The sequence below is a fragment of the Capricornis sumatraensis genome, chromosome 8, assembly GCF_032405125.1.
Source record: "Capricornis sumatraensis isolate serow.1 chromosome 8, serow.2, whole genome shotgun sequence".
Classification (NCBI taxonomy): Eukaryota; Metazoa; Chordata; class Mammalia; order Artiodactyla; family Bovidae; genus Capricornis; species Capricornis sumatraensis.
The window spans coordinates 196,619-257,566 of NC_091076.1; the positions used below are offsets into that span (position 1 = coordinate 196,619).

The 60,948-nt window shown below is 60.7% G+C and overlaps 3 protein-coding genes across 4 annotated transcripts; 2 read left to right on the top strand and 1 right to left on the bottom strand.

The window, feature by feature from the left end:
- Positions 1 to 21,494: 21,494 nt before the first annotated feature.
- Positions 21,495 to 33,469, top strand: B4GALNT4 (beta-1,4-N-acetyl-galactosaminyltransferase 4). The gene is made up of 20 exons (XM_068976078.1): positions 21,495 to 21,645; positions 24,359 to 24,462; positions 24,812 to 24,907; positions 24,980 to 25,075; positions 25,154 to 25,244; positions 25,322 to 25,422; positions 25,581 to 25,648; positions 25,797 to 25,875; positions 27,277 to 27,343; positions 27,464 to 27,598; positions 27,676 to 27,785; positions 27,897 to 27,997; positions 28,080 to 28,177; positions 28,246 to 29,134; positions 31,429 to 31,718; positions 31,805 to 31,958; positions 32,094 to 32,166; positions 32,269 to 32,422; positions 32,763 to 32,889; positions 33,346 to 33,469. The coding sequence occupies exons 1-20, from the start codon at positions 21,495 to 21,497 to the stop codon at positions 33,467 to 33,469; spliced, it is 3,108 nt and encodes a 1,035-aa protein (XP_068832179.1).
- An 11,606-nt stretch (positions 33,470 to 45,075) lies between these two features.
- PKP3 (plakophilin 3) lies at positions 45,076 to 52,212 on the top strand. The gene is made up of 13 exons (XM_068978952.1): positions 45,076 to 45,307; positions 47,215 to 47,291; positions 47,429 to 48,054; positions 48,141 to 48,264; positions 49,207 to 49,411; positions 49,805 to 49,979; positions 50,407 to 50,524; positions 50,597 to 50,764; positions 50,844 to 51,029; positions 51,254 to 51,407; positions 51,625 to 51,817; positions 51,914 to 52,001; positions 52,177 to 52,212. The coding sequence occupies exons 1-13, from the start codon at positions 45,076 to 45,078 to the stop codon at positions 52,210 to 52,212; spliced, it is 2,382 nt and encodes a 793-aa protein (XP_068835053.1).
- A 1,380-nt stretch (positions 52,213 to 53,592) lies between these two features.
- Positions 53,593 to 59,527, bottom strand: SIGIRR (single Ig and TIR domain containing). Of its 2 annotated transcripts, XM_068977740.1 has the most exons (11): positions 59,377 to 59,398; positions 57,951 to 58,197; positions 57,610 to 57,772; positions 56,606 to 56,804; positions 55,991 to 56,124; positions 55,752 to 55,892; positions 55,263 to 55,406; positions 54,787 to 54,889; positions 54,572 to 54,722; positions 54,198 to 54,387; positions 53,593 to 53,897 (listed from the first exon to the last, which is right to left on the bottom strand). In XM_068977740.1, the coding sequence occupies exons 2-11, from the start codon at positions 58,014 to 58,016 to the stop codon at positions 53,734 to 53,736; spliced, it is 1,455 nt and encodes a 484-aa protein (XP_068833841.1). In that variant the 5' UTR covers positions 58,017 to 58,197; positions 59,377 to 59,398; the 3' UTR covers positions 53,593 to 53,733. The 2 variants fall into 2 exon arrangements, with proteins under 2 accessions (XP_068833841.1, XP_068833842.1); XM_068977741.1 differs by lacking the exon at positions 57,951 to 58,197 and having other exon boundaries at positions 59,377 to 59,527.
- Positions 59,528 to 60,948: the final 1,421 nt, after the last annotated feature.

Sequence of the window (60,948 nt, forward strand, 5' to 3'; positions counted from 1 at the left end):
GGGTCACCCAATACCACGCCCTCCTCCTTGACACTCCAGAAACATAGCTAGGAGGCTGTCGGGCTTTAAATCCAGCCGCCTTAATTCCAGATTCCCTGCTTCCTCTTTGTGCCACCAATGCATGCAAGTCATAAGCGAATTACACTTCTCACCCCGGCCTACCTGAGACGCCTTATCCGACCCGGAGGAAGAACGGTGCGCAGACGGCAGTGGTTTTGTAGAGAAAGGAGAGAGGAAGGCAGGGCAGTCCTCAGTGAGCCTAAACCTGGGAAAGTCGATCTCCTCCCCCAGGCACCTCGGCCGGGAGAACTGAACTTTTTGCCCTGAGGAGAGCTTTGGACTTCGGGAAGGACAGAGGATCACAGACCCTAAGCGTGCTCTCCTCATCCTGCATGCCTGGGAGGAGGGGGAGCCTCCGTGCCCAAAGCTCTCTTAGTCAACACAAAGAGCTCATGCTCAGGCTCCTGGAGGCAGCCAAACTTCCTGCTCAATTAGCTGTCATCTATGCAAGGGTCAGCGAGAGAGAGAAGGACAGGAGGCCCAGGGACGGGAAAGCTAACCAGGAGGCAGAATGAGCCGCTAGAGCAGCTCTCGCACCACTGCTATCTGCCCGCTTTCCCCAAGGAAACCCTGCCTCCGAGTAATGCCCCGGGGGACTCTAATGTGCCAAGGGAACCCTGCCTCCGAGTAATGCCCCGGGGACTCTAATGTGCCAAGGGAACCCTGCCTCCGAGTAATGCCCCGGGGGACTCTAATGTGCCAAGGGGACCCTGCCTCCGAGTAATGCCCCGGGGGACACTAATGTGCCAAGGGAACCCTGCCTCCGAGTAATGCCCCGGGGGACTCTAATGTGCCAAGGGAACCCTGCCTCCAAGTAATGCCCCGGGGGACTCTAATGTGCCAAGCGGGGCTGGGAGATTGGGTCTCACAGGTGGTTCCAGACTGACGAGGTCCAATAACACTCCCTGACTCTCGAGTCTGGAAAATTATTAACTCTCTACACAAAACTACCCGTTTTGGAAGAGATCACCTGGAAACCTTGCTGAAGCCCATTCTCTACCACCCCCAGTGGCTGAAGGTATTGGGCAGATCACATGGAACTGTGACACCTGTCTAAGGCACCACCCAGAAACCAGACCCTCGCCGCCTCCCCTAATTGAACCTGTCCAGCATCAGGGGTCGCACCCAGGTGAGGACCAGTAGGTGGGTGCACAGCCAGGCAAGACCCGGGGATTCGCTCCTGCGCTAGTCTTTGTGACCCGGGACGGCTTGACACGTTCCCAGCAGGACAGAGAGAGCGGCAGAAGTCTGTGAAGCCCTGCTAGAGGAGACAGCACCGAGGTTTGGGCTGCCTTGACCACTTCGGAGCCACAGCGGGCCACCATCTGTGGCCGTGATATCCCAGAACCTGGCCACATGTTTAGGATTCAAACACCACCCCCACTCATCCACGAGGTCTCAAGCCTTAGGGAAGGTAGAGTGGGCCAACCAGACTCTTAAAAGAGCTCTGGCCAAACTAAGTGAAGAAGCACATAAAAAATGGCTCAAATGCTACACATAACCCTCACGAGGGTACGTGCAGCCCCCAAACGGCCATCATTATTAAACCCTTATGAAATGCTGTGTGGATGTCCATTCTTAACTTCTGATTTGTTTCTTGATGAGGACACCGATGCACTCCTAAACTATAATTGATCTAGGAAGGTTTCAGCAAGGATCCCAGTGATATGGAGAGCAAGTCCTGCCTAAACCGCAGGAAGACTGAAAACCCCCACGCAGAGCCAGGGACAAACATTAGTGAAGACCGGGCGAGAGAAAGGGGATCCAAACCAGCTGTCAGAGACACGGGCCGGGCCACCCTGGTTGTTCCAGGAACCCAACTGCTGTAGAGGTGCGGCACCTGTCTGCTGGGGCCCACAGTTCCAGCGTAAAGCCCGACAGTCCACAGGAGCGGGAGGCGGGGACTGAGAGCCCAAAGCCAGAGGCCAGCTATTCCTGTGAGCCTGTTGGAGACTCAGACTCTTGTTCAGGCGAAACACCATCCAGCCTCCCTCAGAGAAGTAAATGTGCCCGTGGAGTCCCTCCTCGTCCTGATCACGCCTCCCTGCGCAGCTGCTAACCTCTCCCTCAGCGGCGACTGCGCTCAGCCACGTAGTCGTGTCAGACTCTTCAGCCGCATCAGGTTCTTTAGTCGTGTCCGACTCTTTACAACCTGGACCATAGCCTGCCAAGCTCCTCTATCCATGGAATTCTCCAGGCAAGATACTGGAGTGGGTTGTACACTTGCAAACCGCACACCACTCAACTTAGCCTTACTGCCCCCTTAGCGGCAGACGCTGAGGACATGTCCAACATATCCCAGGGCATCAACGGCCAGCCCTTCCAGCCCAGCTACATGCCACCACTTAATGTACCCAGTCTGGTCATGGCATAACTTTTGAGTAAAGGGGGAGGAAAACTTCGTGACTTGGTATCAGCAACAGCCGTCTATACTCCCCCCACGATGAAATCTGCAATCCCACCCAAGCCCTTATTTTCTCTTGACCAACATTCCCCAAGTGACCTTCCCCATCCGTCTCAAAAGCAACTGCCTGGCAGGGGTGTCTGTGGAGGAGCTGCACCGCTCGAGCTGTGGAGTAGCCTTCAGTTTCAGAACTGACGGAGAAAACCAGCATCTGGAAACTGCTCTGGGGTATTATGACTTAGCCCAAAGCCTGGGAACTAGAGGTTCTGCAGCAGTGACCTGCTACAACTATCCCCCGGCATGAGGCTCTCCTCAGATGCCATTAACCAGTCTCAAAAACCCATGTTCTGCTCTGGACAACCAAAAAACCACACCCTGGTTTCTAAATTAGACAGGCAACTCTGCCCCCTGTTATTTCCTGGTAGGGGCCCCCACCCCTGAGAACCTAGGCCTATGGTGGGAACCCAAGCATAACACTCTCCACCTCGAGGACAAGCCCCAGGACATCTCTCAACACTTGAATCCCGTCCTAAACCCCCTTGCTGCTGCCAATCTTGCAGCAAGTGGGGTGAAGTTCTCCCAGTTGCCGAAGGACTGCCCCTATTCCGTTATGCCACACACCAGTTGTAAGGCAGATGGAAACCCTGCTCCCCTTTAGCAAATCCATTTTGTTGCCCAGCCTGAACACAGCCATGGTGTCTACTTCATATGTGGGAACAGAGCTTCCCTATCTCTGCCCTCTTTTTGGTGAGGAGCCTGCTCGGTAGCGTATGTCACACCCCACACCGAGGCGGCGCCTCCCTGCTCCTGCCGGCGTGCGCACCCACCGGAGCCTGCAGCAGGCCTCTCCCTCACCTCCACGCCCCCGAGGATGCGTCGTGCAGGGGGACGCGCCCCCTTCTCCTGGCACTAGGCTTGACCCCGGTGTGCCGGGAGCTGCCACGCGGGCAACTTCCTTATACGAATTTCATCAACTTCCTATCAACACTGCTGTATCCATAGAGAAAACCGCCAGAACCCTCCTGCGTCTACAATCCCAGTTACACTTTCTAGCCACTGTGGTCCTACAAAATTGTCAGGCCCTACACTTACTGACAGCAGGGCAGCGGGGCACTTGACTTTCTCTGAAGGAAGAATCCTGTTTTTATTATAACCAGTCTGAAAAGGCCCAAGAAGATATCAAGGGGCCCTTAGAACAGGCTACAAGGATCCAGGATTTGGTTGGGTTCGATGGACGTTTAGGGTCCCCCTTTTCCTTCTTGGCCCCTGCCATTTCTGGGTCCAGCAATGACTATCCTGGTAGGGCCCCTATTTGGCCCCTGTATACTTCAACTCCTTACAAAGTTTATCTAAAACAGGTTCCAATAATTTCAAATCAAACTGATGTTACTACAAGGGCGGAAGCCGGTTTCAGATTTGGAATACTTTGACTTAAATCTGGTAGAAAGGGACTTCTGCTCTCCTAGGCAGGACGATGCCCACGCCCAGCAGGAAGTAGTTACAGAAGGAAGAGTCTCTTGAGTATGAAGTCTCTCTGGGGGAGTTGTTGGGGGAGTACACTGACTGAAACCCCCACCTCAGTTCAGTTCAGTTCAGTTCAGTCGCTCAGTCGTGTCTGACTCTTTGCGACCCCATGAATCGCAGCACGCCAGGCCTCCCTGTCCATCACCATCTCCCGGAGCTCACTCAGACTCACGTCCATCGAGTCCGTGATGCCATCCAGGCATCTCATCCTCGGTCGTCCCCTTCTCCTCCTGCCCCCAATCCCTCCCAGCATCAGAGTCTTCTCCAGTGAGTCAACTCTTCGCATGAGGTGGCCAAAGTACTGGAGCTTCAGCTTTAGCATCATTCCTTCCAAAGAAATCCCAGGGTTGATCTCCTTTAGAACGGACTGGTTGGATCTCCTTGCAGTCCAAGGGACTCTCAAGAGTCTTCCCCAACACCACAGTTCAAAAGCATCAATTCTTTGGCGCTCAGCCTTCTTCACAGTCCAACTCTCACATCCAAACGTGACCACTGGGAAAACCATAGCCTTGACTAGACGGACTTTAGTCGGCAAAGTAATGTCTCTGCTTTTCAATATGGTATCTAGGTTGGTCATAACTTTCCTTCCAAGGAGTAAGCATCTTTTAATTAAGCCAACTTTTTCACTCTCCTCTTTCACTTTATTTTTTTTTTATTTTTGTTTTCCTCTTTCACTTTTCTCAAGAGGCTTTTTAGTTCCTCTTCACTTCCTGCCATAAAGGTGGTGTCATCTGCATATCTGAGGTTATTGATATTTCTCCCGGCAATCTTGATTTCAGCTTGTGCTTCCTCCAGCCCAGCGTTTCTCATGATGTACTCTGCATAGAAGTTAAATAAGCAGGGTGACAATATACAGCCTTGACGTACACCTTTTCCTATTTGGAACCAGTCTGTTGTTCCATGTCCAGTTCTAACTGTTGCTTCCTGACCTGCATATAGGTTTCTCAAGAGGTAGGTCAGTTGGTCTGGTATTCCCTCTCTTGAAGAATTTTCCACAGTTTATTGTGATCCACACAGTCAAAGGCTTTAGCATAGTCAATAAAGCAGAAATAGATGTTTTTCTGGAACTCTCTTGCTTTTCCGATGATCCAGCAGATGTTGGCAATTTGATCTCTGGTTCTGTTAGGGGAAGCACACTGATTGAAACTGCCCACCCTGGCCAGGCACCATAGTAACCATTTGCATGAGTTGTTTTATGACAGGAGATCCTGATAAGGAATACGGAACTAATAAGCCAGCACCAACAGGAAGAGTTCAGGAAAGGGGGAAAGGAGACACCGCGTGTCTGTCCGCTTCCCAGAATGCCTCTCACTAGCATTCATCTTGGCTGAGCGATGTGTGCGCCACCAGGAAAGACTCTGAATTAGAGTGATTGGCTAAAGACCACCCAGAAACTAATCCCATCACCATAAAACCCGAGACTGCGAGCCACGCGGCAGAGCAGCTCTCCTGGGTTCCCTTACCCTACTGCTCTCCACCCGGGGGCCCTTTCCCAATAAAAGCCCTTCCTTTGACAGCACACGTGTCTCCTCGGACAATTCATTTCTGAGTGTTAGACAAGAGCCCAGTTTCAGGTCCTGGAAGAGGTCCACCTTCCTGCAACAGTTCTTCTGCCTTTTTTAAAACCAGCTTGAACATCTGGAAGTTCACAGTTCACATATTGCTGAAGCCTAGCTTGGAGAATTTTGAGCATTACTTTACTAGCATGTGAGATGAGTGCAATTGTGCGGTAGTTTGAGCATTCTTTGGCATTGCCTTTCTTTGGAATTGGAATGAAAACTGACCTTTTCCAGTCCTGTGGCCACTGCTGAGTTTTCCAAACTTGCTGGCATATTGAGTGCAGCACTTTCACAGCATCATCTTTCAGGATTTGAAATAGCTCAACTGGACTTCCATCCCCTCCACTAGCTTTGTTCATAGTGATGCTTTCTAAGACCCACTTGACTTCTCATTCCAGGATGTCTAGCCAGGCACATAGTAACCGTTTGCTTGAATTATTCTACAATAGGAGATCCTGGTAAGGAACACAGAATTAGCAAGCCACCACCAACCAGAAGAGTTCAGGAAAGGTCAAAAGGAGATATCACGTGTTCTACCAACTCCCAGAATCCTTGCTGTCATCCATCTTGGCTGAGCAACATGTGCACCACCAGGAAGGACCCTGAGTCAGTGATTGGCTAAGACAGGCAGGAAAGTCGGAGACTGGGAGCCACACGGCAGAGCCGTCCTCCTGGGCCCCTCACCCTGCTGCTCTGCCCCGGGTGCCCCTCCCAATAAACTCTCTCGCTCTGTCCCCATGTGTGTCCCCTCGGACAATTCATTCCCGAGTGTTAGACAAGAGCCCACTCTCAGGCCCTGGAGGGGGGTCCCTCTTCCTGCAGGATCATTTTGAGAGAAAGGCAAAGGCCAGCAGATTTAGGAAAAGAGCTTTACCCCCCCCCCCCAACCACCTGATTTACAGTGGAGAGGGGGCTGGGCCAGGAAGTGGGCTGTGAGATTAGCTGCAGAGCAGCCTTCCTGTGCTAACGTCCCCTGCCCGCCTTCCTCTGCACCCCAGGACCCACCCCGCTCCTTGTCTTGGGAAGTCACAAAAGCCACAACTATCTGGCTGTCCTTTGGCTGCCAGGCTTTTATGGGATTTCTGTAAACAGAAAATTTACTTTTCTGCTGTTAACTTGGTTTATGTCAATTTAATTATTACCAAGCCGAAGACCCTAGAGGGGAGGAAGGCGAAAGTTTCCTTCTCGTAAGAAAACAGCCTTTTTTGCTCTCAAAGCAAAGCCTGGGAGGTGAGCTCCTGCTGCCAGAAGCCTGCAGACTCAGGCTGGCTCCAGTGTCTGGAGTCCATCCAGCCGTCCTGACAGCCACACCCAGAGGCCAGAGATGCTGGGAAGTCACGTGGTCTGTTTGTCAGAACTCACAATAGAGAGCGGTGATTTGTTTAGGATTGTTTTCCTCCAAGTACTTGAAACTTGTTTGGACTTGAACTTAAGAATTTTACTTTCATTTTTTTAAGATTTACACTGCTTCAGGAAAGGATGAATTCTTGTACCCTAATTTCTCCTGGGATACTGGACATCAGGAAAGGTTTATACTCAAATTGGGGCTATCACAGTGTCTGTGCTGCCGTTGACCTGAAGGTGTAATTTCGGGTTAAGGGTAACCTGGAGTGGAAAGCAGGACGCGATGGGAACTGGCCCAGAACACAACGTGGATTTAATCTGAACAGACTGTTCCTGTTCATGTCAGGGTGTTAAGGAGGCGCAAGTCCCCAGCCCCCAAAAGCCCCTGCAGGACACCCACAAGGCTGCTGTTGGTAGAGAAGCCTGATCTCACCCTGATGGTGAGCAGGCAGGCAGGCAGTCGGCTCCACAGCAAGTCTAACTGGTTAAGAGAACAAAGACCGGAAACTTGGTGCGGGGGAGGGAGGCGGTGCGCAGAAGCTTGAGGGAAGGAGGGGACTGCTTGTTGGGAGGAAAGGCCCATGCTGATCTCTTCCGAGGCTGTGTGAAGAACCAAAGGATCTGAGATTTCACCCACGTTACAAGCAGACAGGTGAACCCACAACAGCTTTAGAGGATGCGACCCCGGGATCAGAGAGAAAGGACCCGCTTCCTTCAGAGAAGAACCGAGTCTGACTCCACGTCGGAACTCTGTCTTTGCCTTGCTTCCGTGTTGCTGTCCCTACTGCTGTCAGTCGCTCGGTCACGTCCAGTTCTTTGCGACCCCATGGCCTGCAGCTCGCCAGGTTCCCCTGCCCTTCACCATCTCCCGCAGCTTGCTCAGACTCATGTCCATTGAGTTGGTGATGCCATCCAACCATCTCCTCCTCTGCCGTCCCCTTCTCCTCATAACTGCCTGCCTCAAAGGACCCCACCCCTCTGCCTGACTGTTCAAGCTCACGTGTGACTCTGGCCACCTGTGAACAGAAGGGGTTAACACACGCCTTCCACAGGCTGGCCCTGCCGGGAGATGCTCTGCAAGACCGAAGGCCCGTGTTACTTTAGCTCCGCATCGCTTCTCTCTCTGACGTTATATAAAGGACCTGGCATACAGACCCCGACAAAGCGGTGACTTTAAGACATTAGTCCACCATCTTCTCAGTCACCCAGCTTTCCAAACAGTCTCGCGGCCTCAACAACTCATCTCTGTGATTCAGGGGCCCATCTCCAGCCAGCAGGGCGAGCTTGGACTCAGAAACAATAACAAATTCCCAGGCGTCCTCCACAGGGGGGTCTGAAGACCCTGGGTTCTCAGAGAGGAGGTCGCGACCGTCAGAGCAACCTTCACCCCACGGATGGCATCACACCAGCAGCACTCTGTCCCGACCCCCTCGCCGGCTGGCCCCCATCGCGGAAGTCCGCGCCCCACGACTCTCACTCTGCAGGCAGGTCTGCGGCCAGCCGCTGCCCCCCAGCAGGCTCAGGCAGTCTGAGGTCCGAGCAGGAGGCCGTCCCCCCATGAGCGGGGGGTACCCTGGGAGGGACGGCCAGGCCGCCCCCCGGAGCGCCCCCGGCCCGCCTTCCCACCAGCAAAGCTGCCAGGGCGCCACCGAGGCCGCTTTTCTAAGCTGGGCTGCGAGCCAGCAGCATCACCAGCTCGACCCCCTGCCTTCGCCGCCCCTCTTCCTGCGAGCAGGGTCTAGGCGCGCCCACAATCCCAGGCGCGCGAGACGAGTCCTTTCACCAGCTCTCTTACACGCAGCCGTGCCGGCCGCAGGGCGCCCGGGCCGGCCATGGCTCCCCTCCCGGTTCCGGCCGCGGCCCGGGCCTCCGGGGCTCCCCGGCTCCCCCTCCCTGCGCGCCCGTCACTTCGGAGAAGCAGGAGGTTCGGGTGAGGCAACCGCGCCACCGCCCCGCGTCCGCCCCGGCCTCCCCTCCCCCGGCCCGCCTCCCCTCCCCCCTCCCCTCCCCTCCCCTCCCCTCCCCTCCCCCTCCCCCTCTCCCCTCTCCCCTCTCCCGCCTCCCCTCCCCCTCCCTCCCTCCCCTCCCCCCTCCCTCCCCCTCCCTCCCTCCCTCCCTCCCCTCCCTCCCTCCCTCCCTTCCCCCTCCCCTCCCCCGGCGCGCCCCGCTCTCTCCCCCTCCCCCTCCCCTCCCCTCCCCCGCCCCGCTCTCTCCCCCTCCCCCCTCTCCCGCCTCCCCTCCCCCTCCCCCCTCTCCTCCCCTCCCCCGCCCCGCTCTCTCCCCCTCCCCCCTCTCCCGCCTCCCCTCCCCCCTCCCCTCTCCTCCCCTCCCCCCTCCCCTCCCCCCTCCCCTCCCCCGCCCCGCTCTCTCCCCCTCCCCCCTCCCCCGCCCCGCTCTCTCCCCCCCTCCCTCTCCTCCCCTCCCCCGCCCCGCTCTCTCCCCCTCCCCCTCCCCTCCCCTCCCCCGCCCCGCTCTCTCCCCCTCCCCCCTCTCCCGCCTCCCCTCCCCCTCCCCTCTCCTCCCCTCCCCCCTCCTCCCCTCCCCCCCTCCCCTCCCCCTCCCCCCTCTCCCCCTCCGTCCCCGCCCCCGCCCCCGCTCTCAGGCCCTCCGCCACCTCCGCAGGCGGAGCGGCCGAGGGGGAGGAAGCGGGAGGGTTCGCGGGGCGCCCCAGAGACGCTCTGCCCCAGCAGCATCTCGGGCGCGCCGGGAGTCGCGTCTCCCCGCAGGACGCCACCCCAGCGGCCGCAGGACTTGGGCCGCGCCGCGCGCGGGGAGAGGGCCCGGCGGAGCCCCGCGCGGGCCTGCGGCGCCACCTGGCGGCCGCGGGAGTCCCGGGACCCGGGTCGCGGTCCTGTGTTAACCCGCGGCTGTCGGCCCGGCGACGAGAGGCACTGACTTCAGAGGCGGCGCGGTGAGGGCCGGAGTCCGCGGGAGGGGCCGCCCGCCGAGCAGGAGGCCTTCCCCCCCGTGAGCCGGGGGTACCCGGGGAGGGAGGGCCAGGCCGCGCCCCGGAGCTTAAAGCAGGATGCGTGTCACCTGAGCCTCCGTTTCCCCAAGCCTACCCCAGAACCCCTCCCGTGGCCCCCACGATGGCCAGAGCAACCGCTCCGCCTCAGACTGTCGGCCCGCAACGTGGCCGTGCGGCCGGAGCGCACGGAGTGCGAGGGCCCGCAGCTGACAGCCTCCCCGGCAATCCCAGCCTCAGCCAGACTCACACCGGCACAGGGCGGCGGTGCTGACGGGGCTGGCACCCCGCCCGCCGTGTCCCGCCCTTGTTCCACTTGCAGGGTAAGGCGGTCAAGGGACTGATCCCTGCCATACTCCCTGGATGCGGACTCAGACCCTCATGAGTCCCGAGTGGGGTGCAGGGTGCATCTCAGAAGGCCTGACGCTGGCATCAACTCAAACATGGCAGGAGGTGCTTCTCCCCTCAGCCAAGACCGGCTCAGACTGGCCGTCTGCTGTCCATCGTGACGCACACAGGTGCTGACCTCGGGCTGCGCTGTCTCACCAGCCTGGTAGGTGGAGTTCTGACCACTGTCTCTGGGCGTAACGACAAGAGTCTGTCTCCCAGCCAGGATAACCTGGGGTCCAGTGAGACGAGGTCGTTGGAGATGGGGTTACCTAGCGATAGTCAGAGGTGATGATGCCTAGAGGGCAGTGCCACCCCTACACATACACACACACGTGCAGAGGTGTCTGAGGCCCAGCCTTCCCACGTGTGGCCCAGGTTGAATTGGGTTTGAATCTCTGCCTTCTGGGTTTGGTTAAGCATGAGAGCAATGTCATGGAGCATTGATACATGTAGCTTAATTCAAGACCACTTGGGCAGGAATCAAAGAATAAGTTTCAAAGAAATTATAAGAAAAGAATTTGGACTAAATTAAAGTGAAAATACAGCTTACCAAAACTTGTGGGATGCAGTGAAAGTGCTGCTTAGAGGGAACTCTATACTATAAATGTGTATATTAGGAAAAAAAGAAAGGTCTAAAATCAGTAACCTAAACTTCTTATTTAGAAAACGAGAGAAAAAAAGGTAAAAACCAAAAGAAAACCGAATAAAATAAATGAAAACAAACTAGACCAGAAATCAATAAAGTTGGAAATAGGAAATCAATTTAAAAAAAACAATGCAACCAAAAGCTGGTTATTTGAGGGAAAAAAAATGAATAAGACAGATAAACTTCTAGGAATGTAAGCCAGAAATAAAAAGACAAAAAGGGGGTTACTGTAATGAGAAATTAAAGAGGGGCTATCACTGCAGTTTCCACAGACACTAGGAGATAATAAAAGAATACTATAAGCAACTCTATGCCCACAAATTTGATAACTTGGATGACATGAACCAATTTCCTGAAAGACACAGACTGCCAAAACTCCTACAAAGAGAAATAGATAAATTGAATAGGCCATGTCTGTTAAAGAAATGGAATCAATAATTACTAATCTTCCAAACAATAGCCCCCTGAAATGCGGGAGACGCAGTTTCAATCCCTGGATCGGGAAGATACCCTGGAGAAGGGCGTGGCAGTCAACTCCAGTATTCCTGACTAGAGAATTCCACGGACATGGGGGGCTACAGTTCATGAGGTCACAGAGCAGGACACGACTGAACAACTACACTCGCTGTCAAACAAGAAGCCCCAGGCCCAGGATGGTTCCCCTGGTGAATTGTACCCAACATTTAAGGAAGAAATGACATCAATTCTCTATAATCTTTTCCAGAAAATAGAAACAGAATGCTTCCTAACACATTCTGAGCCCAGCGTTAACCTAATTAAACAAAAAGCAGATAAAGACGTGAAAAGAAAATCACAGATCGATATCTCTCATGAAAATGAATGCAAAAATTCTCAACAAAATACTAGCAAATTCAATGATAAATCATACACCACAAAACAATTGCATACTACTACCAAGTGGGATTCATTCCAGATGTGCAAAGCTGCTTCAGTATTTTTTGAATAAATTGATGTAATTTATGAAATCTACAGGCTGAGAAAGAAATATAATACCTGAACTGATGCAGAAAAGCACTTGACAAAACCCAACACCAATTCATAATTAAAATTCTCAACAAACTGGGAACAGAGGGGAATTTTCTCAACTTGATCAAGATTATTTACCAAAAAATGCACCACTAACATCATACTTAACTGTGAGAATCCAGAAGCTTTCCCCTTAAGATCAGAAACAAGGCAGTGTTGTTGTCTCTCATCACTCCTGTTCAACTTTGTACTAGGAATCCAGGATAATCAAATAAGTCAAGAAATGAAACTCACAGATTGAGAAGGAAGAAATAAAACTATCCTTTTTTCACAGGTGAGAAGACTATCTGTGTATGAAAACCACATTAACAAATCAAAAAACAGAAAACACCCAGAATGCATACAGAATTATAACAAAGTTGCAGAAAACAAGTTTAGTATACAGAAGTCCATTGCTGTCCTATATACTAGCCATGAACAATGGAGATTTGACAAAGCACGACACCATTTACATCGGCATCCTAGAAAATTAAATATTCAGGTGTAAATCTTAAAAAAAAAAAAATATGTTCAGGACCTGCAAAAGGAAGACCACAAAACTTTCATGAGTGAATCAAAGATCCAAATAAAGGGACAGATACTGCATGTTCACTGGTAGGATCTCAATGTTTTTAAGATGTCATTTTTTCACAGCATGACCTGTAGATTCAATGCAATTCCAATTAAAATCCCAGTAAGTTCTGTTGTAGATATTGAAAGTCTATATGAAAAGGCAAAAATCCAGAATAGCCAACATTATACTGAAAAGATGACAAAGTTAGAGGACTGATACTGTATGACTCATTATAAAGCTGCAGTGATTAAGACAGTCCGGTATTGGCAAAAGATGAAACAAACCTCTCAGTGGAACAGAATAGAGTCCAGAGACGGGTCCACACAAACATAGTCAACTGACTCTTGTTAAATGTGCAAAGGGTTAACAAAGCCCTAGGCAGCACAGTGCAGAAAACGTGTGGAAATTCTTCTCCACAAACTTTCTGGAACAGGTGGACATCTATGAGCAAGATATAACTAGACACAGACCTTATACTTTTTATAAGAATTAACTAAAATTTTATCATGTGTATGCTCAGTTGTGTCCAACTCTTTGTGACTCCTTGGACTGTAACCCGCCAGGCTTTTCTGTTTGTGGGATTTCCCAGGCAAGAACACTGGAGTGGTAGCCATTATCTTCTTCAGGGGATCGTCCCAACCCAGAGATTGAATCTGTGTCTCCTGAATTGGTGGGTGGATTCTTTACCATCTGAGCCATCTTATAGACCAAAATTATAAAGCGTCCAGAAGATAACATAAGAGAAAATCGAATGAACTTTGACTTGGGGATGATGTTTTAGATACACCCCTGTGCAACCCCTGAAAGAAAAAAATTGATTAGCTGGATTTTATTAAAATTTTAAAACTCTGCTCTGCTAAATACACCGTTAAGACAATGAAAGATAAGCCATCGAGTAGGAGAGAATATTTCCAAAACACATATTCAACACAGGATTGTATCTAATGATACAAGGAACTCTTAAGACTCAACAGTAAGTAAAACAACCATTTTAACACGGGCAGCAGACCCAAACAGACGCCTTACCAAGGAGGATATACAGATGCCAAGTAAGCATCTGCAAAGATGCTCAACATCATAGTTGTTAGGGAATTGAAAACAAAATAACAAGACACCAATAGCAGGGCTAGGATTTAAAATTCTGACAGTACCGAATGCAGACGTGGACCTGAAGCAGCAGGAGCTTTCCTTCATTGCTGGTGGGGATTCAAAGTGGCACAGTCACTTTGGAAGACATTAGACAGTCTCTGAATTATATAGTGAGTCACACATAATCTCACTATATAATTCAGTACTTGCACTCCTAGGTTTTTATCCAATTGTTGAAAACTTTTTTACTCAATTCGTTGAAAACTCATGTCCACACAAAACCCTGCACACAACGTTTATAGCAGTTTTATTCACAACTCACCCAAACTGGAAGCAGTGAGAATGCCTCTCAAGGGGGTAGATGAGTAAACTACGGTATGTCCACACAGGGAACATTATTCAGTGATAAAAATGAAATGGCTACCAATTAATACAGTCATGGATAAACCACAAATGCACACCTCTGAGTGAGAGAGGCCAGTCTGAAAAGGCTACACACTATATGGTTCCGACTCTGGACTTTCCAGAAAGTGGGGACAAAGGAGACAGTAACAGGACGCAGGACGCGTGGCGGCCAGAGACGCAGAGGGCGGGGGAGGGGAGGGGGAGGGGGCGGGGGGGAGGGGAGGGGAGGGGGAGGGGCGGGGGGAGGGGAGGGGAGGGGGAGGGGAGGGGAGGGGGAGGGGCGGGCGGGCGGGGCGGGAGGGGGCGGGGTGTGGACTTTCGGAGCCTTGAAGCTGTCGTGTTGATGTGACGGTGAATGCATGACCCTGCGCGTTTGTCAAAACCCACAGGACTGAACAACACCAAGCTAAGTGTGCAACTGGTCAAGACTCTTTAGCAGGCGGAGGACCCCAGGCGGGAATGCAGCCGTGAAAGGAGCCCCGCCTCAGTTAGAGTGAGCGCAGCGCCTCAGGAGGGGCCGGGGAGCAGGCGCTGGCCGCAGTCACCTGAAAATTCAATGCTCAGGTGTAAATCGAAAAAAAAGCGTACAGGATCCACGTGAGAAAACCTGCAAAATTCTGAAGACTGAAACCAAAGATCTGAATCAGGGGACCGATAGTCCATGTTCGCCGATAGGGTCTCAGTATTGGTGAGGTGTCATTTCTTCTGGGCCTATAGAGTCAGTGAGGTCCCAGCCAAACCCCAGTAAGCTGCCTCGTAGACGGGAGTGGGGTCTGTAGGCGTGAAGGCCCGGGACGTGTACAGAGCGCTGTGCCCTGGGGCGAAGCTGGTTCCCACGGGCGCTGCTGCGCCAGCCCTGGGACCACACAGGCGGCGGGTGGGGGCCGAGAGCCTCAGCGCTGGGGGGCGGTCACGGGCGCCCGAGGGGGGAGCGACCGTGGATAAGAGATGCCGCTGGGCGTCGGTGAGGACTCGGGCGCACTGGAACGTGGAGCCGGGCGGCACACTGGTGTGTCTAGTGTGCGTGTGTGCAAGGCTGGCACACGAAGTTTCTTGGCTTTGTCTGCGAGAGGGTACAGAAATAAGACCACAGCAGCAACAAACACATCTGTCCCAGATCTGGGTTTCCAAGATGACTCTCTAGCAAAAGGAAGGAAACAGAGTTTCTTGAGGAAATGGCTGACCCTAGGACTGGAACCAGAAATACACAGGACGAGCCTGGAGCATTTGCAGCCGGAAAGTAAGGAGGCGCTCAAAAACACAAGGCCGGAGCACACAAAGGCCAGGTGGGTGCGAGGGCCGCGGGAGTTAGCTGACAGGGTTCCTAGCGGCCAGAACCGGGACGATTTGAGAAACAAAGTCAGCAGAGCAATGTTGTATATGAAACACATATCCACGTGATCATACTGATAAATCAGTAAATGGGGGAGAAGAGGCAAATTGGCCATGCTGAGAATTCCAAATAAATTATGTGGACATTCTGCCCCCTGCGTGCAGGACCTCCACCCCCAAAGCACAGGACGGAAGGGAGGGGAGTGATTTTACAGCGGAGAAGCCTGAAGGCCAGCGCCAACAGCCATAAGTTAAGTTGACAGGAGGCACCCTGGACGTGGCAGGATGAAAGGGGGCCTTTACATCTGTTTTCTTCATCCCCCAAACCCGTAATCCCCATCAAATCCTAAAAAAAGCAACAGACCAGTTTCTACATCCTACGAAATAGCTGTCCAGTCTTCCTCAAAACTGTGCAGGTCATCAGAACAGGTGCCGTCTGAGAGCCTGTCAGAGCCCGGAGGAGCCTGAGGGGACGGGACGGTCATGTGGGGCCTGGGGGGTGGGCCTGGAGCAGGAGAAGCACATTGGCTGAGAAGTAAGGAAGTCTAAGGAGAAGGCAATGGCAACCCACTCCAGTGTTCTTGCCTGGAGAACCCCAGGGACGGGGGAGCTTGGTGGACTGCCGTCTATGGGGTCGCACAGAGTCGGACACAACTGAAGCGACTTAGCAGCAGCAGCAGCAGCAGCAGCAGCAAGGAAGTCCAAATAAAGTACTGCCTTTGGTGAATAATAACACGTCAATATTGCTTCACTGGTTGTAGCAAAGGTGCCACGTGAATGCAAGGTGTTAGTAACAGGGGAACTCTGGGATTGGGCACACAGACACTGTCCACACGATCAGTACTCGTATAAATCCAACACTGCGTTAGAAAGCACAGCCTGCTCGTTTTTGCAGCTGGACAGGCCGAAGTTAGTGCTTGCTCTCCTCCTCCCTGACAGTGTCCCTGGGGAATCCGGGGGCCCCCCTCCTCACCGACCCAGGCTCTGATAGACGCTTGGGCGAGGGGACCCTGTCCTGGGGGAGCTCTCTGCAGACGAGGAATGACACTGAGGTGGGGTCTCTGAGGGTCTCAAATGCAGAGATGGTGCTGCACGTGGGGCTGAGGGCACGGGCAGCCTGCCTGCTCATAAACTGCGCGAGTCTCAGTCTGCCCAGTGGCCAAGCCAAATCCCCAGACTGAGGGGCGAACCACAGACATCTGTCCACTCAGAGCCCAGGGCCTGGAAGTCAGAGGTCGTGGGGCCAGAGTGCCCGGGCTCTGCTGCAGGCGTGCGGCCTCCGCAGCACGCACGGGCTCTCTCACGTGCTCTCAGAGAACCAGCTCTGGCGTCTCCTGTTGCAGACACTGACCCCATCAGACCAGCCCCACCCTCACGCCTCATCTAACCCCAGAGACCGCCCGAAGCCTCTCTCCAAATGCCGCTTCACGGAGGGTCAGGGTTTCCGCATGTGAGTCTGGGGAGGAGGACACTGATGTTCAGTCCGTGACAAGAAGCCTGACTTGAATCACGATGACAGAAAGCTGCAGAGCCCCAGCCGGCTTCCTGGTCTGAGCTGGTCTGCAGATCCAGCGCCCCTGTGGATGAGGGCGAGGCCGTGTCCTTGAGGAAGGATCTTGTCACAGCACAAGAAGCGCCCTGTCACTCTTCCTCCTGGCCTTCCCCGGAGGCGCCAAAGGGACACTTACCAGCGTCTGAGGAAGAGGAAGCAGAATCCCCAGGCTTTCCAGGGTCCCCAAGCCACCACCGGGACCACCAGTCAGAGCAGGGGCTTGCGGCGGTCAGGTGACGTGGGCCCAGTGCACCCTGAACCCCGCCGTGGTGGCCCCCATCACAGACGCTGCAGCTGGCACCACGCTGGCCCCCAGCCCATGGAGTCGGGGCCGCTGCTGAGGGAAGGCCTCCTCCTCCTCCTCCTCCTCCTCGGGCAGTGGACCACAGCAGGAACGCCTCCCAGAGGCACTGTGGGGACTCAGGGCCCAGGAGGGGGCTCCCATCACGTCCCCACTCAGTTCTCCCGGTGGGCCCGTGCGGAAGACAGCCAGCGGTCACAGACTCAACCGGTGGTGACTCCCGCCGCAGCCGTGTCCCTGGCTGCAGCCGATCCTGGCAGGGAGCCCAGCCATCAGGGGTGGGTCTTCCCACGGCCGCCAGCGAGGCCAGGGGGAGAAGCGGTGGCGTCTGCCCGCCGCCCTCCTCAGAGCAGGGCAGCCCCCAGAGGCCTGGCTCACTGGGCCTCTCGCGGCCGTCACACTGGCCCAAGACACTGGCGATGCCACGTTGTTTGAACCTGATAAGCAGAAAGCAGCAACTACCAGCTACTCTGGTCCGCCCAGGACTTTCCTGGGTTTAGAACTGAAAGTGCCACATCCTGGGAGCCCCCTCGGTTCAGGGCAAGCCCTAGAAGGCTTCCACCAGGTGGCACATCAGACTGGAGGCCGCCGGCCACTCGGCCACTGGGGGCTCCTCACACCAGGGAATCGACACAGGGTCACAGCGCTGGTGGGGACGGTGCTCATGGACGGGGACTGCGCTTTCATGACAGCACTGGGTGGGCAGGCGGCAGTCTGGAAGGCAGGGGACCATCTAGCGTCCCTCTGAGTGTCCCCGGCCCTGGAGCCAGAAACACCCAATGCAGGCATAGACCTTGGGATCACCCCCACCCCGGACAGAGAGCCACCAGAAGCTGAGGTGCGAGCTGAGGACACAGGCAGCGTGGAGTGGGCAGGGCCAGAAGGCAAGCGGCTGCCGTAGCAACGAGAACCTCGTCCTTACTTCACGCGAGGCACGTGCCCGCTACTTCCACCCACCCCCTCCCTGTTTCCACTCCCCCCACCAGGCCTTCCCTTGTGGCTCAGATGGTAAAGAATCTGCCTGCAATGCCGGAGCCCCAGGTTCAGTCCCTTTGTCGGGAAGATGCCCTGGAGAAGGGGACGGCAATCCACTCCAGTATTCTTGCCTAGAGAATTCCGTGGACAGAGGAGCCTCACAGGCTACAGTCCGTGGGGTCGCAAAGAGTCAGACACGACTGAGCGACTAACACTCTCTCTCTTTTTCACTTCTAACTTATGTTAACAATGGTTGACCTTACATGTTGGTGTTTGTGTTCTTAACACTCAACACGCTCTGAGAGTGGTCAAGTGTTCAGCATCCTTAAAGAGAATGTGTTTTCCAGCTGGGCTCCCCAGGTGTCGCTAATGATAAAGAACCCACCTGCCAAGGCAGGAGGCCCAGGAGACATGGGTTCGATCCCTGGGTGGGGAAGACCCTCTGCAGGAGGGTATGGGTATTCAGTTGGAGTCAGTACCACCCAAAGATGGATCCGGTGACATGAAACATCCCTCCACCTCTTTTTGGACAGACACGTGCATCATATTAAGCAGAAGTGTGATTTTGCCTGTTTTTATTTGGAAGTTAAGCATGGTTTAAAGTAGAAGTGTGTATGCATGCAGAGTTGCTGAGGAGCCTCTGCTGGGTGTGCTACTGTTCAGCTAGGAATCTATTTCCCAGGACCCCCTTCCCCATATGGTTCAGGTCAGAGTTGAGCAAGAGAGGAACTTGTGTGCAGCCGGAAAGGCAGGAGCGGGTAGTGGCTGCCACTCTCTGAAGGGCTGGAGCCACGCATGGGCTCCAACAGGGCAGCTGTGGCCGGCAGATGCTGGCTGCCTCTACCCCCTGCCCTTCAGCCACCTGCTGCCCTCCAGGCCGAACCAGGAGCCCTCCTGGGCCTTCCCAGGCAGTGGCGTCCCCAACTCTTCCCTCCTGGAACCCACTTTCTGGTGCTTGCTTTTTGAAGACTGCATTCATGCTTCAGATCCGACGTCACTCCCCCAAACAGTGAGCCCCTAGTGGTCGCTCCGACGGAAGAAGCCCTTCCAGTCTCCCTAGCCCATCAGCTCTTTATTGTCTTCACAGCATTTCCCACCTTTCTTGTTCAAATGTGCCTCTGCCTAGGAAAACAGAAACCACAAAAGGAGGGGCTGTATCTGCCGTGTTCACAGCTGTGCCCCTAAAGCCTCTGGCTCATAAGGGCCCTGGGCACCTGTTGGTCGAATGGGCATGGGGAAGGACTGGGAGCAGAGGGACAGCATCCCACACACAACAGCGTGGAGACGTGCGCTTGTGAGTGAAGTCTGGAGAAAATACAGGAAACACAGTGAGGTTTACAGCTCAGAAAGCGATTGCTATGAAGCTTAAAATACACACAGTTGACATAGACCGTGATGAATGTTCAGATAACATGGGCGTGGAAAGTGGATTGGAGGGGAGGGACGAGAATGGGGTGGGGGGAGGTTTGACGAGATGTGGGTGTTGTTCACAGGACAGATGACAGAATGGTGGAAAATGGCCCTGAGGCTCAAACAAAACAGGAAAAAGGATAGTGTAATAGTGTTAGGGCCGCAACTCACTGGACCCTCCCTCCCTCGGAGGGGGCGTCCACATCCCCTCCGCTGGAGCCTGGAGAGCCCACGACAGCAGCGGCAGAATGGTGGGTGGGGACTCTCCAGCTGTGTTGCCCTGTTTGCTGGAGTCCAGAGGCCACCACCCCGAGTGGCCACCCCCAGGTACTCTGGTTAACCATCCCAGCCAAGCCCAGCCATCCCTGCCAAGGCCCTGATATGAGGGTGCAGAAGTCTTCAGATGACCCCAGCCCAGCCACCAGAGTCACCCCCAACTGGTCACATCTTCCCACTTGAGGCCTGAGACGTCCTGGAGCAGAGGAGAGCTGTCCTGTGGGGCCACATCTAAACTCTCAAACCACGAACTCCAGGAGCTTAAACAACAGTTGTTTTACAACCCTGATGCTGGGCCGGCTGGTTACACAGTAACAGAAAAGTGGGACAGATGGAGGGCAGAGAGAAGAGTCAGGCTGGCAGCAAGGCAGGGGTTGGGGGGACAGGGCAGGCAGGGTTGGCGGAGGCAGGGGCAGGAATGGGAACCAAATGGGGCAAAGTTCAGCATCAGCCCACACCCCCGCCCCCTCCCACCTCCAGCTCAGCAAGAGCCAGGCTCCTGGCTCAGGTCAGAAATGGGAGGGCTGGGTTCCCTCCTGCCCGCTTCCAGACAGCCCTGCCCCTCCTGCCTGGGCTCCTCCTCCCCACCTTACTCTGCCCTCAGCGGAGCCCACCACCCCGAGTCTGCGGCCCGTGTCCACCTGGCGGCCAGGTCAGACCCTGGCCTCCAAGCTAAGTCCTTTGGTAACTCCTCAAGCCCCTTACTCAGTGTGAAGCCAGGTGCTTTGAGACCCTGCTCAGTCTCGCCTGCATGGAGCCTGTGCGCCCAAACCCGCCCCAGCTGCCCTGACCCACCACCGTCACCTATCCCCCGGTGTCTCTCCCCCAGACTTCCTTTTCCTTCTCTCCACGACGTCGGAGCCCCATTCCTCCTAGCTGCATTGTTAGCAGGAGGCTCAAGCTGCAAGCCCAAGCTGCCCACATCCTTCCCCTTCGTTCCACAGGCTCGCATTGTCTCCCCATCACGACTCCCTGCACCCTTGTCTCCGTGTCCCCATTGTCCCATGATCCATAGCCGGCTCCTCCCGCGGCCTCCGCCACTACACCCTGTGAACCCAGTCCCTGTTCCCAGCACGTCGCGTGCCCCGCGTCCCCAGGTCCTATGCACTACCCCGCGCCCCGTGCATTCTCTGATCCTTGGCCCCTGGCCCCGGCCCCGCGCCTTCCGGCGCACCTCCCGGGTCCTCCGTATTCCCGGGACCCCGCGTTCCCGCGCCGCGCGGGCCGTCTTGTCCAGGTGGATGCGCGCGTTGCGTGGAGACGAGCGGAGGGCACACCCTAACATTTGGCCCCGCCTCCCGCGCCGCGGATTGGCTCCCCGCAGGCCGGCCGGGCCGGGATTGGCTCGTGCGGCGCGGCGGCCGGGCCCGTTTCACGGTGGGTAGCACCGCAGCGTGGATGCTGCTGCGTCCCGCCGCGGCCCCCGGGAGCTTGCAGCCCGAGCGGCCGGGCGGGGCCGGGCGGGGGGACCGCCGGCAGCCGCTCCGCCGCCCACCCCGGGCCCTCGGCCAAGGGCAGCCCGGGGTCGCGGCCGCAGCCCGGGGCCGCGGGCGGCGGACAAAGGGCCATGCGGGGTCGGGGGACGCGGCGCGGAGCGCGCAGGAGTGGGGGGCCGCAGCGACGCCGCTGAGCGCGGCCCCGGGCGGGGCGGGGTCGGCCGCGATGCCGTGGTTCCCGGTGAAGAAGATCCGCAAGCAGATCAAGCTGCTGCTCCTGCTGGTGCTGCTTACCTGCGCCGCGTGGCTCACGTACGTGCACCTGGGCCTGGTGCGCCAGGGCCGCGCGCTGCGCCAGCGGCTGGGCTCCGGGCGAGGTACGGGAGGGGGCGCGCGCCCGGGGCGGGGGGCGGTGAGGGTCCCAAGCGGCCCCGGGCCCGGGCCCTCCCCTTGCGCTCAGGTCTCGGCTCGGCCCAGAGCTGTCTGGAGATCCGGGCCGCCCTTCCCAGCTCGGCAGTATCGGGGCAGGGGGCTCGGTTCGGCTCGACCCGGCCGGAACGCCGGATGACGTCAACCGTGACGTGCGCGACCCTCTTGAGCGTCCCCAAACCCGGGCTGACTCGGGGGTCTGGCCCGGGGCGGATAGCGCCGGGGTAACAGTGGTTTTGGAGAGCCCTCCGCTACCAGGCCCTGCCAGCTGGGATTTCGCGGGGCCAAGTCCGGCTGCGCCTCCGGCTCTTCTTGCTTAGCAGAGCCTCCGTTTCCCCGTCTGCTGGGGAAGAGGCTGGCGGGGATAGCTGACCCTCCCAGTCGGAAAGCTTCCTGGAGGAGGCGCCCTAGGTAAACCTGTGATCAGGGACTGAGACGCTTGTGTGTTGCGAGTGAGTCATGGGGATAGGGGTGCAGCCTGGGGAGACCCGAACTGCCTGGAGCGGACGCTCCCAGACTCAGGCTCACGCTCCAGTGGGAACAGACAATGAACCCACAAGTCAGGTGCTGGTGAGTGATGTGGGGGCGAGTCAGGGGAGGAGTCCTGCCACTTTAGCTAGGGGATCTTGGAAGTGGTGACCGTTGACACGTATTTTGGGGAGGAGGAGCAGAGTGCCTAGAACAGGGCTGGGGACGGGGAGGTTGGTGATGAGAGAGAGCAGGAAGCACTTCCGGGCAGGGAAGATCCCAGCCAAGCTGTCCCTGACTCTTCTTAAGAAAGTGGGGTGTCTTACGGGTGGGTGACGAGAATCTTGCTTCCTGAGGACTCAGAACGATGATTTTGATCCATAAAGTCCTGGCCACTCCCACCAAAGGGTCCAAAGCTCCCTGTTCAGTCCCACACCCAGGCCAGGGGTCAGAGGCTGGTCCCAACCTACCCCTCCCCAGAGTGCACGCATCTTGCAGCTACCACATCCTCTAGGGGCCTCCAGTTACCATCACATAAGGCAGGACCCCACAGTGTGACCCAGTGACACGAAACATAACCAGCCTCCTACCTAGCTGCCTTGTGTTTTTCTGAGCAACCACAGTCCTCCCCAACCTGACTTCCCGAGCAGCCAGGGAGCCTAACTCAGCAGCTAGGAGGGGGTGGAGGTGTGGGAACCCCATTTCTGAGGCCTCCTCTTCTCTCAGCTGGACCAGCGGGGAAGCCGTCCTGCTGTTCCTGAGTGGGCAGGAGCTGTTCAAGGTTACAGACCATCAAACTCAGACCAGGAGCAGCCCGAGCCGGCGGGTCTCACCTCCTGCCTGGCGGGCGACCTGGCTCCACCGGGGCAGGGCTTGTGGAAGCTAAGCAGCTGAACGTGTCTGACGCCTTCCTGACTGTCCTGTCAGTACTGTCTCCACTCCCACCAGAAAGGCTACCTGCCCCGTGTCCAGCAGCCTGTGCAGGCAGAGGTCCTAGGCGGAGGGGCCGACAGGAGGCCATCTGGATCCCACTGCACTTGGGCTTGGCCCTGCAGGACCATGGTGGCAGCCTGGGTGTGGCTCCCCCGCCGGAGTTTTCCAGCAGTCACAGAGTTACCTTGGCGGGCGGGGAGCATCGGGGCCAGGCTGTGGGGGGTTTGCCAGAAGCCTCTTGGGGGCTCAGCTCCCAGCCGGACAAAGGACAGTGACTAGAGAGAACCAGGCAGACAGGCACCACTGGGGTCTCACAGGCCGAAGACCATGGGCAGCCCCTCTGCCCCCGAGAAGGGGCCCAGGCCAGCTGTGTCCGTATGGGACTCTCACTCCTGGGGTCTGGATCGAAGAGCAGGCATAGATGTTGAAGCCAGACTTGGCCCTGGAGCAGAGGGGTTCCTGGACTGGGCCCCTGGATGGGACAGTGAAGCCTCATCTTCAGTGGCTAAGACCCCAGGGTATGGGACCCCGAGGTCCACAGCTTGAGGAGGAGGTTTGGGACACTGAGGGCACTGAGGTGTGCAGGTGGTCTGCCCAGGCTTGGGGGGTTGGGGTGCGCCATGTTCTAGAGAAGTCCACAGAAGGGGTCCCGGGGACACTCCCCGCAGGGCCGCCTTGGCCCCGGGGCCTCTGACAGCCAGACCAGCATGCCAGGGCTCCTTTGGTCCGGGACCGTGGCCACAAGAGCAGCCGGCCGTGGGCCGGGGCTGATGTAGCCTCAGGACCACAGCGCTGGCTTGCCTGACCACAAGCTCCAGCACTAACACTTGGCTCTCAGTTCTGGCAAGGGGGGCAGACACAGAACACTCCAGCACATGGGAAATATGCTGAGCGCACAGAGCCGCCCTGGGGCCCTTCTGGAGGCAGAGTCGCGGATGAGGACACCCAGTGTGTGCACGCGCAAGCATGTGTGCTGGGGCACACACACATGCCCGCTGCCTCACACCAGTGGGGCTGGGAGAGTCGGGTGGGGGACTCGGGCAGGGCCATCCCCACAGAGGCGGGAGGGGCAGAACAGCCTGGTAGAAGGCACTTTGCTGGGGGCAGGAGGGGCTATCGGGCAATATGAAGGAGCAGATATGGGGAGGGGAGGCTTCGAAGGGGACACCACTGGCCATCCTGCCCTCAAGTGACCCTGGTGGCAGGGGCTGTGGCCTTGAAGAGCCTGGGTCCCACCCACAGCTGCTCTGCCACCCACAGACGGCGAGAAGCTGAGCGGTGTGACCGACGGCCGGGGCGTCCACACTGCGCTGGCCTCGCAGAGGGCAGAGGACTCCAGCGAGAGTCACGAGGAGGAGCCGGCGGTGAGCAGGGCCGTGGGGACAACACCGCCGCGTGTACGAGATCCGAGGCCACCGTGTGCCACAGGCCGTGGGCGGGCAGTACGGCTGCTCACGTGCCCAGGCGGGGGGGGGGATGCAGGTGCTGCACACGGGGTGACCGGGGGTCTTCCGGGCGTGCGTGTGGCTGGGGTGTGATGGATCCGGGGCTTCGTGGCTATATGTGGAGGGCTGCATGGTGGGAACCGGCGTGTGCGGCTGGCTGTGCCACACGTTGCGTGAGTGTGTGTGTGTGTGCGTGTGTGTGTGTGTGTAACTTCTTTCTGCCCTTACACTTCTCAGCTGTGACCTTGGTGCCCTTTCTCTCCCGCAGGCTGAAGGTCGGGACCTAGGTGCGCTGTTTCCTGGGGGGGCTGGAAGACCCCTGGTGCTCAACCTCACCCGTCAAGTGCCGGCGTGGCGAGAGGAGGTGAGGTCCGCTGGGGCTCGGGCGGGGAGGGCGGGGGCTGCTGGGCGGCCGGTAAGCCCCGCTCCTCCGCAGTACAAGGGGCAGGCGAATCTGCACGTGTTTGAGGACTGGTGCGGGGGCGCCGTGGGCCAGCTCCGGAGGAACCTGCACTTCCCGCTCTTCCCTCACGTGAGTGCTGGGGGGCGGCGGTCCCGGGTGGGCGGGGGTGGGCAGGCACCTTGATGTCAGCAGCCGCTGTCCCCCCAGACTCGCACCACCGTGAAGAAGCTGGCTGTGTCCCCCAAGTGGAAGAACTACGGCCTCCGCCTCTTCGGCTTCATCCACCCGGCGAGAGATGGTGCGGGGGTGGGGGCAAGGGGGGGCAGTGTGGCGAGCGGCGCCCCGCCCGCCCCTGAGCCCTGTCTTATGGCCTAGGCGATGTCCAGTTCTCTGTGGCTTCGGATGACAACTCTGAGTTCTGGCTGAGCCCAGACGAGAGCCCAGCGGGTGCCCAGCTGGTGGCCTTTGTGGGCAAGGTATCCCCACTCACCTCCTCCATCCACACCCCTTCTGTCTTTACGGGCCTCCTGTGGCCTCAGTCACCTGCCCCTTCAACTTCTCAGGAAGGGGCACTGGGCGGGGCTGGGGCCCCAAGGAGAGGGTGAGCCCCCTGCCCTTTTCTGTTGCCCTCCAGACGGGCTCAGAGTGGACAGCGCCTGGAGAGTTCACCAAGTTCAGCTCCCAGGTGTCCAAGCCCAGACGGTGAGTGACTGGGAGCAGGTGTGTGTCTGTGTGTGAGGACGGGGTGACGCGTGCACGCGTGAAACTGCTGCTGCTGGCCCTGGGACTTGCCGTTTCTCGGGGGCTCCTGGGGTGCAGCAAGCCGGCCCCTGACTCCTCCTGTCCTCAGGCTCATGGCCTCTCGGAGGTACTACTTTGAGCTGCTACACAAGCAAGATGACCGCGGCTCGGACCACGTGGAAGTGGGCGTGAGTGCAGCTGCCCCCCCTCGGGGGGCTTCTGGAGACCCCCCTGCCCTGCCCTCTTCCCGGCCACTCCCCCCAGAACAGCAGCGTGGACACTGCCCCCCGCCCCCCCAGGACTTCCCATCTGGCTGACAAAGCAGCTGCTCAGGGACGGGACTTGCCCTCCACTGTGCCTGCTCAGCAGCTTCACGGAAAAAGTGGCCCTGAGCAGATTCTTGCGAGAGACATTCACAGGGAGGCCCATGGGGGAGAGAATCTGGGGTGCAAGGATGAATTCCTGGTCTCAAGAACAGTCTTCTGGAACTCCAAGCAGTCTGGTGGCCAGATCAGGCAGGGCTTCCTCCTGAGAATGAGGCAATGGATTTGCATGTCAGGGGAAACTCTCTAGCCACTGCCTGTTGGGAAGGATTTTCACGGTGACCATCGGTCCCTGAACCCGCAGGTCCTGTGGGGGCGGGGGGCGATGCCAGTGATTGAGCCCGAGTTTAGCTGGATGTTGGGTGGTCACCAGGGAGGGCTGGGATGTTGCAGGCATCTGGTTTGTGTGTGGAGGGCATCACCCCAGCTCAGCTTGGCAGAAGGTCTAGACTGGAGGTGCAGATTTCAGGTCATCTTGTGGAAGCTGAGGAGGCAACTAAGGGTCCAGGATGAGCTGGGAAGGGAGGAGGGCCTGGGACAGCCCCCAGGAACCCAGCGTGAGAGGGGTGGGGAGAGAGCCTGCAAGGGAGACTGAGAGGCACAAAAGCAGGAGAGGTGGAGTGGGGGGCCCGCCAGGGAGCTGGGGGCCACTGGGGCTCGCCTGTGGAAGGCCAGCTCTGACCTCCAGAAGGGCAGTGGCCGTGCAGGAGAGGTGGGGTGGGGGGCCCGCCAGGGAGCTGGGGGCCACTGGGGCTCGCCCGTGGAAGGCCAGCTCTGACCTCCAGAAGGGCAGTGGCCGTGCAGGAGAGGTGGGGTGGGGGGCCCGCCAGGGAGCTGGGGGCCACTGGGGCTCGCCCGTGGAAGGCCAGCTCTGACCTCCAGAAGGGCAGTGGCCGTGCAGGAGAGGTGGGGTGGGGGGCCCGCCAGGGAGCTGGGGGCCACTGGGGCTCGCCCGTGGAAGGCCAGCTCTGACCTCCAGAAGGGCAGTGGCTGTAGAATCATGAGCAGGTGGGGGCGGAGGTCATAACCAGAAGGTCAAGAAGCGCCCAGGATGTCAGGAAAGGCCTGAAGGGAGCAGAGGAGGTTCTCACCTTCTTCCAGCGACCCCAACCTTCTGGGCCTCTGCACCTTCCCTGCCGTGCCTTCTCAGGACTCCTCTCCTGTCCACCCGCCCAGCCTTCTGCATCCGTAAAGGCACTGCCCTGCTAGCTCCCCGTCCCCCCACACCCCCTTCCTTTGGCCCTGACCACCCTCTCCAACCCCCAGTGGCGAGCATTCCTGCCGGGTCTGAAGTTCGAGGTCATCGGCTCTGCTCACATCTCCCTCTACACAGGTCGGGAGCCAGTGCGGCTGGGGAAGGGGGCGGTGCCTAAGGGGGTCCCGGGGGCGGCTGGATGTGGCTGAGGCGGGCTCTGCGAACTCCTTGGGGACCTCACACATCCTCTGCCCCTAGACGAGTCCGCCCTGAAGATGGACCACGTGGCTCACGTGCCCCAGTCTCCTGCCAGTCACGTGGGGGGGCGGCCACGGCAGGAGGAGCCCAGAGCTGACATGCTGCGGCCGGATCCGCGAGACGCCTTCTTTCTCAGTGAGCAGGGTTCGCGCACAGGGTGGAGGGGGTGTCGAGGCGAGGGTCCGGGCCACAGTGTGGCCTCCCTTTCACAGCGCCTCGGGTGGAGCCCTCGGATCTGGAGAGTGTGCTGGAGCCCTGCGCCTACGCCCCGACCTACGTGGTCAAGGACTTTCCCATCGCAAGATACCAGGGACTGCAATTCGTAAGTGCCCCTCGCCAAGGTCTAACGCGAGACCCAGGCCTCCCTCCCACCACGGTCCCCGAAGCCGCCTCCAGACCCTCTGGAAGACGGCCCTCCCTCTGCCCACCCCAGGTATACCTGTCCTTCGTTTACCCCAACGACCACACGCGCCTGACTCACATGGAGACGGACAACAAGTGCTTCTACCGGGAGTCACCGCTGTATCTGGAAAGGTGGGCGGCAGGCGGGCGGTGCCCGAGAAGAACGGGCGGGCCTCGGCCGAGCCGGTCTCTGACGCCCCGCCCGCCGCCCCAGGTTTGGCTTCTACAAATACATGAAGATGGACCGGGAGGAGGCCGGGGAGGACAGACAGGAGGCGCAGCGCCGAGCCTTCCTCTTCCTCAACCCCGACGGTGAGTGCCCACAGCGACCCCACCCCCAGCTGGGCGGCCCGGCAGCGGCTCACGCGCGCTTCCCACAGACTTCCTGGACGACGAGGACGACGGAGAGCTGCTCGACGCCGGCCTGGGGCCCACCGAGGCCCCCCGAAGGCAGGGCGGCCGCCAGCTCCCGGCCCCCGCAGCGCCCTCCGAGGCCCCGGCCAGCCGCGCCGCGCCGACGCCCCGCCGCTCCCGCGCGCTGAGCTGGGCGGCGCGCCAGCTCCCGCTCTTCCTGGGCCGCGCCCCGCCGCCGCGGCCCGCCGCCCGGCCCTCCCGGGGGTCCAGGGTGTACGTGACGCGCGTGCGGCCCGGCCCGCGGGCGCCCCCCCGGGCCCCGCCGCGCGGCGCTCGCGGCCCGCCCCGGCCGCCCTTGCCTGGCGTCTTCCTGCGCCCCCGACCCCTGCCCAGGGTGCCACTGCGGGCGCCCCCGCGCCCCCCCCGGGCTCGAGGCCACAGGACGAGCAGCCCCCCGGCCGCAGAGCTGAGAGCCCCGGCCCCGGCGCCGGCCTCCGCGGAGGGCCGGGCGCGCGCGCCGGGACTCGCGGCCCCCACGGCGGACTCCAACTCTTCCTCTGAAGCGCAGCCCGTGACCTCCTTCCTGAGCTTGTCCCAGGTGTCCAGGCCACAGCTGCCTGGGGAGGGCGAGGAGGACGAGGAGGAGGAAGGGGACGATGACGAGGAAGGGGCGCCCGGCGACGAGAATGCGTCGGAGGGCAGCGAGGAGGCGGCAGGCCTGGTGCGCGGCCGCTGGCGCGAGGACGCCATCGACTGGCAGCGCACGTTCAGCGTCGGCAACGTGGACTTCGAGCTGCTGCGCTCCGACTGGAACGATCTGCGCTGCAACGTGTCCGGGAACCTGCAGCTGCCCGAGGCCGAGGCCGTGGACGTGGTGGCTCAGTACATGGAGAGACTGAACATGCGCCACAGCGGGTACGCGGCAGGGGTGCCGTGGGAGGGGCGGAGCTGGGCCTCGACGGGACCCTCAGCTCTTCCCCAAGGTCTGCCAAGGCACTGCTCTGGGAGTGGTACACACACACGCACGCACGCACAACCATCAGAAACTGTCTTCTCTCCCTTCTGGGGCCCCTGTCCTGTAGGAGCCTTCTGCCTACCACCCAGGGCTGGTTCCTCTGTCCTGTACCTCCAAACCCCCTGCCTGCCACCTTGGACCTGGGCTTGGACCTGAGGATGGATCTGAGCCACCCAGGTCTCTCAAAATAAACACACACACACACACACTCACACACACACACGATCAAGCTAAGAATCCCAGGATCCCTCCCCCCGCCAGCACCATGATCACACACACACACGATCAAGCTAAGAACCCCAGGGTCCCTTCCCCCACCAGCACCATGATCACACACACACACACACACGATCAAGCTAAGAACCCCAGGGTCCCTTCCCCCGCCAACACACACACAGACACACACACACGATCAAGCTAAGAATCCCAGGGTCCCTCCCCCTGCCAGCACCATGATCACACACACACACACACACACACGATCAAGCTAAGAACCCCAGGGTCCCTTCCCCCGCCAACACACGCACAGACACACGATCAAGCTAAGAACCCCAGGGTCCCTCCCCCTGCCAGCACCATGATCACACACACACACACACGATCAAGCTAAGAACCCCAGGGTCCCTTCCCCCGCCAGCACACACACAGACACACGATCAAGCTAAGAACCCCAGGGTCCCTCCCCCTGCCAGCACACACACACACCCACACATGATCAAGCTAAGAACCCCAGGGTCCCTCCCCCCACCAGCACCATGGTGACTGGGGTCTTAGTCCTCAGAGGTGAGCTCAGGGTTCCTGCCCCACTGACCCCTCTGATCGGGTCCCCCAGGCCACAGCAATTGAATGCTCTCTCCACCTCAAGCAGGTGTGGGGCTGGAGAATGAGAGCCCCAGTTTGCCCTGAGGAGTTCTTAGAACTATGCTCAGCCCTTAAGGAGGGGCAGGACCTGCAGACAGAAGGGACAGGCAAAGGCTGGCCAGGAGGCTGGTGGGCAGAGGACAGGCCTCATGGGCATTGAAGCCCGGGTTCAGGACTCATTCTTGCCTCTGATACAGAATTTAGAGCAGGACTCGTGTTTGGCCCATCTGGATCATAGACGAAGGTGTGGCAGCCTTGGAGAGGAGGGGGTGGAAGGCGGAGCCTGTGACCTACAGGCTTGGTTCAGGGCAGTGATGGGACAGCCTGGACCCTTGGCAGAGGCAGGGGCAGATTGACTCTAGGTGGCTGAAAAAGCCAGCGTGCCCTTGGCTCCGAGCCTCCTGAGAGCAGCTCATGATCCCAGGGTATGAGGGCCTCTGTCCAGCAGAAAGGTCATGGCTGCAGCCCCATCCTCCGAACAGGACAAGGGCGTGAGTGGCCCCAGGAGCAAAAGCACAGGCGCAGAGCCTTTGGGGCAGAAAGGCCCTGACACCCGGGGAGACCGTGGTGGGGATGGGCATGGGGCGAGGGGAAGAGTCCAGACCCCTGGAGGCCACACTGGTAGGCTCCCAGGTGAGTGACACCGGCTGTACAGGGGGACCACGTGGCAGGAAGAACGCAATCTAGTCAAGCCCAGGGCCCTGTCTTCCGGGAGGAGGAGAAACCACTGTGTGTGGGCGGAGTGGAGGTGAGGTGCTCAGGGCCGGGGTGAAGGGGAAGGGCCAGAGGCTTCTTCCCAGGAGAGCAGGGTAGCCCTGAGCTTGTGCCAGGGAGGCAAGAAGGAGGTTTCTCACAGGAGGTATCTAAGACCCTGGAGACGGCGTGTGGGGAGGACAGGGCCCAGCATCCAGGTGGGGGCACCCGGGATAGAGCTCTCCCCCAAGAGGAAGCTCGAGTGTCTGCGGGACAAGATAGACGAGTCAGACGTTAAGGCATCTGAGTCCCGTCCTGGGGGCAGCGAGTCCCCCTGAAGGTTTCTGAGCGTGTGGCTGTAGGCAGCAGTGGCGGCGGGGAGGAGAGAGGGCCGGCCTGGGCGTGGGGACGCCTCCTTCGCGGGGCGTCGGGGGAGGAGGCCTGAAATGTGGGTCTGCCTTCTGAGACGGCTCGCCCCTCCGGCCTTGGCCTCGAGGGGGGATGGGATGGGTGGGGACGGGGCCGCTGCGGGCGAGAGGTGCGCGGCAGCGCCCCCAGTCACTTGAGGGGCCGCCTTTCTGCCGCGGCGATGGGAGCCCGGGGGGCCTCCGCTCCGCTGCTGACCCAGCTCCGCCCCCAGGCGGTACGCTCTGCTGCGCATCGTGAACGTGGAGAAGCGCCGGGACTCCGCGCGAGGAAGCCGCTTCCTCCTGGAACTGGAGCTCCAGGAGCGCGGCGGGCGCCGCCTGCGCCTGTCTGAGTACGTCTTCCTGCGCCTGCCCGGGGCCCGAGCCGGCGACACTGAGGGAGCCCGCGAGAGCCCCGAGCCCGCCGCAGCCTCCTCCGCGCGCCCCGACGGCCGCCCGGAGCTGTGCCGGCCTCTGCGCCTGGCCTGGCGCCAGGATGTGACGGTGCACTTCGTAGTGCCGGGTGCGCGGCGCCGCCCAGGGCTGCGGGGCGTGGGGGGCCCCGCCGGGCTGGGTGCCGCTGTGCTCAGTGTCCCCGTCCTCCTGCAGTGAAAAACCAGGCGCGCTGGGTGGTGCAGTTCCTGGCGGACATGGCCGCACTGCACGCGCGCACGGGTGACTCCCGCTTCAGCGTCGTCCTGGTGGACTTTGAGAGCGAGGACATGGACGTGGAGCAGGCCCTCCGCGCCGCGCGGCTGCCCAGGTAGCGGCGCCCCCGCTCCTTTCGGGCAGGGTGGGCCGGATCTTTCCTCCTCCCGAGTAGAGGTGGGTTTCCCTGCCCCCACCCCGCCCCCAGAGGCCGCCGTATGCGATCCCACTCGCTTGCCCCCTCTCCCAGATACCAGTACCTGAGGCGAGCCGGGAACTTTGAGCGCTCTGCGGGGCTGCAAGCTGGAGTGGACGCGGTGGAGGTGCGTGGTCAGGGTGGGGCTGGTCGGAAAAGCCCGCTGAGCTCGGGCGGGCGCGGCCTTCCGGAGCGGAGGGCGAGGCTCAGACCTCCCCGCTGTCCCCAGGATGCCAGCAGCATCGTTTTCCTCTGCGACCTGCACATCCACTTCCCCCCCAGTATCCTAGACGGCATCCGCAAGCACTGCGTGGAGGGCAAGCTGGCCTTCGCGCCTGTGGTCATGCGGCTAAGCTGTGGGAGCTCACCAGGGGACCCGCACGGTAATGCCCTGGATGCCCCCCAGGAGGGCCCGGGGTCCCACCAATGCCAGGGTGAAATCTAGGCTCCCCAGGGGCCTCCCAACCTGCAAGGTAGGCCTGGGGCCCCATCAGGATTCCCTGTAATGCCCGGGACTCCTTGTGGCATCTTGGAACCCCACCGTGCCCAGGACCCCAAGTTCCCCACCCCCAAGTAACCCTAGGGTCATGCTTGGCCTCTAGGAACCTCCTCCAGCCCCCAAATCATGCTCAGGGTCTGAGGTATGACCAACATGCTGGAGTGACCCCAAGAGCCCACCAGCCTTTCAGGACCTGGCGTCTGAAGGGCACCCCTCCCCACCAGGTTACTGGGAGGTGAATGGCTTTGGCCTCTTCGGGATCTACAAGTCTGACTTTGACCGTATTGGAGGCATGAACACTGAGGAATTCCGGGACCAGTGGGGAGGCGAGGACTGGGAGCTCCTGGACAGGTGACGCCCCACCCAACACACAGACAGGTCCTCATCCTGCCCTCTGGGTAGGGAGGGGCCTGGGGTCCTCACTGCTGACAAGACTCTGCTGTCTCCCTCCTCCTACCCCCAGGATCCATAGGCCTAGCGAGATCCTAGATGCCCCCCCACTCCCCTAAACCCCTTCCCAGCTCCAGGGTCCTGCACTCAGGGGAGCGCCCAGATCCTATAGGACCTGGTGGTGGCCCTGGGGTCCCGCTGGCCCCAGCGGGGTCCTGCAGTAGTGGAAGCCCCCTCATCCAGCCCTTGGACCTGGTTCCATTCCATCCCACCCCACTGTTCTGTAGGCTCAGGAGCCGCCCCGACACACGTGCCCTCCCCGGCCAGGGTCCAGAATAAGGGTAGCCCCATTCGCCCCCGTCCCCGTCTTGACCCCCAGGCTGCGGGGCAGCCCTGACCAGCCCTCGCTACCCGCAGGGTCCTGCAGGCAGGGCTGGAGGTGGAACGACTCCGAGTGCGGAACTTCTACCACCATTTCCACTCCAGGCGGGGGATGTGGGGTGCGCGCAGCCGCAAGGCCGCCCGAAAGGAGGCCCCTTGAGGACCAGCGACCCCTTCCAGCCCCACCCGCCGGCCTGTGCTGGCAGCTGGAGGCCGGGCTCAGAGCCTGGACCCTGGGGGCCCAGCGGGCTCATCCCGGGGCACAGCCACCATCGTGCCTGCCCGCTCGGGCCCCCAGCCCACTGCGCCCCCGGCCCCTCCCAGAGAGGCGGCCCCTGTAGCGGGCGGGGCCCAGGCTCGGCCCCCACGCCCCGTGCGATGATTTCTGTGAAATTTTGCCGTAGCGATGACATTGTTTTCAGGATTTCCAAGAGTTCTGTCTGTTCCATTTTTTATTCAGAATGAAATGAAATATTTTTTTTAGTTCTGACTCGCTCTCTGTGCCTGGTTGTCTTGGGGGGCAGAGGGGCCTGGGCACGGCGCCTGCTCCTGACACCCCCTCCTGACCTGAGCTTTGGGCGCCATGCTGATCCCACCTTCCTCCGCCCTCACGGCTTCCTGCCTCTCCCACACCTCCCTTTTGAGCTTCCGGCCCTGAGGAGAAGGGGCTTTGGGCCTCCTCCCACCACCCTGTGCGTGGAGCCACCGTCATGCGCCAGGCACAGGGCCTTTCCACCAGCGAACAAATGAGACCCGACCGTGTCCTCAGTCTCCTGCGTAGTGAAAGCAGCGTTGGATGTGAGTCCCGCCCCACCCTCCTCAAAGATGCGGGAGCACTCAGCACCTGGGGCTGGGCAGGGGGCTGGGCAGGGGGTGTCCTACGACCGGGCTGGGGATATAGTTAGGACTCAGTCGCCAGGAATGGAGACCCGAGCGCACAGTGCTTTAAGCATGATGGGAGGGTTGCTTGTTTGACTGTTTTCACGTAACCCTCGTTCAGGGTCAGGAGCCCCTGGAGAGGCAGACGCACACTGCACGGTGGTGTCAACGGCCCGCTCTCCCCGGCTGCCTGGTACTGGGTGCGCCTGCCCGTATGAGTCCCTTCTGGCTGCTTTAACAAATTTCCAGGAACAAAACAGAATTTCCTGTCTTACAGCTCTGGACATCGGAAGTCCTAAAATCGAGGTTTCCAGCCTTCTCTCTGGAGGCTTTAGGGATGAATCTGCTCCCCTCCTCTCCCGGTTCCTAGAGGGCACCAGGATTCCTTGGTGCGTGGGCTCTCCCTCCGTCCACAGAGCCATCAGCTTAGCATCTTCTCACCACTCTCCCCTCTGCTACCATCATCACTCCTCCTCCCCTGACCCTCCTGCTTGTGAGGACCCTTACGGTGACAATGGCCCATGCAGGTGACCCAGGCTGACTGCTCCATCTCAAAGAACGTCCTTCACGGATGGACACACTCAGCACTGCCACACTGTCCCCACCGTGATCCGATGTGATCCGAATCGAAGGCCCACCCACCGGGGCTCCCCTGGCAGTCCAGGGGCTGAGAGCCCGCCGCGCAGCCTCTCCTGCTGTGGAGGTGCCAGCCAGAGGCTCTGGGGGTTAGGGCGTGGACATCTTCGGGGCCGTCACTGTGTATGTCCTCATCCCGTGGGAAGGCAGCATGTCCGCCCGGAATTCCAAACAATTCTCTCAAGATTTACCTCACCTTGAGGATTTCAGTGAAAGAGGGATCAGGCCCTGGGAAGGCCCCAGGGATGCCCATGGCACTCAGCTCCGTGGCTGCTGACCAGGGCAGCCAGTGGGTGCCTGTGAACAATAAGTCGCTTGTGACTTGGGCTTCACCGCAGGTCCTCCTGGTTCATGGAGGGCGAGTGGCCGCGAGCTGGAGGCACAGCAGACCTGCCTCCTCCCAGATGCCCCCGCTCATACTGTCCACTCCGCCCTAATTGTCTAGTTCAGAAGGCATGGTCCCCAGTCACAGATATCTGTAACAAGAAAAAACTAGCAGTGAAATTAAGAACTGTCACTCAGTCACTCAGTCATGTGTGACCGTGATCCCATGGACTGCAGCACGCCATCCTTCCCTGACCTTCATGATCTCCCAGAGTTTGCTCAGACTCATGCCATCCAACCATCTCATCCTCTGTCGCCCCCTTCTCCTCTTGCCCTCAGTCTTTCCCAGCATCAGGGTCTTCTCCAATGAGTCGGCTCTTCACATCAGGTGGCCAGAGTATTGGAGCTTCAGCTTCAGCATCAGTCCTTCCAATGAATATTCAGGACTGATTTCCTTTAGGATTCACTGGTTGGATCTCCTTGCAATCCAAGGGACTCTCAAGAGTCTTCTCCAATACCACAGATCAAAAGCATCAGTTCTTCAGCACTCAGCTTTCTTTATGGTCCAACTCTCACATCCATACATGACTACTGGAAAAACCATAGCTTTGACTAGACAGACATTTGTCAGCAAAGTAATGTCTCCACTTTTTAATATGCTGTCAAGGTTGGTCATAGCTTTTCTTCCAGTGGGCAAGCATCTTTTAATTTCATGGCTGCAGTCACCATCTGCAGTGATTTTGGAGACCCCCCAAAATAAAATCTGTCACTGTTCTCATTGTTTCCCCGTCTGCTTCCCATGAAGTGATGGGACCGGATGCCATGATCTTAGTTTTCTGAATGTTGAGTTTTAAGCCAACTTCTTCACTCTCCTCTTTCACCTTCATTAAAAGTTCCTCTTCGCTTTCTGTCATAAACATGGTGTCATCTGCATATCTGAGCTTATTGGTCTTTCTCCTGGGAAACTTGATTCCAGCTTGTGCTTCATCCAGCCCGGCATTTTGCATGACGTCCTCTGCATATAAGTTAAATAAGCAGGGCACAGTGTACAGCCTTGACGTCCTCCTTTCCCAGTTATGAACCAGTCTGTTGTTGCATGTCCCTTTCTGCTGCTTCCTGACCTGCATACAGGTTTTGCAGGAGGCAGCTAAGGTGGTTTGGTATTCCCATCCCTTTCAGAATTTTCCAGTTTGTTGTGATCCACACAAAGGCTTTAGCATAGTCAATGAAGCAGAAGTAAATGTTTTTTCTGGAACTCTTGCTTTTTCTATTATGCAGCGGATGTTAGCAATTTGATCTCTGGTTCCTCTGCTTTTTCTAAATCCAGCTTGTATATCTGGAAGTTCTCAGTTCACACACTGTTGAAGCCTAGCTTGAAGGATTTTGAGCATTACTTTGCTAGCATGTGAAATGAGTGCAATTGTGTGGTAGTTTGAACATTCTTTGGCATTCTTTGTCCTTTTTGGGCTTTGGAATGAAAACTGACCTTTTCCAGTCCTGTGGCCACTGCTGAGTTTTTCAGACCTGCTGGCCTGTTGAGTGCAACAGCATCATCTTTTAGGGTTTGAAATAGCTCTGCTGGAATTCCATCACCTCCACTGGCTTTGTTCATAGTGATGCTTCCTAAGGCCCACTTGACTTCACACTCTAAGATGTCTGGCTATAGGTGAGTGATCACACCATCATGATTATTTTGGTAGTGAAGATCTTTTTTGTATAGTTCTGTGGATTCTTGCCACCTCTTCTTAATATCTTCTGCTTCTGTTAGAGTGTTTCTGCCCTTTATCGAGCCCATCTTTATATGAGATGTTCTCTTTGTATCTCTAATTTTCTTGAGTAGATCTCTAGTCTTTCCCATTCTATTGTTTTCCTTTATTTCTTTCCATTGTTCACTTAGGAAGGCTTTCTTATCTCTCCTTGCTATTCTTTGGAACTCTGCATTCAGATGGGTACATCTTTCCTTTTCTCCTTTGCCTTTCACTTCTTTTCTCAGCTATTTGTAAGGCCTCCTCAATCACTTTGCCAAAAGGGGGAGAGGGGATGTAACAGCCAGGGGAAGCATGTACATCAGAAAAATAATTACCTCTGGAAGCAGAAAAAAAAAAGACACCTCATCTAATCTAGAACACATACATACCATGATCTACTAGGCCATTCCAACAGCTACTGAGTGCCCGCCCTGTGCCAGGTCCTGAGTGCCCGCCCTGTGCCAGGTGCTGACACTGGTGAGTGGACAGACACGAGCCCCCGCCGTGCAGACTGTACATTCCAGCGCAGGGGGAGGGGGAGCAGACGATGGACACAACCAAGAGATGTCTAGTACAGTGGCTGGGGGCAGCTGCTGTAGAGGAAAAGAAAGCCAGGAAAAAGGATAGTGAGTCTGAGTGAGGCTGCCATTGTAAATAGTGGTCACGAAAAGTCTGAGACGGTGACATCCCAGCAAAGCCCTGAGGTGGTGGTGAGTCTGCCAAGGACTCAGATGGGGGAGGGGAGGACATCTGTCAGTGTTGACGTTTGAGCAAGTTTTTAGAAATCAGTGTTCAAGCCTTCTCATCGCCTCTTTTCAATATTATACTGGAAGAGCTAGTTGATGCAGTAAGGCAAGTAAAGGAAATGAAAGGTTTACAGGCTGAGGACGAAGAAGCACAGCTGTTTCCGTTTGCAGACGATCCAGAAGAATTAGCCTAGAAGAAACAGAAAAGACACTCCTGGAGCTAATGACCAATCACAGCGAGGTTGCAGGACACGAGGTTAGCATACAGAAGTCAGCCGCTTTCCTATATGCTGGCAATGGACTACTTGAGATTCGAAACTCAGTAAATAGCACTTACATTAGCACCCCCAAAATAAGTAAATACCCAGTAAAAATCTAACAAAACATGAATAAGATCTAAATAGGAAGAAACTGCAAGAGTGGGATGAAAGGAATCGAAAGCCCTGAACCAACGGAGAGACAGTCCACGTTCAGGACCAGAAGACTCAGCACGGCCACAGTGTGCTCTTCCCAACGTGATCGCTGCAGATTCGATACAATTCCAATCGAAGCCCCACCAACCGGACTTCCCTGCTGGTCCAGTGGTTACAAGCCCACCTCTTAATGCAGGGGATGTGGGTTCAATCCCCGGTCAGGGAACGAAGCTGTCACGTGTGGTGGGGACACTAAGCCAGCCCAAGCACCACAGCTCCTGAGCCCACGCCCCGTAACGGGTCCATGCGCGGCAACGAAAGACCCAGCGCGACGTGACGCAGACCACACAGCAAGCGAGCGAGACCGCTCTGCCAGCAGAGCCAGATAAGCATAGCCTCCCCTCCAACTATCGCCTAAAAATATCCCACCAATCAACGGACTGATTCTTTCCTGGAGAGGCAAAAGACACAGAATAACCAACCTGGAATTCAAGGAGAAGAGCACACGAAGGACCAACGGCACCCAACTCCAAGCCCTCCCGCAAAGCTGCAGCAGCCAAGACTGTCGCGCTGGCGGATCAGACAGGCCAGTGGGACAGAAGAGAGAGCTCGGAAACAGGCCCACATGACAGCGCCCAGCGCTTCCCAGGTGGCACTAGTTGGTAAAGAACCTGGGTGCCAGTGCAGCAGACAGAGAGACGCGGGTCTGACCCCTGGGTAGGAAGATTCCGCCAGAGGAGGGCATGGGCACCCACTCCAGTATTCTTGTCATAAAGAACTGGATAAGATGGAAGCAACTTAACAGGCACGTAAATGCAGCCAACCGATCTTTGGCAAAGAAGCAAAGACAGTACAATGGAGCAAAGGTGGTCTTTCCAACAAATGGTGCTGGGACAACTGGACAACAAGAATTAACACCGGTGACTCACAGCCCTAAATGCAAAACACACATACGAAATTTCCAGAGGACACTGCGGGAGCAACCTAGTGACCCTGGGTGTGGTGATGTAGACGCTGCACGAAAGGCTGACCCATAAAGGAAATGATTGAGGGCGTCCCTGGTGGCTCAGTGGAAAAGAGTCCGCCTGGAGTTTGATCCCTGATCTGGGAAGATCCCACGTGCCACACAGCAACTACGCCCGAGTGCCACAGTCATTCAGCCTGAGCTCTGGAGCCTAGGAGCTACAACTGCTGGAGGTGGCACACCCTAGAGACCGTGCTCCGCAACAGGAGAAGGCACCGCAGTGAGACACCTGCACCCTGCAACTAGCAAAAAGCCTGTGCAGCGAAGCCCCAGCCCAGCCGGAAGTAAAGAGGGGCTTCCCGATGGCTCAGATGGTAAAGAATCTGCCTGCGATGCAGAAGACCTGGGTTTGATCCCTGGATTGAGAAGATTCCCCTGGAGAAGGGAACGGCTACCTACTCCAGTATTCTGGCCTGGAGAATTCCATGGACGGAGGAGCCTGGCAGGCTACAGTCCATGGGCTGGCAAAGAGTCAGACACAACTGAGTGACTTTCACTTTTCACTTTCAACTGACACACAGAACTTCATTAGAATGAAAAACTTCCGTTCTGCAAAAGACAATGCCAAAAGAATGAGAAGATAAATCACAGACTAGGAAAAAGATATTTGCAAAGGCCATATCTGACAAAGGACTGTTATTCAAAAATATAGCAAGAACTCCTAAAACCCAACAAGAAAACGAGTGACCCAAGTGAAACATGAGCAGTCTTAACAGACCCCTCAGCAGAGAAGACGCGCAAATGGCGTCTGAGCACATCAGCGAAGCGCACATCATAAGCAGTGAGACCCCCCCGTGCACCTAGTGGGATGGCCAAAATCCAGAACCACGTGCAGCGGGAGCTCACGCCCAGCACGGGTGGGGGTGCGATCAGCGGAGACAGCTGGGCGGCCTCTTACAAAGCTGCACTCTCACCATGCGATCAGCAGTCAGCCCCCTGGTATTTACCCAAAGGAGCTAAAAACATGTCCACACAAAAGCCTGCAAAGGATGTTTATAGTGGCTTTATTCATAACTGCCCAAACCTGGAAACAACCAAGATGTCCTTCAATAGGTGAATGGATGAAGAAACGGGTACACTGGGCAATGGAATGTTAGTCATGAAGAAAGAAATGAGCTGTCAGGCCACAATGAGACACGAAGGAAACTTCAACGCGTATAACTAAGTGAAAGAAGCGAACGAGAAAAGGCCACATACTGTGACATTCCAACCTGGGACATTCTGGAATAGGTAAAACGACAGAGAAAATACAAAGATCAGTGGTTGCCAGAGGCTGGGGGAGGGGCAGGGAGAGATGAGCAGGCGGAGCACAGAGGATGCTCAGGGCCCTGGCGATGCTCTGCACGGGGCTGTAACGACGGGCGCACGCCACTATGAGCTTGTCCAAACCCCCAGCGTGTGAAACACCAAGATGAACCCTGATGTGAGCTAGGAACCGATGATGACTTCTCAGGGCAGGCTCATCAGTTGCAACAAATGTGCCAGCTGATGCAATAACTGGGGGAAGCTATGCCTGCTGGGGGCAGGGGTATATGGGAATTCTACCTTCCTCTCAGTTTTGCTGTGAACCTAAAACTTGCTCTAAAAAAGAAAGTCTCTTTAAAAAAATCAGTGACAGAAACAAAGAAAATTAACGCTATCCGACGATACATGGGGAAAACAATAGATGAGAAAAATAAAATCATTACAGTGATAAAAGCCACTTTAGGAGTTTCCAAGAATAGGGACAGTTAATGTTAAAGCCCAGTCAGGAACACGGAGCACAGGCTTGAGATATGCACACAGAAGGGGCTGGGGAAGGACAGCTGACGAGAGCAGGCCAGGGGTCCTGGAGCACGGACTGGACAGACAGGAAACGAAGGAGAAAGGGCACCTCAGCGGCCCAGCGGAGAAGACACTCCTGGAGGAAAGAGACACAGGCCGCTGTCGAACGTTTAGAACAAAAACTTGGCCATACGTGTGCACAGGAAGTCACAGGCTGTGGAGGCACAGGCCCCTGCTGGCAGCAGGCAGGCGCACCGCCTCCTCCCCTGGGCTGGACCAGCTCTGACAGACCCCCAGGGCGCAGGCCCTGCAGGAAAGGGAGCTGGAGGCTGACGCGCAGCCCAGCCCTGATGTTGTTCAAGCAGAAAGGCGACAGCGGGCCTCGGGGCCCCGGCCCCCGAGGTGAGAGCGAAGAGCTGCCAGGGTGGCCCAGCGGGGCAGGAACCCCTTTCAGGACAAGGCTGAAGCTGAGCACCAAGAGAAGGCAAACAAACCCTGGCTCAGCCCCCGTGAAGGTGGCCCAGCCCTAGCTAGGGGACTGTGGGGGCTCTACTGAGACCCCACCCGCCGGCCCCCAAGCCCAGCCCAGCCTGCTGTTGCTCAGGGCGACCTTTCCACACACCCTGACTAGCTCTGTAACTCCTGGGAACCTATTCAGCCTGCGGAGCCTGTTTCCCGGGCTGGAAAATGGAGAGGTCACAGCCTGGCCCGCTGGGGATCCTGAGAGGACAGAGAGGAGCCTGTGCGCAAAGCGCCGCCGCTCCCGCCGTCTCGGGAAACCGGCACCCGCGGGCGGCGCCCGGCGGCTCCGCGGGACCCAGCAGAAGCGCCGGGGTTCACAGACGTGCCCGCGCCCTCCCTGCCCCCGGGGGCCTCCTCCGGGTCCAGGCCACCCGGGCCCCAGCCACCGCCTCCCCAGCCTCCCTTCAGTCAGCTCACTCCCCTCGTCCCCCGCTGGAGCACCCGCACTCGCCCCGCACCCGTCAGCTCCGGCCCCCTGCTCGCTTCTGGGTCCTCTTTGGGGCCCTGCAAGGTTCCCCTCTCTGTCCCAGAGGCGCTCGGCTGCCCCGCCGTCCTGACCAGCAGCACTGCGCGTGGGCCGCTCTGTCCGCTTCCGTCACACACCTGGGAAGAGCTCAGAACCAGCCCGGGGACGGGAGGCTGAGAAGAGGCGGCGCGGTGGGGGTGGGTCCCGCAGCGACCTTCCCGCCAGAGGCGCGGAGCGTGCCCGTCCCGGAGGGACAAGCGCTGCGCCGGGTATGCGAGTCCAGGCAGGCGTCGTGGAGGAGGCGGCCCGAAGCTGGGCTTAGCGGGAACCCCGCCGTCGGACGCTGGAAGGTTCTTGAGCGCCGGGACGCGAGGGCCGGAGCGCGAGCAGCAAGCCCGGCGTCTCCCCGTGCCGGCCCACCGCCCCCCGCCCTGCGCTGCGCCCGCGCGGGTGAGCGCCTCACCCGGCCCCAGCCCCGCGCCGGCAGGCTGCGCCGCCCGCGCGATCTAAACTTCTCTGCGCTCCAGCGCGCTCCTGAGTCTCGTTAGTGATTCTGCTGTCTGCGTCGTTACCTTTTCCCCCCATTTCCGCCCTCCTCCAGGCTCTCACCGAGAGGGGTGCCGGGCCCTGTGTACCTACTCCAGCTCGGGCTGCACACACCCGGCAGCCCTTTCCCCCTTCTCAGGGAGCGCAGCAAAGCCAGCAAAGGGTCCTCCTTCCAGCCCGCGCCTACTCTGGCCCCCCGCCCCCTGCTCATCCCCAACCCCTCCCCCAGAGACTTTTGTAACAACTGCCTGGGGTCCCCTCCACGGTAGATGCCCCAACCCGACCTCTCAGCCCAGGCAGTCCTTGCCTGTAAATGCTGGCTTGCCCCTTGGGCCCTCACAGCCCTTCCTTCACACCCCCCAGGGCAGAGTCCAGGCTCCCCCACCACCCACCTCCCAAGTAAGAGCATCCATCACCCCTCCAGGCCTTCAGGTCCTGGGATCTCCAACGCATATTCCCAGGTTTTCTAATTCCCCCCAACCCCGCGCACTAGGGATGCCCTCCTCCAGGAAGACCCCTTCAAGCTGGCACCAATCGTCCTTATGCTGTCTCCCCCATGCACTCGCTCCAGAGAGAGGGGGACTCTCCGGAGCAGAAGGCTGGTCCCAGAGGTGGGACAGGGCTCTGAGCTTGAGGGGGGACAGGTTTAAGCCACAGCTGGTCCCTCGGGCCCTGCAGCGGTTAGAGGAAGCTCCCTTGGGTCCCCAGGCTTTCCCTGGACAGGGAGTCACAGAGGGCCGAGATCTGAGGTGGGTGGTGGGAGGGGCGCACAGGTCCCCAGGAGGCTCGGCACAGCCTGGGGCCACCCGCAGCCCTCCCTGCCAAGAGGAGGGGCGAGCTCTAGGGAACTGGCCCTAGGGACCCTGCAGGCGTCTGCCTGACCCCCACCTGCAGTCTGCCCGGAGGCCGGCTTCCCCAGGCACGCGGCCGGGTGGGCTGGGCCCCAGGTGGACGAGTGCAGGGCGGGCCCCAGGCCCGTGCCAGGCGACCTCCTCCAAGCGCACTCAGCGCCGCACGAACTTGTCTCCCGGGATTTTTCCACACAAAACATGACTCCCAGGGAAGCAACCGGTCTGATGAGCTGGCTGGGCGTGCAGGCGTTCCCACCCCGCCCTCCTGGTGCCCCCGCAGTCCTGGCCTACAGCAAGGCCCCAGCAGCAGTGCTGGGCCCGGGATGCAGCCCAGGACTCAGCCCGCAGCCGTCTCTGGGGTGAGCCCCGGGGCCAGCAGCCTCCGGACCGCCAACAGGGTAGGTCGCCCACCCTGTGCATCCCCTCTGCCCGGCGACTCCACCCCAGGCGTCACCTGGACCCTTCTAGGGACCCTCCTCCACCCCTCTCACCCCCAACTGATTTCTGCCTCCCTCCCCAGTCTCCTCCCCAGCACTGACCTCACCCCTAGGCTGCCTCCTGACCCGGCCCCACCTCACCCCCAGGCCACTGCCCCCAGCCACCATTCCCACCTGGGACCTTGTCCCCTACCTTCAGGGACCCAGGGCCCAGGGTAAGGGTGTCCCACAGGAAGGAAGGCCGGCGAGGGTGGGCCCACGGTGACTGCGAGGGGAGCCGAGGAAGAACATGAAGCTGCTGAGCCCCTGCCCCCAGCCCTCCGGGGCTCAGCCCTCGCCCCACTCAGCCCACCAGGGGCCTGTCCCGGATCCCAGCTAAGCCTCCCCAGGAGGCCTTGGAGCAGGCGGTCCGGCCGGTGGGGGCTCTCCCGGGAGACTCTGGGGCAAGCCCCGCTCTGCCGGGCTCTGACTCCTGCTCTGCCTCCTGGGCCGCCCCTGCCCACGCAGCTCCAGCCTTCCGGGTCCCTGCTGGCCTGGACTGCCAGTTCCTCCCTGCGTCCCCAGCCCGGGCAGGAGGGCCCCTCTGAGTCAACCCCCCGGGGCAGCCCCACCTGCCCCCACTGAGCTGAGCCCTGACTCACATGTTGGGAACAGCCTCCCACCCCCACAGCCTGGGGGGCAGGAGCCTGGGAAGGGACCAGAGAGGGCCCAGCCAGCCCTTCGGAGGCCTCTGCAGAGGAGGGCCTAGGCGTGACTTCCGGGGTCTACGGGGGGGATATCTGGAGGGTCACGAGCCTGCGGTGGGCCCATCTAGCCCCCTGCTTCTGGGGTCTCTTGGGCACCAAGGATCCGGATAAGGACCCCATCGAGCCCTCTTCACCCAGAAGCTCCACCCCAAGCCTTCAAGCCTCAACTCAGTCCCTTGGCCCCGAACCCTGCTAGGCCTCGCACCGGCCTCAGGTTGGCCGCCTGGTCCTCGCAGTTTCCCAGAGCACCCCGTTCCCAGGCAGGGAGGGTCCTGGCCCTGACTCCCCGAGATGGCCGCCCTGGGCCCTTTCCCAGCGCTCGGGACAGTAGGCCCAAAGGACCAGCTGTGGCCTTTACAGGCAGGGAACAAAGGCGCAGACCCCTTCTGCCCCGTCCCGGACGGGCGGAAGGAAGGGGACCGCGCAGGGCCTGTTCTTCCGCCCGAATTCCACCTCGAGCAGCCCCGCCCTCCCACCTGGCCCAGGTGTCCCCGCCCCTCGCTGAGCTCAGGGCTGGGCGGCGTCAGTCTCTGAGCCAGCCCTGGGCGAGGCCAGCGGGGAGGGGACTTCAGGGACAGGGCCGCGCGGGAAGAGACGGCGAGACAGCTCGGGCTTGAGGTGGCGACGGGGCCCAGGCCAGGCCGACCGCCCAGCGCCCGCCGCCATGCAGGACAGTAACTTCCTGCTCTCCGCCCTGCAGCCCGAGGCGGGCGTGTGCTCCCTGGCGCTGCCCTCGGATCTGCAGCTGGACCGCCGGGGCGCCGAGGGGCCGGAGGCAGAGCGGCTGAGGGCGGCCCGCGTCCAGGAGCAGGTCCGCGCGCGCCTGCTGCAGCTGGGCCAGCAACCACGGCACAATGAGCCCGCCGAGCCCGACGGGGCGGCCGAGGCGGCCAGAGGTAGGCGGATGCGGGCCAGGTGGGCACCAGAGGGTGGCAGGTAGGGGTGGCCCCAGGGGCGTGGTGGTGCCAGGGCTGGAGGCCGCCGTGGGGCGACTCCGGGTTCAGCTCCCTGACTCACCGGGCTGCCTTGAGCCACCGCCCCGCCCCGCCCCGCCAGGTGTGGGAGACGCCATGGGTGGGGCCTCTACTCCCAGCAGGGGCCCTGGGGTCCTCAGCGTGAGCCAGGGTGGGCCCCACCTGCCCCCTGTGCCCTGAGCCCCCTGCCCCAGCCAGACATGGGAGAAGCGGCCCATGGCCAGCCAGCCGGGCCCATCTCGGTCGGCAAAGCCAGGACACGCACACGCCCCACATCCCACGGGCTCACACGCAGTCTCAGAGACACGCGGACATACACATCAGTCCCCCAGAGACACAGAGACACAGATGCCCAGACTCCAGCGTCCACCCCTGGCCCCCTGGGAACGAGCAGACAGGACAGTGAGGGACGGGGTCTGGGGCTCCTGGAGGAGAGCCACGGCCTGTCAGGGCCAGGGTCTCCCTGCGGGATTGCGGGGCGGGGGCGGGGGGCCTGCCAGAGTGGCCCAGATACTCCCACTGAGAACAGCCCTCGGGGAACGCCCTTGGGGCCAGGCAGCCCCCTGCATGCAGAGACCCGGCTCCACCGGGCACGCATGTGCACGACTGCGGCAGCGACCTCAGGGCGCTCCTGGAAATGGCACCCCTCCTTGCCAGGCCGCAGCAGCAGGCACCGAGGTCAGGCGGGAAGAAGAGCCTGTGGGGTGCCAGGGTCAAGCCCTGGTCACAGACGCTCGAAGGCCCTTCCCAGGACTGGCCTCCAGTGCCGCCCGGGAGATGCGGGCCAGTCAGCCTAGGGGCCGCTGGGTTCCTGCGTCCTCCCCGCTCTGGGCCTCTCAGCCTTGCTCATGGCCCAGCTGGATGCCCAAGGGTCATGGGGTAGAGGAGGGAGCAGGGAGGGGTTAATTACCACCCCAGCTACCCTGGCAATTAGGGGGAAGAGGATTATAATTTTGGGGTGGGGGTAAGGTCCCCAGGCTCGGGGTGTGTCCCCCCAGGCTGAGCCTTCCTGGCATCAAAGGGTTAATAGCCCCTGCCCAGAAGCCTCATTAACCAGGGCGGGTCTCCAGCTGGGGGAGTCCCCCCAGACCTAGCTGAGGCAGAGGCTGGGAGGGGCCCCCTCCCCTTCACCCCTGCCCTGAGTCCCTTGCGCCCAGTCTCTCTCCCCTGGCCTTGGGCGGCTGGGACTCAGGAACCCCCTCCCCATCCAAAGGCCCTGCCCAGCAGGTGAAGCCACCCCAGCCAGGCTCCCACGGCGCTGCCTGGTGTGACCTTTGCCCCGCTCCTCTCAGGGTGCCCTCAGCTCTTGCCACGGGCCTGTCCATCCTGTCCATCCGCGTGTCTGTGCCCCTTCAGCGTCCCTCCATTCTCCTGGCCTAGATATCCGCTCACGCACCAGGCTGTTCACCCACCCGCCGTGTCCTGGCGGTCCAGGCTGCCCCCTTCCCTCTGCTCCCCACCCATCCGCCCTGTCCACTCACCATGCCGTCTGGCTGGCGCCTGTGCCCTGGGCTTGTGTGTGCCGGGGGTGGGGATGGCCCCGCCAGGTGGGTCAGGGGCCCAGCCCCGGGGTACAGCGTGTCCCTAAGCATCGCAGTGTCACCGTGGTGGGCCAACAGCACAGGCCAGGCCCACAGGGGTCCGTGCGGCTTCCTGGGCGAGGCCGCCAAGAGGCCAGCAGGGTGAGCGCGTCTGTCCCCCCTGGCGGGGCGGGGGGCTGTGGGAGGGATGGCGAGGCGCCGCCCCGCCAGCCTCAGGGTGGAGGGGAGGCAGGAGGCCGGCGCCTGCCGTTGGCCCAGCGGGCTGTGCCGCCCCTGCCCCGTCTGCAGGCGCACTCCGGGCTCAGTGCCACACCTTGCAGGCCGGCTTCAGCTCTCGCTCCCAGGGCCTGAGTGGGGAAGCCTCGGTGAGTGACGCCCCTCTAGCCTGGAGCCCTGGGGTGGAGGTTCCGAGGGGGCTGGGCTCCGCGGTCAGGAAGAGGGACCCGCTGAGCCCCCGCGCCCCCTCACTGCCCTCCCCTCCCCTCCCCTCCCTGCCCCACAGACCTTCCGGCCCATCGCCAAGCCCACCTACAGCCCTGCCTCCTGGTCCTCCCGCTCGGCCGTGGACCTGAGCTCCAGTCGGAAGCTAAGCTCCGTCCACAACGGGGGTGGTGGCTTTGGGGCCACAGGGTACCGGGGTGCCCCACCAGCCGCACCGGTGCCCGCCCGGCCTGTGTCCTTCCACGAGCGTGGTGGGGCAGGCAGCCGGGCAGATTACGACACCTTGTCCCTGCGCTCGCTGAGGCTGGGGGCCGGGTGCCCGGATGACCGATACAGCGTGGTGTCCGAGCAGCTGGAGCCGGCGGCCACGTCCTCCTACAGGGCCTTTGCCTACGAGCGCCGGGCCAGCTCCAGCTCTAGCCGGGCTGGGGGCCTGGACTGGCCGGAGGCTACCGAGGGACCACCCAGCCGAACCATCCGTGCCCCTGCCATGCGGACCTTGCAGCGGTTCCAAAGCAGCCACCGCAGCCGGGGAGTGGCTGGGGGCGGGCCCGGGGGCATCCTGGAGCCCGTGACCCGCGCACCCTCTGTGCGCAGCCTCAGCCTCGGCGACTCGGGGCACCTGCCGGACATGCGTGGGCTGGACAGCTATGGCGGCCACCGCGCTCTGCAGAGGCTCAGCAGCGGGTAAGCTGGCCGGGTTTGCAGGGGCGGCTTCTGCCACGACCCCAGCCCATCCTCAGATCAGCCTAACCCATCTCTTGTCTCTGCAGATTCGATGACATCGACCTGCCCTCAGCAGTCAAGTACCTCATGGCCTCAGATCCCAACCTACAGGTGCTGGGAGCTGCCTACATTCAGCACAAGTGCTACAGCGACGCAGCCGCCAAGAAGCAGGTGACCGTCCCTGCTGACCACGCCCATGGACCCCCTTCATTCCCTGTCCTCTGGTCCCTGACCACCCTCGCTGACCCCCAAACTGGGCCTACCCAGAGCATCCCCAGCAGAGGAAGGGTGGGAGGGATGGACTTACACATGTCTGAATACATGTGCTGACACCCACACACCTCTGTGCACACCTGAATATAGACACACACGTCTCTCAGTGTACACACCTGCCTACAACTGCACACCTCTGCACACACCTGCACACCTCTGTGCACACTGGAATATAGACACACACATCTCTCAGTGTACACACCTGCCTACACCTGCAACCTTTGCACACACCTACACACCTCTGCACACACGTGCACACCTCTGTGCACACTGGAATATAGACACACGTTTCTCAGTGTACACACCTGCACACCTTTGCACACACCTGCACACACGTGCACACCTCTGCACACACCTGAATATAGACACACGTTTCTCAGTGTACACACCTGCACACCTTTGCACACACCTGCACACACGTGCACACCTCTGCATACACCTGAATATAGACACACATGTCTCTCAGTGTACACACCTGCCTACACCTGCACACCTCTGCACACACCTGCACACCTCTGTGCACACTGGAATATAGACACACACGTCTCTCAGTGTATACACCTGCCTACACCTGCAACCTTTGCACACACCTGCACACCTCTGTGCACACCTGCACACTTCTGCACACCTCTGCACACACCTGCACACTTCTGCACACACCTGCATACCTCTGCGCACACCTGCACACTTCTGCGCACACCTGCACAGCTCTGCAAACATTTGCATATGTACGTACATAACCTGCCTACATCTGGACACCTCTGAGCACATCTGCACGCATCTGCACACACCCATCCATCGTTTGCACACTTGTTAACACCCGCATGCCTGTGCCCGCAGGCCCGCAGTCTGCAGGCTGTGCCTAGACTGGTGAAGCTCTTCAACCACGCTAACCAGGAAGTGCAGCGCCACGCCACAGGCGCCATGCGCAACCTCGTCTATGACAACGCGGACAACAAGCTGGCCCTGGTGGAGGAGAACGGCATCTTCGAGCTGCTGCGGGCGCTGCGGGAGCAGGACGACGAGCTCCGCAAAAACGTCACAGGTGGCCTGGTCCCAACCTGCCATCCCACCCCTCTGCCACCCAACTCCCGCACCTCCCACCGCGTCTTCCCTCGTCCCCCACGGCCATTCCTTGGCGCGTCTCTTTGGAGCCAGCCTCGTCCCCCACGGCCATTCCTTGGCGCGTCTCTTTGGAGCCAGCCTCCGCCCCAGGGCCCATGTCCCCAAGGGTCATCGTTTCTGCCTTGCTGCAGCCCCATGGCCCTCTGGGTCACACCCAGGCTGTCCCCAGGAAGGCTGGCGGGTGAGGCTTGCAGCGCCCCGCAGGGAGAGGTCAGGAGCCTTCTCCCTACCACCTGAGAAAGACAGAGGGGCCGGAGGCCTCAGAGGTCCCCAGAGGTGGTCCCTGACCACAACCATGGCCCACCCGCCACAGGGATCCTGTGGAACCTGTCCTCCAGCGACCACCTGAAGGACCGCCTGGCCCGGGACACGCTGGAGCAGCTCACAGATCTGGTGCTGAGCCCCCTGTCGGGGGCAGGCGGGCCGCCCCTCATCCAGCAGAACGCCTCTGAAGCCGAGATATTCTACAACGCCACCGGCTTCCTCAGGTGCGCCGGGTGGCCGTGGGGCCCTGAGGTCCAAGGGACGAGGCGGAGCCACTGGGTTGGTGGGGGCAGGGTCACTGGGGGAAGTGGATGGACCCAGCAAGGCAGAGGTGCTGACCCACGAGTGGAGTGGGTCAGCAGGTGTCCCCCGCCCAGCCAGATGTCAACAGACTGCAGGCTCAGGTTTCTTTAAATCAGGGACTTGATCTGACATTTCTCACCTGCCCTCACCCCGGACAATTTGAGGAGTGGCTGGGGGTAGGTGTGCAAAAGCGTGGGAGCGACAGTGTCCATCAGGAACCAGGAGCAGGAGGTGCTGGGGGTGGGCCCAGCGCGGGGCGGGGGAGGAGCTCAGCCCTGGGCTCAGCTCGCTGTGGGGTGGCTCTGCCTGGGGTCCCTGCACGGGCCTCTCACCTGTCTCCACCCGCAGGAACCTCAGCTCCGCCTCCCAGGCCACTCGCCAGAAAATGCGTGAGTGCCACGGGCTGGTGGACGCACTGGTCACCTACATCAACCATGCCCTGGACGTGGGCAAGTGTGAGGATAAGGTGAGAGCCGGCCTGGGCCCGGGGGCCCCGGGGGCGCCAGCCTGCCCTGACCGCGGTCCCCTCCGTCCACAGAGTGTGGAGAACGCCGTGTGCGTGCTGAGGAACCTGTCCTACCGCCTGTACGACGAGATGCCACCCTCAGCCCTTCAGCGGCTGGAGGGCCGGGGCCGCCAGGACATGGGGGTACCCCCGGGCGAGGCGGTGGGCTGCTTCACTCCACAGAGCCGGCGGCTCCGAGAGGTGGGCCCAGACTGGGGCGGGCGGGCAGAAGCAGGGGTCCCAGGCGACCTCAGCTAACCCTCCATGCTCTCCTGCCCAGCTGCCCCTCACGGCCGATGCCCTCACCTTTGCTGAGGTGTCTAAGGACCCCAAGGGCCTCGAGTGGTTGTGGAGCCCCCAGATCGTGGGGCTGTACAACCGGCTGCTGCAGCGCTGTGAGCTCAACCGGCACACGACCGAGGCGGCGGCCGGGGCGCTGCAGAACATCACCGCAGGGGACCGCAGGGTGAGGCGGTGGGGCCAGGCTGGGCAGGATGGGAAGGCAGGGGCCGCTAGGCGGCAGCGGGAGCGTGAGGTCAGCGCCCCAGATGGCACGGGCCTTGGCTCCTGAGGACCTGGGTTCTGTGCCGGACTTGAGGGAGGCGCCGGGAGGTCTGGGCTGGCAGGGCCTGAGCCGCGGGTGGCTTGGGGCGCCAAGCACCTCGCTCACCAGCCCCCTCCTGCCGGCAGTGGGCGGGGGTGCTGAGCCGGCTGGCTCTAGAGCAGGAGCGCATACTGAACCCACTGCTGGACCGAGTTCGGACCGCTGACCACCACCAGCTGCGCTCACTGACGGGCCTCATCCGAAACCTGTCCCGCAACGCCAGGAACAAGGATGAGATGTGTGAGTCGGCCGTCCAGCAGCCTGGGTTCTGCCTCCCCTGTGGACCGGGCGCTCGCCTGGACTCTGCCTTTACTGCCACCCTGGGGCCAGCTTCTGGGAGGCCGGAGTCAGTGGACAGGCAGGCTCGCCAGCTCCCTGGGGGAGCAGGGGACGGCAGGTGCCACGGGGGCGGCGGGGGGAGGGGCAGTGGAGACCCACCTCCCCGACCTCCTGGCAGCCACCAAGCTGGTGAGTCACCTGATCGAGAAGCTGCCCGGCAGCGTGGGTGAGAAGTCTCCTCCAGCCGACGTGCTGATAAACATCATAGCTGTCCTCAACAACCTCGTGGTAGCCAGTCCTGTGGCTGCCCGGGACCTGCTCTACTTCGACGGGCTCCGCAAGCTGGTCTTCATCAAGAAGAAGCGGGACAGGTCAGGGCCCAAACCTCGTGCCCACCCTGCCCCCCGCCTGGCCCTGCCTCCTGGCCGTGCCTGTCACCCCGCTGACCCCTGCCCCCCACCCCCCAGCCCTGACAGTGAGAAGTCCTCCCGGGCGGCCTCCAGCCTCTTGGCCAACCTGTGGCAGTACAACAAGCTCCACCGAGACTTCCGGGCGGTATGTTCCCGTGGCCCAGGGCAGGCGGGGCTGCGAGCATGGGGTGTGGAGGCGGGACAGCAGGGAGGGACAGGGAAGCCATGTTGCACAGGAGGCCTGGATGACCTGGGCCTGCTGCCAGCATACTGGAGGTGGGGCAGCAGAGCCCTGACTCTGGGTCCCCTCTCCACTGCAGAAGGGCTACCGGAAGGAGGACTTCCTGGGGCCGTAGGCGAAGCCTTCCAGGAGAAGGAGAATGCGATGTGACCCAGCCTCCTAGGGAAGGGCTCAGCTCAGGGCTGCTCGCCAGCCGGCCTGGAGGAGAAGGTTGAGGATGGCCCAGGGGCCTCTCGCTGGAGCCCTGTCCACATGCAACGTGAAGGCCTGGGCCACGGGGGAGGGGAACGAGGGCTTGCAGCTGGGGAATTGGCTTCTGCGGGGCATAGGGGGGCAGGGCTTGAGGCTGCTCTGATGCCTGGGGTGGTGGCCAGGTCACACTGGCAGAGGTGGTGCTGGCTGTGCCCCAGCGGTGCCTTGGGACAGCCAACAGTGGGAATAAAGGTGGCCGTGGACGCAGCCCCTTGTGCTTCCTTGGCTGGTCAGGTCTAAGGGTGCAACAGTGTCCCCAAGCACAGCTGTATTTGCCCCTGAGGACTCTCCCCCCGGGCCCATGCACAGATCTCTCTGGTCAGGGGACACAGGACCGGGGGAGGGAGCATCCCAACAGCAGGAGAGCCGGCGGAAGCAGATGCGGACGGCGGAGGCGGCCTCGAGCTGAATGAGACACCTGTGCAGAGGAATGGCCTCTTCTGGGCAGTGTGCCCGCTGCTGACTTTAGTGCCACCCTTCTGGGGTGCTCACATGGCACCTGCACCCCAACGTCTCTCTACCCTGCCCCGCCCTGGGGGTGCCTTGACAGCTTCACTCATACTGTCTGAGGCTTGGGGTCCAGGAGCTCTGGGACTCCTCCCCATCCCACCATGTCAGGCCATTTGGTCATGACGCTCCCACAGATAGTTTACAACAGACGTTCCCGCAAAGCTCAGCACCTGCAGTCTGTAAGGGGCCTGCCCCCCAGGGGCCGTCTGGCTCACAGTGGGACTGGAAGCAGTCACGGCCCGGGGCAGGGAGGCCTGAGGAGGGCGCTGAGAGGGGCACCTGAGCTGGCTCAGGGTGGAGGGGCAGCGTCTGAGGGGGCGGCCAGGCGTGCCGACCAGGTGGCCACATGAGACAAGGGCAGGGTCCAGGGCCCTGGGTGCTGAAGCTCCAGTGCTCTGGCCACCTGATGCAAAGAGCCAGCTCGTTAGAAAAGACCCAGCTGGGAAAGACTGCGGGCAGAAGGGGGGACAGAATGAGATGGTTGGACGGCATCGCCACGATGGACATGAATTTGAGCAAGCTCCGGGAGACAGTGAAGGACAGGGGAGGCTGGCGTGCTGCAGTCCATGGGGTCGCAAACTCAGACGTGACTGACCGACGGAACACCAACCAGGGCCCCAGAGGGTCCAGGGCGGAAGTGAGGGGCCTTCCACCCAGGACACCGCACACCTGCTTCCTGCCACAGGGGAGAGGCTGAGACTCGGGTGGGATTCAAAACGTCTTTATTTCTGGCAGGAGGTGGACAGCTGGGGCTGGGTCCACTCTCTTATCCTGAGGTCCCAGGACTGCAAGTAGACAGGTCCTGCTGTGTGGGATTAAAAACACCCAGCCCTGCCGCCCGCACCCCGGCACCCTACTGCTCCAGGGGGCAGGGCTACACGTCGTCCTCCGATACCAGGCAGTAGAAGTCCGTGCGGGCACTGTAGTTCCGGGAGCCAAGGTCCGACACATCCACCTCGCTGCCTTGGCCCTCTCCGAGCGAGACCGCACTTGCGTGTGGAAGAGCTGCTGGCTCCCCAAAGACAGGCCCTCGCACACCTGGGGAGGGGCACCGCCAGGCCTCAGGCTGGGCTGCACACTGCCTGCCTCCTGCCAGGTCACTGCCTGCCTCCTGCCAGGTCACTCCCTGCTGCCCCTGCAGCATGGTGGCCCTTGCGGCTCCCAGGCAGGCCCTGGGCCCAGCCACCTCTATGGAGGAGGCAGTGGGAGGCGCTGGGAGGTAAAGCCACCCACGGCTGCCGGGCCTGGTCCCCGGCGCCTGGGCCCCTTCACTTTATGCAGCCTCCCTCCAGCTCAGGCTGACCTTCTCGGGGTCAGGGGTGGGGCTGGTGGGCCTACCCAGGTCCCCCTCAGGGTCGGGGTCCAGCTCGGGGTCCAGGGTCCGACCCTCTGGGAGCCGGCCTTGCACAATCAGCATGGGGTCCTTGTCGTCCTGCAGCCGGGTCTGGGGGTCTCCCTCCATCGATCTGTACTGCACCTTCCGTGGCAGCGCCAACCGTAGCTCTTTCCAAAAATCGGAGGAAGGCGTCTGGAGGCAAGGTGGGGCAGTAAACGTGTGTGACCACGTGGATGGGGCTTGGGGGGGTGGTGCCAACACATAAAGACCCTGGCCTCCTCGGCCCCCAAAAGCCCACTCCTCTGGGCAGCTGACCACGGAAGCCTCCCCTCCGGGGTCCCATCCACAGCACCCCGTGCGCCCCGCCCCGCCGCACCACAGAGCCGGGCTTCCAGAGCAGCAGGGTCACCAGGTGGCGATGCTGCCGCAGCAGGCGCAGCGCGGGGTGCGCGGGGTCGCGCCGCTGGCCCTCGAAGGTGATGAAGATGGGTCTGCGCGTGAGCTCCAGCAGCCGGCACAGGCCCTCCCTGCGAGGGCGGCACTGTTAGAGCGGGCGCGGCCGAGGCCCGCCCAGCCCAGCGCGGGACCCACCGGAAGCTGTGACTGCACCAGGCCCGGCCCAGGAAGGCATCCGACAACACCACCACAAGTCGCCGGCAGCGGCTCAGGTTCACCAGGAGGTCTGCCGACGGCTCTGCAGGACCCGGGCATCAGCGGGGGCGGCACAGACTGGGCCCTGGAGGGGCGGGGCCCTGGGAGGGGCGGAGGACCCGACGGGGCGGGGCCCTGGGAGGGGCCGGAGCCCGAGGCGCGGTGGGGAGGGGCCTGGGGCCGAGGAAGACTTGAGGGGCGGAGCCTGCGAAGGCGGGATCTGTGACCCAGCGGGGGCGGGGCGTGCACCGGGGCAGGGCCGGGCCCAGCGGAAAGGGGAGATGGGCTCGAGGGGGCGGGGCCCTGGGAGGGGCGGGGCCTGGGCCGAGCCAGACCTGAGGGGCGGGGCCTTGGGAGGCGGGACCTGTGACCCAGCGGGGGCGGGGCCCAAGCGGAAAGGGATGGGGCGCCGGTACCCGCGCGCGGCAGGAGGTCGCGGTCGTCCAGAAAGAGCTTGTAGCCACGATGCCGCTCCAGCTGCGGCTTCAGGATGAAGTTCACGAACTTCCGGTCCTCAGGGCTGTCGCTGTAGGAGATGTAGGCGTCGTAGAGCTTCCCGTCTACGGACAGCGGCGGGTCAGCGCGGCCGCTTTCCCGGCCTGGACCAGCCACCTTCAGGGTCCCCTAAACCTCCCCCCCGTGCCAGGGAAGCCAGGCAAGCCCCCCAGACGAGAGAGACTCAGCAGACCCTGGCTCAAGCACCGCCTGGATTCGTCCTCAGCACAGGATTCCGGGTGGAGGCCTGGAACCAGGGTACCGTGACCCCCTTCTGCCCGCCCCGCGCCCTCCTGGGCTGCACAGGGACACCCCTCTTCCAGAGCCCTCCAGGGACGGATGCCTCCTCACCCCCACCTGCAGACTGAGCCTAGGGAGGCCCCCTTCCCCCACGCCCGGGCCCCACGCACCGTTCATCTCCACCTCCCCATACTTGTCTTGGTACCAGAGCAGCACATTGAGCCGACACTTCACATACAGCAGCGCCACCAGGAGCAGGGCCAGCAGGGCCAAGAGCGAGGCCAGCACCGCGGCCACATGTCCCGCCAGGCCTGGGGACAGAGCCGCTGTCTGAGCCTCCCCAGCACCCTCCCGGCCTCAAGTCTCCCCAGGGCTCCCTCCTACCGCGTACCCCAGTGCACCCCCTCACCAGCTCTCCAAAGAGTGAAGGAAGACGAGCTGACGTTCTGGAGGGAGCAGGTGAAGGTCCCGAAGTCCTCAGCTCTGGTCAGGTTGATCCCCAGGACACTGGACACAAGCACCTCTGACCAGTTGGTCTTGACCCTGGGGAGACCAGGCCCCACCCCCTCACCTGGGGCCCGAGAGCATCACTGGATGCCCCAGAGCCCCAGTTGTCTGGGACTCACCCAAAGAGGCTGCAGATTTGGGCTTCCTGGCAGTCCCTAGACCGTAAGCTGAGAGAAACGGCCAGAACGTGGCGGGGGTGTGGGTCTCTTTTGGGACAGTCACCCTGATCCTGGGTCCGGGTCCTGGAGGTGCTCACACCCCAGGCTTGGCCCAGCAGTCAATGAGTGGGTTCAGGCCGGAGCACTCTGCTGGCGCCCATGGCCCTGGGCGGTCTACAAGGTGTCTAGAGGGGCCGCCTGTCCCTGTAGCCGCTTAGTCCGCATCCAGAGTGGCGCTCTGCCCACGTCGTGGCTGCCCAGTCACGCCCCAGCGCATGTCCAGGTGACTATAGACCAGAGTGTAGGCCAGAGAGGCCACTGGCTGCATGGCGCCTGACCCTGGACACCTCATCTCTTACCAGGAGTGCTCATGGAGGTGATAGAGGCTTCCATTGCTCAGCAGCAGCCCGTCTTTCAGCCACTGTACTGAGGGCAGGGGGCAGTGGGGCCCCGAGACCACCAAGGCTGTGCAGTTCAGTGTGACCGTGCTGCCCAGGGCAAGCCCCAGGACCTGGTTTCCAGACGGGGACAGGAAGTCAGGGGCCTTGTCGCAGGCTCCTGCAGAAAGAGGACCCAGTGGGTTACCTGTGCCTGTGATGCCAGCCTCCCACTGTGCACAGATGGTCGGTGGGCCAGGAAAATACCACGGAGGCCAGTGGCACGTGCTGCTCGGTAACCACACCGTGTCCACCCACAAGTCCCAGGGGTACAGGGCCTGGGCCTTGGCACATCTTCTCCCAGCAGCGGCTAGTTCTTACATGTTCTGCCTGCCCCGGACGTGGCTGCCCTGTCCTCAGAGAGGATGTCGGTGTGGAGGGCAGTGGCCAGAGTCACGGCTGAGGTGACCCCACCGCCACCCCAGCCCTGCAGGACCCACCTAGCTGCCTGTGTGCCCAGGGCAGGAGCCAGCACACATGTTCTGCGTGCACCCGTGGCCCACCCTGTGGCGTCAAGGCCCTGGCCCCTCAGCTGGACAGTGGTGATTTGGGAGACTTGGGTTGGACATGCCAGCACCTTCAACCTGGTAGAAAGTTGGGGTTCCAGGACCCTCTACTTCTGGCCACAGGCAAGCATTCTCACCTCCCCGAGACCTGAACTTCCTTGTCTTTAAATTGGGGTGATGAGCCCAAGCCGGCAGTCAGAGAAGGAAGCCATCATCTTGGCAGTGAGGGCTCCCAGTAGCCCACATCTACCCACCCGATCCCAGTGGCCCCCACCAGCGCCCACTCCCAGTATCCCTGGGCTTTACCAACCCCCCATGAGCAGGAGAGGGGGAGGGCCCATCTCAACCGCACTGCAGCGTGGAGCCAGCCTGGGGCAGGAGGTGGAGTGGAGCCCGTGCCCACCCTCTCTGACCGTCTACCTGCCATGGTCTGGCCGGGGCCTCCTCGAGGCAGGCTGGACACTGGTGCCACCCACAGCGCCACGGGGCTCCTTGGCTGAGCAGGCTGATCCCCCAAGGGCTGAGCAAGATTCACTCTCTGTCCTTGTGGCCGGTCAGTCAGGGCGCCAGGACGGGTCAGAGGCTGCCGCCATCCCCAGGAGCGAGTTAAACAAGAACAGGGTGAGTTAACGTGTAACTCTGGCCTCGGAAGCACTGCCCCTGCCCCAGCTGTCCTGCGGAAGCCGCAGAGCACCGCGCACGGCCTGGACTGAACTTCGTCTACCCCAGGGACACCCGACGGCCCAGGGTGGGCAGCACACCTGGCACCCTTCCTGAGCCCAGGAGCTGGCCTGGTTCTCAGGTCCTCTGGGACAAGGCTGCCACATGCAGACGGGGGCTGTGTACGGCTGCACTCAGCCTGTACTGAGGCTCCGAGGGGCTGGGGGCCTCACTCCCCGCCTGGACGCAGCAAGAACAAAGCACGTGAGGCCAAGGTGTCGAGCAGAAGGGGCCGCGGGGCTCAGGCTGGTCTCAGGCTGGTCTCGGGGGCAGCCCTCCTTCCAGGTCCTGTGCATACAGATGTCATCTTCAGACCACAGACTCTCGTCCGCATTGTCCGTCGGTTCTCCGAGGCAAACCCCCACCGACCCACAGGTGGCCTTTCTCTCCCACGCAGGGTGGGACCGCCGCCCACCAGACGGCAGCAGACATACACACCTCTTGAACACAAAAAGCTCTTAGTGAGCTGGGCTGCGGGGCAGGTCAGTGAAGCCCGGCCTCAGAGCCTTCGAGGACAGCGTCCTGGCCCCGGGCCTCGGGCACCTGCTCCCTGGCGCCAGGCAGGTCCTCACTGGGCAGCCAGTCCTCTCCCACCTCCCTGTGAGTGGACGCACTGGGGCCCCGCCTCCTTCAGGCCCCTCCCCGCCCGCGGGGCCCGTGAGGCTTTGCGGGGACAAGCTCCCCCAACTCCCTCTGCACGGAGGGGACCCAACGTGGACCCAGGGTCAGCTGGAGCCCCTGCCTTGGCTGGGCTGGGACTTCCTCACAAACGGGTGAAGCACAGGCTCCCTCCCAGCAGGCAGGGGCAGAGGGTCCTGCCCTGAGCCGTCTGGAGTGGAGGGCAGCCTAGGAGGTCCCTGAAGCAGAGGAACCAGCCACGAGGGCTGTGGGGGCCTGGGCAGCTTGCACCCCCGGCCCAGAGCAGAAGGTCCAGGGCAACCCCAGTCATGGCCCCTTGGCCTCCACACACTGACACACCTCTGACCCCTGTCACCCTTGGAGCCTCCTGGAAGCTAAGGCCAGGTGGCAGGTGCCCCATACACACTGTGCCCGGTGGCTCCGCTGCAACGCTCCCTCTCCTCTGCACAGCCTCTGTGTTGCACCCCCAGCCCCTGCACACCACTTGTGGCTGCACGCGTGGTCCCTGCGCACATGCGCACACTCCCCACACGCCTGACACTGTGGCGGTCCACGTACCTGGCACACAGCACACACTTGCCAAGTTCCCCAGGGCATACAGCCAAGAGCATCTGTGTACACCCCACACCACACGCACTGCTCCTCACGCCCACCCTCGGCCTCCCATCACCCCTCTTCCTCTCACAGGCACACTTGGCCCACGCACACACGTGCACACACGAGCTGCATGCTCACACAGGCCTGATTCTGAGGACAGGCCTCAGGCCGGGAAAGGCATTTGAGGACAGGGACGCAGGCTCACGCTAAGCAGGGAAGGCATGAAGTCACCTGGCTCCAGCTCTTTCCTCCTGAGGAGGGGATGCCCGTCACTGAGGTCATTGGCGTGAGCTTGGGTGCGATCGCTTTGCTCAGCTGGGCCCCTGGCCCAGCCTGAAGTAGCACCGCGGCCCCGGATGCATCGCCGGGCACGGCGAGGACCCGGCTCTTGTTTGTGTGTTTTAATCAGAAGTTTCCCGGTAGCTTCCTGGCTTTGCAGTCACATCCTCTCCTAAACCTAAACCCCACCCAGGCACCCCTCCTCCCCGGCGGGCTGGCGGGCAGTTGGTGGTTCTCCCCGCCAGCCCCGCCTGCCCCAGTCTTCCTGTAACTCTGAGTCAAGCGGCTCCTTCCTCTGGGGCCCGCCCCAGTCCACCACGGCCCGGGCCTTCCCTTCTCAGGCTAGGTCTAGAAGGCCGGGGCCCACGGTGATATGTGGGGGTCCTGGCCAGCAGACCCCCAATCAGGGCTGTCCCGCACACCAGCGAGGAGCTGGGCAGCCTGGCCTGCTTCCCGGACAGCCCTGTGGACCCGGCACCTGGAGAGGGCGGGCTCCGTGTAGCTCCCCTGGCCCCAGCGAGCATCTCTGACCTGCTGAGGTGGTGCAGCTCCCGTGGAGACTCTCGCCAATGATGGAACCTTGAGCAAAGCTCTCCGGCCCCCGCGCCCCCAAACAGTGAGCAGTTACAAGCGACTTGGGTTATCACGTGGGCCTTAGCCCCTTTTTCTACATAAGGAAGCAGTCAGGAGGCCTCAGCGAGGCTCCCAGATCTGAGCCCAGGTCGGGGGCAGCCTGAGGTCACCACAGATTCCTCTGCACCCTCATCCTGGACTGACCTGGCACTCAGCCCAGCACTGGTGGCTGATGGCCCTGCTCATGGGAATCAGGCAGGGTCCTTCGTGGCCCCTGTCCCTGCCCTCACCGCTGGGGCAGGGCCTTGCCTTGGAGCAGTCTCATCCCACGTCCTTAATCTGACCCTTTCCAAGGCGCCTTGCTCAAACACCCCCACCCCGTGGCCCTCAGGGCCTTTGGATAACGGCGCATCTTGGGCTCAGGTCCCATAGACGCTGCCCGCGCGCCTTCACCACTGGGCCGCAGCTCCTCCAGGGTGCCCCGGTGGGCCGAGCTGAGTGAGCAACAGAAGCACCTGATGGACAGGTTGATGGGCGCCGGCGGTCAGCGGCCTGCCCAGAAGCGCCCAGGCGGAGGCAACGAGCTAGGTAGTCCCCGGCGTCCCCACCAGCCTTGCTGCCTCCCGGAGCTCCTGCCAGGTTGCCTGCCGCCCCTCAAGCCGGCCGGCGTCCCCGCCTCACACCCTCGGCTGGGCGCTCTGCCGCCTCCGCTCACGGCCGGCCTCCCCGCCGCGTCCCCCAGGGCCCCCTCCCCGGAGCGAGAAGAAACCCCCCGCGCCTCGGGCGCTCCAGAGAGCCGCCTGCGGGGCCGGAGCCCGCCCCCTGCACCGCCCAGCGCGCTCCTAGAAAGCCCGGCCTCGCGAGGGCGCTCCGCCTTCCCCGGCTCCACGTCTGCCCGGAGGCCCGGCCCGCAACCGCCCCCTGTCCCCACGGCCTGCCGTCTGGCCGGCT

Coding starts and splice junctions, on each gene's coding strand:
- B4GALNT4 (XM_068976078.1), top strand. CDS start 21,495: ATGCCGTGGTTCCCGGTGAAGAAGATCCGCAAGCAGATCAAGCTGCTG. Junction 25,245..25,321: donor CATCCACCCGGCGAGAGATG/GTGCGGGGGTGG, acceptor CTTATGGCCTAG/GCGATGTCCAGTTCTCTGTG. Junction 31,959..32,093: donor CGCGCCGCGCGGCTGCCCAG/GTAGCGGCGCCC, acceptor CCCCTCTCCCAG/ATACCAGTACCTGAGGCGAG.
- PKP3 (XM_068978952.1), top strand. CDS start 45,076: ATGCAGGACAGTAACTTCCTGCTCTCCGCCCTGCAGCCCGAGGCGGGC. Junction 45,308..47,214: donor GGCGGCCGAGGCGGCCAGAG/GTAGGCGGATGC, acceptor CCCCGTCTGCAG/GCGCACTCCGGGCTCAGTGC. Junction 50,765..50,843: donor AGAGCCGGCGGCTCCGAGAG/GTGGGCCCAGAC, acceptor TCTCCTGCCCAG/CTGCCCCTCACGGCCGATGC.
- SIGIRR (XM_068977740.1), bottom strand. CDS start 58,016: ATGTGGCAGCCTTGTCCCAGAGGACCTGAGAACCAGGCCAGCTCCTGG. Junction 55,893..55,990: donor CTTCACTCTTTGGAGAGCTG/GTGAGGGGGTGC, acceptor CTCTGTCCCCAG/GCCTGGCGGGACATGTGGCC. Junction 54,388..54,571: donor TCTGGAAGCCCGGCTCTGTG/GTGCGGCGGGGC, acceptor CCTTGCCTCCAG/ACGCCTTCCTCCGATTTTTG.